Source organism: Theobroma cacao, chromosome 3 (assembly GCF_000208745.1).
Source record: "Theobroma cacao cultivar B97-61/B2 chromosome 3, Criollo_cocoa_genome_V2, whole genome shotgun sequence".
NCBI classification, from domain to species: domain Eukaryota; kingdom Viridiplantae; phylum Streptophyta; class Magnoliopsida; order Malvales; family Malvaceae; genus Theobroma; species Theobroma cacao.
The window spans coordinates 13,142,536-13,214,624 of NC_030852.1; the positions used below are offsets into that span (position 1 = coordinate 13,142,536).

The following is a 72,089-nucleotide window of genomic DNA, read 5'->3' on the forward strand; positions in this document are numbered from 1 at the left end:
TTAGTTGCCATGTATATTACTGAAATACGCATAGTTGAGAATCAAGATTTGTGGTTTAGGAATGGTGATGTAATGAAATGATGAACAAGATTTCATAAAGAGGCTTGCTTGGGCTTAGCGGGCTGTGCCCATTGGCCCATGCGTCGATCATGGCCGAGGTTTTGGGCTATGATACAACCTTTGTAACACCCCGTACCCCCGTATAATAGTTAACCTAACCGTCCCGGTAAGACAAAGGAATAATTGATGCGAGTTTACGTGTTAAAGAGTGATAAAATAGTAAAGGAATGCTCCAAAGTAAAATATTTACACACATGAAAATAATACTAACTTCGTCGAGGATGAATTAACGTGTTAAAAGGTGATTTGGAAGTGAAGCAGGACATAATAATACGTTTCGGGACTAGAGGAGACAAGTAAAAAATTTTGAAATAAAATATTATTTTATTTAATAAAATAATATTAAAATATTATTAATAATAATAACAATAAATGAATAAATAAATAAAATGAAATGAATAATGAAAGGGTAGGACGGGTGGAAAATGAAGCATGGCTTTTTTACTTTACTTTGACCACATGGGAGAAAAAGAAAGGAAAAATAAAGAAAAAAAATGGAAAAAAAGTGGAGTGGGCAGCCGCCCATGTGGCAAATAAATAAGTTAAAAAATATATTTTTAAGTAATGAATTGAGTTAGTAGGGGCCGGCCATTTGAGGAATAATAAAGGAAGAAGAAATGATGGTGGGAGGCCAGCCAAGTAAAAATAAATAAATAAATATAGTTAACAAGTACAAAACGGATAAGGACGGCTGGAAAGAATAACAAGAAAAAGGGAAAAAGGTTGGACTTTGAGGAGACAAAACGGGAAGGAGAGAGAGAGCTGGTGAGAAAAAGAAAAATTTATTTCCTCATGCTGCTGCCGACAGCCACTTATGAAGCAAATAAAATGGAGAAAGGAGCTGATTTTGAGAGAGGAAAAGGGGTTGATTTGCTGCCGATTTAAGGAGGAAAAAAGAGGCTTTGTGCTGCTGATTTTTGAGAGGAAAGAGGGGCTTTGTGCTGTTGGATTTGGAGGAAGAAAAAGAGAGGAAGCTGCGTTTTTTGGGTGCTACCGACGGTGAGAGAGAATGGAGGAAAATGTGGCCGGAGTTGAGAGTGAATGAGGGATGATGGTGGCTGCAAATATAGTAAGAAAGAAGAGGAGCAAAAGAGAGAGAAAGAAACGAGAAAAAAAAAGTAGGCATAGCCCAATAAAGAGAAGTGGAAAGAGCCCATGAGAAAGGCCCAATAGCAACAAGGAAGGATATGTCCAAAAGAGCAAGAAAAATAGAGAAAAACAAGGTAGAAAAGAAAATGCAAAGGTAAAGGAAATGAGCTGTCTGGGAGTACCGAATGAAATAACGAGCTATTGATAAGTAAAAATAGCAACGTAGTATCTCGCTATTTTGAGGTGAGTAGGGGGTGTCAATTTTAAAATTTTCGTAATTATGCCTATATATATATATATATATCTGCACGTGTGATTTATTTTACATGAAAAATTGTGGAAAGCATGAGTTGGTAGATTTCTAGGAAATTTGTGATTGCCATGATTTTCAAACGTGTTTTGAATATATATGTATAAATTATACGTAAAGTGTTTTAAACCGGGAAACAAGCTTTTCAAGACGATTTTTATAAAAAATGTTCCTTATATATTTGTGCAGTGTGCATTCATGATTATAATGCTTATTCACCATGCGAGTTATTGTTTCAAAATTCATGCACCAACTTTATTTTATGAAAATGATAATAAATTTTATCATACCTTGTGTTTAATGCTTTGGAAATAATTTTGAGACGAGCTTTTAAAGACATAACAAAATTTCAAAAAAATGATTTTACAAATCGAGAGATTCGAGAGTAGGTCGGCTGTCACTTCAGTTAAGTGTGACCCTCGTGTACAAGTGAGCTCTAGCTAGAGAACCCTTGGGTCACTGATGAGAGGTTAGGCGTGGCGGGGGCCACGGCCTATGATATGTGTATACGTGGCTAGGCCACCAGATGATTGCGCGGTTGCGACCGCTTGATTCTCCGATGTCGGCCAACATCGTTGAGACTACCATGGCATGTGGGATCCGGTGGAGCGAGGCTCCCGGATGTTATTATGTGGTAGCTCGACCACGGACTTTATTTGATTTCCTACTCGAGACTAAAATCTCTTTGATTTTTCAAACTCGTAATTCTTTGCATGGTGAAAACAGAACTAGACGATTTTTCGCAGCTCCCTTATTTCGTTTGTGAAATGAATTTTAAATCCTCGCATATGAGGTGAGTTATGATTTGTACATAATTTTAACTAATATTTGATTTTGCCAGAACTTGCTCAATTTTATTGATTTGACAGGAATAATATGTGAAATAATTTCGACGGCAGAGATCTTTTACGTACACTAGATTAAAATGATATTTGTAATGATTTGATTTGAAAATGCTTATTAACCTATTTCGATGTTGAAAATTTTACTTACCTTGATTTGATATACATCTTGGCTGATTACAACTTACAAGAAATTCTCGATATTATTTTCTTTATATATATAAGGCACAAATCTCCATTTGAATTAAAATATTTGTATCTACTCTTATAATTTTTAATATTTAAAATCTCTACCTTATTGCTTGTTTCCCATCTATGCCCTACTCACGGAGCCGATGATCACTAAGTCTGTGAGACTCACACCCCTCTTTTTCCTCTTTTACAGACAGGGATCGACATAGTGTGTAATCATCGACGCGTACGGTCCACCATGGATAGGTAAAAGCATCTCATAGCATTTTATCCCAAGTCGCTCCGCTGTTAGAGGTCGAGTTGTAGTACTTTGATATTACTATGTAAATAAATATTAATTTTGATATAAATGAAAATTTGAGATTTTTTTTTTGAACTCAATGTATTTAATCGTGATGTTATGACTTAAAGGTCAAAATTGAATTACTATGCTTATTGTTGAATTCATGTTATAAATATATTGGTTTAAGCATTAATACGGTTTAGTAAAAGTGTACAGTGAGTTATTGAGAAATTTCATTAAGGCTTGTTCGGGACTTAGCGAGATCTCTTGGAGGTCTCGGACGTAAGTAGCGACCGAGGAAGGGTCGTTACAACCTTAACCTTAGCCATACATTACAAGCTAATTAAAGTCCTATTGATCTTTAACAAAATGTTGGGCTACATTAGTGGAGAGAGAGATGAAAATCAAACTTATGGAGTTAATTATTAATTTGAATTTTGCATGAATGTAAACTTATCCGGATTGGACATTATTCTAAGTGAAGAGATTGCACACACACACACACACAGAATTTCACTTAATGATGAGTTTGCATTTGAATTTAGACATGAACTTGAAGGATATTTGTGTGTGCCTAGAGTTATGAGTATGGATTAACTTTTAAGGATATTAAAGGTGATTAATGAAATGGTGCAATTGAATTTTAGTTAAATGTTTTCATGTTTAAGTTATTGCATGTTGTTTTATGTTTTGCTCGAGGACTAGCAAAATCTTAATGTCACGACCTGGTACTCCCCTCGAGCCCGTGACAACCGTCGCGGTATCCCGATCGACACTCATTACCCGAAATGCCAACCAAGATGCCGCAAGGCTTTAATATCAGCTTCTCATTTTCAACTTAAATTAATATTTTTCGAGTCATACGTAAATAATTTTTGTAGTGTAAAAGCTAAATAAATTTATACATACTGTAATACAGTAAGCCAAAATATTTAATTTAATTTACAATAACAAGAAGGCCCCCGAATAAACAAAAGTAAAGAGGACTGTGAACCTACAGTTTGAAAAATGCAAATCCAATAATAGTCCTTGATGAGATCAGCTATCTACAGTCTACTGAACTTGAAATGGATGGAAAGGAGGGTGGTGAGATTATAAAATCCCAGTAAGTAAACAGACATCATCATAAACATCTAGAGTTGAGTACATGGAGACAATAAAGTAAATCATCGTAAATTGGTTCACAGCATTAGAACACATTTCATTTAAAATACGTAAAGAGACTTATGAATCTCATAAAAACTAGGCTTGTGCCATAAATCCATTCTCGGGGACACCTTGGCCGAGGCATCCTACCAAGACCACCAAGGCTATTAAAAATTCACATTTCACATAAATCATGTTTTTGTTTTGAAAACATAGTCGTTCCTTGGCGTTGGTTGAGTTCCCCCTCACGTGGTGGTTTGGCGTGAAGTGAACCCTAAACTTTACCCCAGGAGATACCCTACGCTCCTGTCCATTCGAGGTAAGAATATAATGGGGTTTACCGTGCCCCTCTAAAAGGCTGGTCCACAGAAACCCCCTACTGCAGTGATTAATTAATATATAATCTACCATATAATAAAATTTTGACGGCATGACAGGGCTAATGAAATACTACCCAGCCTGCAAGGGTAAAATAAAACAATTCATACAATTCATAAAACACAGCCCAGCCAGTCATGCCAACACAATAACAATATAACATAAGCCATCAATTTAAACAATCAAATTGCCACAATTAATAGTCTCCGTGTACTCTATTTTTCAAAATCATTATTAATTTCAAAACAATTTATAAATTAATTTCATTGGAACACCTTTATTCATAAAACATGAAAATTTACCTTTTTAAATCCATATTTCCATAGAATTCATGAAATCATCTAAAAACCACCCTAGATAATTAAAATGACAGTAAGTTTACTCACAATGTCTAGAATGTAAACTTTCGAAGTACTCTGTCTACTGGTCCTCGGATGCAATTTTCTTGCCTTTATCGGAGGACTCACCACCTTTGATTGCTTGATTCCTTGAAATCTCACACTTTTACTTTAATTTTCCCACCTAGGTTTCTTGTTTTTCTTTTCCTCTCTTTGTTCTTGCTATGGCCGGCCACATGAAGAGAAAATAAGCTGATTTTTGCTGATTTTAAAGCTAAAAAAATAAATGGATATTAACTTGACATATGTCACCATCCCATTGGTCCATTTTTAATTTCTTAACTATTAAGCTTTCTCTCTCCACCACTTAAATTCCTTCAATTATCCATGATAATATTGATAAAATCCATGTGCTGGACAAGTGTCGAGTGTTTAAAATTACAATTTTGCCCCTAAAGTAGCAAAATTACCATTTTACCCTTATGCTCCAAAAATATCGGGATTACAAATTTTTTTCACTTATCAACCTCAAATTATACTCCAATGAGTCAAATGTGATCAATCTTGATCAAAAACTTCTTCCAATATTTCAATTTTATCCTCAGGTGGTAAAATTACCATTTTACACTAGATAGTGAAAATTTTGATTTGACTCCAAATTAATCCTCAAACTCCGAATCACCATTTTAAGTCATTCATTGACTGTAAAATTTTTAATTTCACCCTAAAATCTCTATTTGATCTAGTTCGAGGCTTAAATCAACTTTGTTGTTCCTCTAGGTACAATACCGACTTTTGTAAATTTTTCGGGACTCTCCTAGCATACAAACATGCTATCCATCACATGTATGTGATGACAAGTATTTTATAAGGTCGGGCTTTATACTTAAATTTGGGGGTGTGATAACTCTATTATATGGAGTTATTTTGACACATTTTGGGGCTTAAGTGATTAGATCTTTGAGGTTTTAGATTCAAATCATAGCATTTTAGATGTTTTTCTAGTTTAAGTTTGATTACATGTTGAGTAATTAATTTAAGTTATTTTAGTTAAATTTTATGTTATTTTGTTTTAAATTACTTTAAGAGTAGTATTGGTAATTTCTCTTATTGCTTTTGTAGAAAATTTGATGAAAATTCGTGCAAGTATGGTGATGGCTTCATTCATATATTTTGTGGTGTTTTGATCATATCTCTCTCTAAAGAACTCCAAATGAGGTGATTCTTAAACCACTAGAATTATAAGAGGAAGGGATACAACTTTTATGTTTACTACTTTACCCAGTTCTGATTGGATCATGGTCAAAATATTTGTCTAAATAGAAGCACTACAGTAATATGAATGGACTGAATATGATGTGGTATTTGGAGCATATCTTTCAATCTAGAAGTCCAATTGATGTGATTCTTAAGCCATTGGAAAGTAAGAGATAGGGCTAAAACTTTCATGTTTATCTCTTTACCCAGTTCAGATCAGATCAGGGTGAAAATCACTTTTGAATTTGATAGACCGTCGCAGCACTGGTGAAAGGAAACACACAACACATTTTTTCGAGAGCTCAGCGCTGCAGCAATGAAGAAGCAGTGCCGCAGCGCTAGACGATTTTTCAAAAATAAAAATTTGATGAGATTTTAGAAATTATGTTACTTGGAGCATATTTAAGAGACCTTTTTCAAAGATTTTAAGGAAAAGGCTGCAAGCAACTATTCTGGAGATTTGGAGTCAAGAACAAAGCAAGAAAACAAGAGAATTTGAAAGAGAATTAAGATTGCAAAGTTTCAATACTTAGTTTCTTTCTCTACTCTTGTGTTTCTTTTATTTTCTTTGATTGGGATTCATGGTTAAATTTCTTTGGATGTTGTTTTTTTTTTTGGTATTATGAGCTAAATTATCTGTCTAGTATTGTGGTGGATATCAACATATAGTTTGAATATTAGTTTCTTTTTTATTTATCATGAATGGGTGTAGTTTTGTTTATTCAAATCTGTTCTTAATGCTTTTGATCGTCTGACCAACAGTTAACTAATTTGTGAATCTAATTGAGATTCGACATAGAGATTTTAGATTGGACTAAGGTTTGAATAATGTATGTTCAAGTCACTTAGATGATTTTAGTCGCGATTCAAGTAGACATACGCCAATTGGCATACATAGCCACATTAGGACACTTACTTAATGAACTTAATTTAATTGATTTCTATAGACATATAGTGAACTAATTAAGTTAGGTATTTGTACAAGTAACTTGACGGAGACTTGTCCATGGCTTTGGATTCTAAGTTAGCAAAACCACTTAGGAAAGATAAATAACAAGAAAAGCTAGTATCAGATGAAATGTGGAATGAACCCATAATCTTAGGTTTTTAATGTACTGCTTTTCTCAACTTATTTAGTTTGTTAGTTTATCTAGTGTTGATTTTTATTTTTTTTCATTAGTTTTTCTTTAATTTGCAGATTACTTAAATAATATTAATTTGTTTTATAAGATTTTAGTACTTGGTAAAAATTTAGGAACAAATCTTCATGGGAACAATACTCTATTTCATCACTATATTACTTGTTCGATACGTATACTTGCGTGTGCAAAATCGACAACAATAATAATGTGATATGTTGAAATATCATAATTGATAATGATATAATATGCTAATGTGACATGAAAATATGATCATGTAGTATTTTAACTAATAATAATTAGTCAATCTTTACTTAAACTTATTTAATTTAACATAAAAATACAAGAATTTAATTAAATATAATAAAAGTATAAATTTATTTAAATTTATATAAATAATTAAAAAAATTTTAAAAAAATGGTGGTTTGGCAAAGGATGTGCGCAGTGAGCAAGTGTAGGCTACTACATCATTAGAAAGAAAGCCGGGCTGGTTCTTGCTGGCATATTATGATTTATATATTGGAATTTTGATCCTTCAACTTCTCAACATTTATTTACATACTTACATGCTCGGTAGCGGCAGAAAGTCAGGGCCTCCATTCTTGGGAAGGCATATAAAATAAGGCTTTCCAAATGTACAGCTGCATCCGCTGGTTTAGAAAACAATCTTTCTTTGCCAAAACTTTGAACGACAAAAAGGTTGAAATTACTTTATTATTTAATCTGGTGCGCTGCTCAAGAATAAAGCTCATGCCCTGCCACGTTCCTTTACGGAAAATGCCCTTGCCAAGTCAAAGTTTAACCTCGAGCACTCAACTCTGTCCCATGCTGACGTCAAAGTCGTGCTGGCAGCCATATTCTATATATATATATATAAATAAATAATTGGAAAGCTGTGCCAACTTTATCTGGCACAGATGTCTTCAACTTGAAGATCACGACGGAACCTTACCTTTAGATATAGGCTTGACCTTAGCCTTCCTATCTATTACTTTGATGAGAATTTGAATTTCAAGTTATTTTCAATTCAAATCATTTTAGGTTCAGATTGTTTAAAGTTGATAATAAAATTATTCGAGTTTAAATTATTTTAAATTTATATCATTTCAGATTCAAGTTAATTATTGATTTTTTAAAAAACAAAATGAACTGAATTTAAATAAATATTTGAAATTCAAGTCATTTTAAGTTAATTTTTTAAGTCACCCATTTCATCCTCGGAGAATCTTGAATTTAAGTCCATTTCAGATTCAAGTTGAGACATGTAATTCCTATTTTAAAAAGACAAATTCGAATTCTTGAATTCAAGTTGAGAAAGGAAGGACAGCTATTGTGTTGTGGTGCAAGAAGATGACGAGACGAATGGTGCATTGCATAACAAGAAAAAGAAAAGATAAAGCCACTCCTTGGGCAAGCAGAGAAGTCGCTGGCAAGCAAAATGTGAAGGGGAAGGGAACAAAAATTCATAAAATGGAAACAAAATGACAATATTTCAATGGAAGAAACGCTGTTTTAGGTTTAAAGTGGTCAATTTCCAATTCCACCTCTAAACGAGCTTTAAACTAGTTTGTTCACAAACTTAAACGAGCCAAGCTCATCAATGTTTATAAGCCAATACAAATTTAGTAACCTCACATATTCAGAATTTAAATAATTAGCATTCAAATATTTTTTGAGGAAAAGGCATGCAATCATATTATAGTGCACAATGAAAATTAAAATATTTTCTTTAAGTAGAATCCTGATTATTTGGCATAAATAAACCATAATTAAAGGATAAAGGTCATTATACCTAATGTCCATGGAGTCAAAATCACAACGATTCAACTCAATTTCAATCCTCTTCACTACTAAGCTTGATAGTGACAAAAATCACAAGTTGTACGAGTGCACAACCTCCAATGGTATCCACTCAAATGGAAATTCTGAATAACTCTTAAGGGAGATGGAGGTTACTCATACTTTTAGAGTCTAGTACTAGTTAGGGAAAAGGCAATCAGGCTTTTCTTTTCTCCAAAAGAAATTGAAACACAACCAAGAATAAAAAGGAATTTCAATCGACAACAAGGAGACAACTTCTTCAGACTAAATGTGATTTGTACGGCTTCCTCATTGCCAAATATCAGTGATTGAAACAACAATTGTAAAAACCTCAATTAGAATAAGGAATAGTAGGGGATGAAACTTAAGGGAGGAAGAAAACACAAGAAAAAATGAAAAAGGGAATGAATCAACGGCTCACAAGGTTAAGAGTACCATAAAATCACAACGGCTCACATTTTATTTATAAAATATAAAGATTTACCATTTAAACTCATTTTTCATAAAATTATAAAATCAGATAAAAATCACTTTAGATAATTAAGACGATAGTAAGGTTACTCACTATTTTGGGAGTCGAATTTCGAGTACTACGATTCTTGATCCTCGGGTAGGGGTGAGCATATTCACACATAACCGAATAACCGAACCGATCCGAAATGAGCTCGATTTTTTCAGTTCGGTTAATTCGGTTGTTCGGTTAATTCGGTTAGAGGAATTCAGTTAGTGTAATTTTTGCGATTCAGTTTCGGTTAAAAAAATTTTGAACCGAACTAACCGAATACAAACAAGGGTATTTTGGAGATTTCCCCTAAAAAATTCCTAAACCTATTCCCAATCTCAAATTCTTAGTTCCCCAGCCCTTTAACCTTTCTGCCTTTTCGCTGTCCCGTGACTCACTGGCTCCCGTCACCATTCTCAGCTTCTCGCCCTTTCTGATTCGGTGATTCCTGCTTCTGCCGACTACCGTCCAGACTCTCCCCTCGTCCCTCAGTCCCCCCTCTTAGCCTTTTCTCTACAACTTCATCAAGAAATTCGATGATTTCGTGAGACCCCAAACGAATCGTCTTCTCGATCTCCTATTCTTTCCGCAAAGATTCATGTTTCGTGATTCCTGCTTCTGCCGACTGCAATCCAGACTCTCCCCGAATCCCCCCTCTTGGCCTCTTCACTGCAACTTCATCAAGAAATTAGATGATTTCGCAAAACCCCGTATGTTGAATTGATTTGTTTTCTTTTCTTTTTTTTTTGTGAAATTGCTCTTTTAGCGTAGTTTTCGGGTTTAAGCACTCACTTCGATCTATTTTTGGTTTCATGCTTTAATATTTTGTTTTGCATCAGGTGCCTTTTAGTGTTATTATTTATGTATATTGAAAATTAAACTCAATTATTTTCGCTTGACTTGCTAAAATAACATGTTAATGTCGTTGGGCTGTTTACTGCTTAGGCTATTGGGGCTTGGAGTTATGCTGTGCTTCAACCCAACTTTATTCTGTTTTGCTTCCTGTGGCTGTGGTGCTCTTCAGGGTTGGGGTCCTTTGGTTTTAGGCGTTACAGCTCTTATTTTGTGCTTAATGCCTTTGGGGTCCTGCTGTAGTTTCATCAACTAGACAGATTCATTGGCATTGACGAGCCAATGTCACGTCAATTTTTCTTGTGATCATGAATTTTTGTGTCTCTATTAAAGTTGACTCTACCTTTGTTTCATATATTTTGTCATACAAGCCCCATTTGGGAGTAAAGAGAAGGTGCCGAAAGAGAGTAAATAACATTATTAGCAATTCTTTTGTTTTGCTTTCTTTTGCAAATGTACAGGTTATTAATGAAAGTAAATAATTTTTATTTTGAAAAAAAAAATTATTAAGTTTGATTTTTGATAACCGAACCGAACTAACCGAGTTAGTTCTGTTTCGGTTGGTTCGGTTACTTTTTTACTTCGGTTCGGTTTCGATTAGTTTAATATAGGAATTCGGTTAGTTCGGTTACTGGATATCCAATAACCGAATTAACCGAACTATCCGTTTGCATAGCCCTATCCTCGGGTACTATCTCTTTACTTTTGCCAGAATGCTCAGCACCTAGACATAATGCACAATAAGCCATTTACTACATTTGTGCTAAATTGTTATAAAACCAATTTAGGCTCTATACTAATGCATGAAATGGGATGTAAATTGTTCGGATTATCGTCTAAACACGGTATTCTATACAAATTCAATTGTGTACCTAAATAAAACGATATTGGCCTAATTTGATCTATCACTCGATTAATTGGCCAATATGTCCAATTTAACTTCATTTAATTCCATTTTTCTTCCAATTCTCCAAACCATCAAACACAAGTTAAATAACTTGAAATATGGCAAAATCATCCTCACATTTTTTCTTGGAAAATTTGGCCATGGTGGGTGCATCAACACTATAAATTTTCAAGCTTGATTCTCACACCAAAAATCACTAATTCCTAACCAAATCACTTAAAATAAGATCAAAATCATCATCAATATTCCACATGGAGAATTCGGCCAATGATGGGTGATGGAAGAACATGAATTTTTCTTGCTTGATTTTCATGCTACACATCACCAATAAACTAAAAACACTAAAATACATTGAAATCTAACCAAATCAAGCATCAAAACCTCTTTTTAAGTGTTCAGCTAGCAAGATACCCATCATGAAATCATGTGATTCAACCATGGAAAATGCAAAAGAATGTATGGGAAAGGTAGATCACAAGCTAGAATTGAAAAATCTTACCTTTGTCACTTGTTTCCTTGAATTTTCACACTTTTCCCTTGAATTTTTCCACCTAGGGTTTTTGTTCTTTTTTTCTTCCTTTGTTCTTCCTTTGTCCGGCCATATGAAGAGAAATGGGCTGATTTTGTGCTAATTTATAAGAAAAATAATAAATAGATGAGAATTTGACACATGTCACCATTCCATTGGTCCTTGTGTCATTCTTACTCATTAAGCAATCTCTCTCCACCATATAAATTTCCTCAATTATCCATGATAATATTGGATAAAATCCATGTGCTGGACAAGTGTTGAGTGGTGTAAAATTACAATTTTACCCCTGGGGTGGTAAAATGACTATTTTACCCCTATACTCGAAAAAATGTCAGAATTAAGATTGTTAAACACATTAAAATGTTCCAACAAACATAAATGAAATGCGCTAAAATATTTCAACTAAGATATGCAAGGAAATATTAAAATTGTTCCCTTTCAATTCTATTAGCTCAAATAAAATGATAATCCAAGAGATGAGGTGAGTTAGATTTTCAAACTTCTTTTTCAAAAAAATTTTTTTCTAGAGAGATATATCAAGAATTAAGTTGATTAACAATTAAATAGATATTTGATTGAAAGTAGATGCAATAAAGACAGAGTGAAATGTTGAGAGAATTGTAAACTTGATTTATACAGGTCTGACCTTCCTCTTGGTGCCTATGTCGCCTTTGTAAGCTTTATAAGGAGTTCAATTCACTATATTGAATTTCAATCAATACAAATACTTTTTGAAGGATTAAATATAACGTGTTTGTCTTTTAAACCATAGATAGAACCTCTAAACAATACCTTTTGAAGGTTAAGATATAAAATCTCCCTATTTTTTAAGATTTAGATAGAACTTCTAAACAATACTTTTTAAAGTTAATGTATAACCTCCCTATCTTGTAAGGTTTGAATATAGAACCTCTAAACAATACCTTTTGAAAGCTAAGGTATAACATCCATGTCTCTCAAAGAATTGAGTTTTTAAGAAAATATATTAGAAAAGAGACCTCTAATAGGTGGATATTGCTTGGTGAATACAAGTTTACAAAGAGACAATATTAAAGATGTTTTATAAAGACTAGGAATGGAAGCTCAAATGAGTTTAAGATCGCTTGAAAGGCTTTGAATTCTTGGAAGAATGAATTAAACACTTGCTCTCAACTTCTTTCTTGTTTCTTGTCTTGTTCTTCTTCGTAAATTAGTTGAAAATGCTATAAATTTCTGTGAGAGGGAGATTGATCCTTCAAAGGATGGGATGGATCTCTATCAAGCAGTTGAGGAACCTTTTTGCTTTTGTCCAAAATGAGTCAATTCTTGTAGCCTTTATATTAAAAATCCTCTTAATTTAAACTTTCTTCAATGAAGAAATATTTTTTCTATTTTAGTATGACCTTAAATACTTGATAAATACATTAATTGAATTTCATCAAGTGTTTGAAGGTTTTGAATATTTCTTAAGCTTAAAAAGAATGATTCAAAATAGAATTTATTAGAGCAATTTTGATCCTTTACTGTTATCATGTCAAAATAAATCAATTTAAAGCTAACAATTTCTTTATTTCGTTCCTTACTTATCAATCTCAAAATTTTCAAAAGAAATAGTACTACTAGTAGTAGATTTTAAAGAAGAGAATAAATATCAATCAACTTATTTGTCAATAACAAAAGAAGAAAAGGAGAAGGTAAAAGAGATACAAAAAGAAACTATTTTGGTGATTTAATTTATCAAAAGTTTCTATATAATCTATATTAAAATTAAAATATAGAATATAAATGATAATAATTGGATTTAAAAATTGATTCATAATTATCATCTAACACTTTGACTACAAGATCGCCTATTATACAAGTATAAATTAATTAAAAAATTCTTTTTTTTAAATTATTACCCATTTGAACTTGTTGTTTAAGATATTAGTATTTGATTTGATATCAAGCTCGATAAAATATTTTAAATTTTCAAATGATTACTTAGTTCTTTACTTAATCCAATTTAAATTTCCTTCAAAGTTTATATTCCTATTAATTTCTTTGCTTTTCTTTTTCTTGTTTTTACTGTAAATTACACCTTTACTAAAGCTATAACTCTTTTATAATTTTTTCAAGAAATTTAAGTATAAAGCACTTATCAAATATTTTAATTACATGATAAACGTTATAGGATTATAGTTACTTGCAGTTAAAGGCTCATTCATTACAGGATATTAAGATTTTGATTAATTAAACATAATAAAAACGTTATTCATTAATTAAAACTTCTACTTCGACGCTTAATTAATTAAAAATGTGAAACTATAGCAATTTAAACAAAACAAGTTGTCTTAACTTAATTGGTAGAGTACTTAGCATTTAATTAACTGGTTTTGGGTTTGGTTCCCATGGACAACACTTTTTTTATTGATTATTTTATAGATTAGTAAATTCTAATTTTAATTGAGAAATATGTATATGATTCTCCTAAATAAATGAGCCTCAACACTAAAGGTCAGCCATTTCTTGAAGAGATTTGGCAGATTCGGTAGGGGAGTAGGAAGTTGAGGATGCGGCATTGAGTTACCATATATTTTAAATGTGTAAATAATTATTTTATTCATGTGATACTTAAATTAATGCCAAAACTTGGGTGACACAAGGTCAACAAAGGTGCGTATTTGGCCACAATCATAACGAAGGTGTTGAGAGTGTATGATCACATGTAGATTGTAGACAAGGTTGTTCATCAAAAACAAACCCATCATATATGGTTGTGAACTCATGAAGTCTCCCTTCCTCAATCTCTTCTCCCACGCAAATGAGAGAAATTTATTCAGATGCGTGGCCATTATTTATGATCACGACCGCGCTGGCTGTTATCTTCCTGCTTGCAAATTTAGTGCTGACTAAGAAGGCAAGAAAAAGGATCTGTAAGTTGCCGCCAGGAAGAAGAGGGTGGCCACTTCTGGGTGATAGCATCAGCTGGTACAATGCCGTCGCAAGTTCTCATCCCCCTCTGTATGTTGAAGAACAAGTCAAAAGGTAGAAATCAATATGTAGATATACAACTGATTGCCTGGAAACAAATTAAGTGCTTTCTTTTCTTTTTTCTTGTTAAATAAATTCCTTTCTTTCTTTCCGAATTTGTCACCTTTTGCAAAGCTTAATTGAGAGATTAACAGGTTTGGGAAGATATTTTCATGTAGCCTATTTGGGAAATGGGCTGTGGTATCTGCGGACCCAAGCTTTAATCGGTTTGTGATGCTGAACGAGGGCAAGCTGTTCCAGTCGAGCTATCCAAAATCGTTCAGAGATTTGGTGGGCAAAAACGGGGTTATCACTGTGCAAGGAGAGCAGCAGAGAAACCTTCATGCGATTGCTTCCAATATGATGCGTTTAGACAAACTCAAGTCCCATTTCTTAGAGGATATTCAAAAGGTTGTTCTTCAGACTCTGAGTCATATCCAAGACAATCGGACCATACTACTTCAGGATGTTTGCAGAAAGGCAAGTAGTTGTAATACCTATTCAATATGTGGAGTACTATCTATGGCATTTAATATTTAGTCTGTTGATAATAATTTCTCCCTTGTGCTCCAGCTGGCTATTAATCTTATGGTCAATCAACTTCTGGGAGTATTGAGCGAAGCGCAAATCAATGAGATGGCTCAACTCTTCTCCGACTTCGTTGATGGTTGCCTGTCTGTTCCGATCAACTGGCCAGGTTTTGCTTATCACACTGCCATGAAGGTAACACAATATATATATATATATATTTTGCAATAGAAGGTAACACACTATTGATAACAAATTAATCCATATGAAGTATGAAGTTCTCTCTTTCCACAGGCGCCTGCCTTTGAGCCTAATTTGAACACTTGCCACGTCATTTCTACTTTATTAAAACTTAAAGCCAAATGATGATTATTATCTTTTAGTATTCTTGGTTCTATAAAAGATCGATCATGGTTTTTAAGTGTGTAAGTTAAATTAACAAAAATCCCAAAAGATTGAATTTCCTCTGAAAATTCTTTTCCACTATCTTTCATTCTGATATGGTGCATATCACACTGCCCACCTTCGTCTAAATCATATGCTGGGTGAAGAGCATGTTCTGGATGCATATGACTTTAGTGGAAGTTTGCACAACAACTGTTTGATGCAGTGCTTATCAGGGGCAACTTCAAGTCTGGAAGGGTTTTTTCGAGAAAATTCAGAGGCTTTGGGTCTGTTTGCAGCCTTGTTCTTGAAGAGAGTTTCCTTTTCTTCTTTTTCAAGATGATGATGGCATTCTCCATTTCTCTCTACCCAGCGTTTCTCCCTCTCTTTTTCCATCTCCTCTGATCGACCGGTCAGAGTCACCGCCTCTGTCATCTCTCTTTACTCCCGGATCCTACTTTCTTTTCTTTTATTGTTCTTTAGATTTCACCGAAACGACGTTGTTTTGGCTGAAGACCAGCCTTTGGACCAAAGGCAAGCAACCCAGTTGGGGGGGTGGCCACATGTCATTCCTCCCAACGCAGTTTTTACTATTTTAATAATTGAAATTAATAATAGATGATAGATGTTAATATCTAGGATCTGATATGAACTTATTATACTCTGAAATGTGGAAAGGCGAGGGAGAAAATCATCAGCGAGATATTCATAACAATAGAAAAGCGCAAGCAAGAGGGAGCATCAGAAGTTGGTAATGGGGTGCTTGGAAGACTATTGATAGAAGAAAACCTAGCTGATGATGCCGTAGCAGACTTCATCATAAATCTCCTCTTTGCTGGAAATGAAACCACTGCTAAAACTATGCTTTTTGCAGTGTATTTCCTCACTCAATGTCCTCGGGCATTGACACAGCTTCGAGTAAGTAACATTAACGACACAAAACTCATCTAAAACCACTATTTCCTTTGTTTTGCACCCTTTTAACACAAAACTCATCTTTAACTAGGATGAGCAAAACAGTGTCAGGCCTAACTCTGGAGAGGAAATGCTAACCTGGCAAGATTACAAAGCTATGTCCTTCACTCAATGCGTGAGTTATTATCTTCTAATTACATTGTTTTTTCCCTTCAACTTCATTCAGGTTTCGAATTATTTTTTGCTTCATTTTTTTCTATATAGGTTATTGATGAAACGCTGCGGTTGGGAGGAATTGCAATTTGGTTAATGAGGGAGGCAAAACAAGATATTACCTATCAAGGTACATTTATATATACTAATATTTATTATTACATATGTTGTACGTGAATATTTATTGCTTATTTTCTTTTTAATGATTTTTATTTACAAATATAAATATTTTTGAAGTATAAAATTTGAAATATAAATAATTCAATTCCTTATAACGTTAATATATGAATTATTTAATACTATTTGAATTAAATAAATACATTTTAGTGAAAGTACTCAATGCAATTAAAATTCTTATTTACAAATTAAATAATTTTTATGAATATTTATAATAAAAAGCATTTAAAATGATAGTTTACATATAAGATTGGATTTTATCCTATTCAGCAATTGTTCTTACCTCTTAATTTCGAATTCGGTCTAATACAATTATGTGTAATTATAAATATTATTTGTATAATACTTAAAAATTTATTAATATTGACAAATAAAAATTTTAGAAATATAATAAATAAAATTATCTGTTTTTGTACGTGTGTGTGTGTGCGCGCGTGCCCAAAATAAGCAATGACGAATTTAGAATTTTGAGGGGTGGCGGGTGCCACCACCTGCCATCCCCTTGGCTCCCTTAGTGAATAAAGTAAATTTGTAATTAAATGTCTTTCAATAATATGACTAATGAAAACTTTTAAAAAAACATATATATTGGTTGATATTACAGCAAGAAAAATGAAGTGTTTGGTGACTTAATTTGCAGATTTTGTCATTCCCAAAGGATGCTTTGTTGTTCCATTTCTCTCAGCTGTTCACTTGGATGAAAATTTGTACAAGGGAGCTTTATCTTTCGATCCCTGGAGATGGATGGATCCTAAAAATGAGGTTCGTCCATTTAGCAATAAAATCGTATTTAAAACTTGTTTCCGGGACTTGTATTAATTAATAACAAACTTACTTTGTGATGAAGGAAAAGAGGAATTGGAGAAGCAGCCCCTTTTATTCGCCCTTCGGGGGAGGTGCTCGGTTTTGTCCTGGAGCAGAGTTGGCTCGTCTTCAAATTGCTCTCTTTCTACACCATTTTGTTAATTCATATAGGCATGTCCTTCATCTTAAACATTTCAGATAAGGGCATTCAGCTCAAAATGACTTGCTAATTGAATATATACGTACTGATTATTAATTTGTATTGCATGACCAGGTGGATTCAACTCAAGCAAGATCGAATGTCTTTCTTTCCCTCAGCTCGGTTAGTGAATGGCTTCCAAATTCGTCCCATCAAACGTCATAAATCAAAGCAGAAAGAGAAAGGGTAGCTATTATGTTAGTTAGTATTTCATTTTATATACTTGCTTCGCAGTTGTTTCATGCAATGATATTTTTAAATGATGTGCAAATTTAATTCCCTTTCAATTATAAGGTATATTTGTGTAACATATATTGCATGATATTGGAGATTCTTTAGGATATTTGATATGTAATGAGATGTATACTTCCAATATTATAAATTAACAACTATGTACAAATGTCTAACGGCTATATTTTGAGTAATACAATCATCTGTGTAGAAAATTTAGCCTTCGCAAGAACTTGTTGGAGAGGAGGCAAAATTTTAGTAAAAGTAAGCTACCTTGAATATTAGTGCACATAATAGACGAATAATTCAGCATGGGAGTTGAGTTGGATTGTCTAGGAGTTTTAAGATAAATAATGGAAAGAGGAAATTTTTTTTTGGCCCTTGAAAACAAAGTGTTTTTGAAAATAACATTCCAGATAAATTTAACTATTTTTAGCCACTAAAAGAGATTTTGAGATAAAAATGCCCTTAATGAGACATCTTCGGTGACGCACACTCTTAAACAAGTAAAAAGCTAGAAAATAAATATGCGAAGAATTTCTGAACATCTATTTTTGTACAAAACATCCAATTTTGCCCCAGAAGCTTGTGCAAAACAAAATAATGGTTTTTTAGATATTTCAGACATGGCATTTAGATAATATGAAGGGTGATATTAAATCGAATGAGGAACCGGTCGTGATGAATCGAAAACTTGGAGAATGATGTGAAATCAGAAATCCCTAATACGGTGGTGAATCAAAAGGAGAAAGATGTGAATTTGAAGCAAGAAATGGTCGTGCTATAGTAGGCCATATGGTTTGTGTGACGGCAGGGTTTAGAGTTTGTGAAACGGAATGGTGGGAATGTGTGACAAGTCATGGTGAGAATATGTGAGACGGGTGTGACACTGTAGGGTATAGAGTTTGTGACACCGCATGGTGGCAATGTGTGACACGTCATGTCAAGCCCGACTTTATAAAATATTAGCCATGTCATTCATGTGATTGACAGAATGCTTGCATACTTGGAAAGCCTAAAAAAAAATCGTCAAAAGTCTGTAGTGAATTTAGTAGTGCAATTAAGTTGAATTAAGCCTTGAATTAGTCCAAATAGAGATTTTAAGATGAAATTGAGAATTTTAAAACTTCAGAATGACTTAAAATGGTGATTCAGAGTTCGAGGACCTATTTGGAGTCAAATTAGAATTTTCATGACCTAGGGGCAAAATGATCATTTTGCCACCCGAGGTTAAGATGTGAGTGTTGGATAAAATTTTTGACTAAGATTGACTATTTAGAACATAATTTGAGTTTGAGAAGTGAAAAATTTTAATTCTGACATTTTTTCGAGCATAGGGGTAAAATAGTCATTTTACCACCCTAAGCGCAAAATTGTAATTTTACATCACCCAATACTTGTCCAACACATGGATTTTATCCAATATTATCATGGATAATTGAGAAAATTTATATGGTGAAGAGAGATTGCTTAATGAGTAAGAATGACACATGGACTAATGGAATGGCGACATGTGTTAAATTCTCATCCATTTAATATTTTTCTTATAAATTAGCATAAAATCAGCCTATTTCTCTTCATATGGCCGGCCAAAACAAGAACAAAGGAAGAAAAGAAGAACAAAAACCCTAGGTGAAAAAATTCAAGGAAAAAGTGTGAAAATTCAAGGAAACAAGTGACAAAAGGTAAGATTTATCAATTCTAGCTTGTGATCTACCTTTCCTATGTATTTTTTTTCATTTTCCATGGTTTAGAATCAAGTTTGCATGAGGATACCCTTGCTGGCCGAACATGGGGGGAGGAGTTTTGATGCTTGATTTGGTTAGATTTTAAGATATTTTAGTGTTTTTAGTTAGTTAGTGATGTGTAGCATGAAAATCAAGTAAGAAAAATTCATTTTCTCCCATTACCCATTATTGGCCGAATTTACCATGTAGAGTGTGGATGGTGGATTTGATTTTAATTCAAGTGAATTGGTTAGGAAATGATGAATTATGGTGAGAAAATCAAGTAGGAAAAATCATAGTGTTGATGCACCCACCATGGCCGAAATTCCCAAGAGAAAATGTGAAGATAATTTTGTTAAATTTTATGCTATTTGACTTGTGTTTGATGGTTTGGAGAATTGGAAGAAAAATGGAATTAATTGGAGTTAAATTGGACATATTGGCCAATTAATCGAGTGATAGTTCAAATTAGACCGATAACGTTTTATTTAGGTACACAATTGAATTTGTGTAGAACACCGTGTTTAGACAATAATTCGAACAATTTGCATTCCATTCAATGCATCCATATAGTTTTATAACGGTTTAGCATTAATGTGGTAAATTGCTTGATTATGAATTATGTCTAGGTGGTGAATCCTTCGATAAAGGCAAAGAAATTGTACCCGAGGATCGATAGTCGGAGTACTAAAAAAATTCGACTCTCAAAATAGTGAGTAACCGTATCATCATTTTAATTATCTAAAGTGGTTTTTTTATTCGATTTTGTGAATTTTATGGAGAATGAGTTAAATGGTAAATCTTTGTGTTTTGTAGCTAAAATGTGATTTAATGAAATGATATTATAACATCGTCTTGAAATTGAATGGTGGTTTGAAAATAGAGTATTTGGAGACTATTTTCATGTGTTGTAAATTCATGGTTCTAATTGATTGGCTTATGGTAATATTGGCATGAATGGCTGAATTGGTATTTGTGTTGAAAATGTATAAACTGCTGTTTGCCTTGATAGGCTGGATAATGATAAAATTGCCATGTCATGCTGTTGAATTTTTATTGCATGGTGGGTTTAGCTTGCTACAATGGGAGGGTTCTATGGATCAGCCTATTAGAGGGGCACAAAATCCAGTTATTTATGTACCTCAGTCGAAGAGGAGCGTAGGGTATCTCTTGAGGTATGGTTAAAGTTCACGTCACGCCGAACCACCTCGTGATGATGAACTCCGCTAACGCCAAGGAACGGCTATGTTTTTAAAATAAAAACATGATTTATGCGTACATAACTTTTTAACAGCCTTGGCGAACTCGGTTAAATGCCTCGATCAAGGTATTCCCGAGAATGATTTTGACAGGAGCCAAGCTTTTAAGATACTCATAGGCCATGCTGATTATTTAAATGAAATGAATATTTATGTTATGAATTACATATTGAGATGGAATATTTTAATCGTCTCCATTTACTCGACTTTAGAGATTTTGGATGGTGTTTGTTTACCCACTGGGATTATATAATCTCACCACCCTTATTTTCACCCATTTTAGGCTCAAAAAAGGCTGTAGATAGCTGATTTCAACGAGGCTACCATTAGATTTGCATCCTCCAAACTGTAGGTTCATAGTCTTTCTTACTTTTGATTATTCGTGGGCCCACTAGTTATTGTAAATTAAGTTAAATACTCTGGCTTACTATATTATAGTATGTATGAATTTATTTTGCTTTTACGCTACAAAAATTATTTACCGGTAACTCTAAAAATATTGTTTTATAAGAAAACATAATATTTTATTGAATATTTCTTTTATTTTTTATTATTATATCTAAATAATCATAATTTCATTTTAAATGAAGGTTTTAGACGTTTAAACTTAGTTTTGATTATGAATTATGTATTTTATACTCGCATATTACATTCTTAGTTGGTTTTGAAATTTTTAAGAAAAAATGACCAAAATGCCCTTGTGAGACAGAAATTATTTTTTTTATTGTTTTAAGTTGGAATTAGTTTAAAATATATTAGAACATAATATTTGGCAACAGTTACTCACAGGGGAAATGAGAAACTGATATTAAAGCCTTGCGGGGTTTCGGTTGGCATTCTAGGTAATGAGTGTCCATCGGGACACCGCGACGGTTGTCACGGGCTCGAAGGGAGTACCGGATCGTGACACGTCATGGTGAGAATATGTGAGACAGGTGTGACACAGCAGGGTATAGAGTTTGTGACATGGCATGGTGGCAATGTGTGACACGTCATGGTGAGAATATGTGACACGATAGGGTTTAGAGTGTGTGACAAGTTAGGGTGATAATGTGTGAGACGACACGGTGAGAATATGACAGGGGTGTAACATGACAAGGTTTAGAGTGTGTGACACACCATGGTCAAACGTGTGACACGACATGGTTATAATGAGTGAAGCGACGTAATGATAATGTGTGACACGGGTGTGACATGACAGGGTTTAGAGTGTGTGACACACCATGGAGGGAATCTGTGACACGGTAAGGTGATAATGTGTGAGACGGCACGGTGAGAATATGTGACGTGGGTGTGACACGACAGCGTTTAGAGTGTGTGACACGCCATGGTCAGAACATGTGACACAGTAGGGTCATAATGTGTGAAACGACACAGTGATAATGTGTGACACGGGTGTGGCACGACAGGGTTTAGAGTGTGTGATACGCCATGGAGGGAATTTGTGACACGGCAGGGTGATAATGTGTGAGACGGCACGGTGAGAATATGTGACACGGGGTGTGACATGGCAGTGTTTAGAGTGTGTGACACGCCATGGTCAGAACGTGTGACACGGCAGGGTCATAATGTGTGAAACGTGTCACGACCCGAAACTCCCCATCTAGCCCGTGCCAATCACCGCGAAGCCTCGACAGACATTCTTCACCTCGAATGCCGATCGAAACCTCGCAAGGCTCTCGTATCAGCTTTCGCACTTCCCCGGTGAGCAATAGTTATCAAATATCGTAATTCAAAGGGTTACGAGTCATTTCCAAATAAGAACATAACATATTTTTTCTGGCTCACAAGGGCATTTTCGTCATTTTTTGTCGAAAATCTCAAAACTTGCTAAAAATGTAGTAAGTAAGGAGAAAATATATATTTAGTGATTTAAAAACAAATTAAGTATCTAAAACGTTCATTTGAAGTGAAAATTTGACCATTTGAATATAATAAAATATTCAATAAAATAAACTATTTTCTTGTAAAATAATTTTTATAAAGCTATCGGTAAATAATTCTTATAGCGTAAAAGTTAATTATATTCATATATACTATAAAGCAAATAACCAAAGTATAAAATTACTTTTATAGTGACATGTGGGCTCACATCTAACCAAAATGCATCGGAAGCTGAAAACCTACAGCTTTTGCCGATTCAAGTTCAAATGAAGGTCCTTGTCAAAGTTAGCTAACTATGAAATTCCCCGAGCTTGAAATGTGAGGAAATAAGGGTGGTGAGATTATAAAATCCAAGTGAGTAAACAGACACCATATAAACTATCTAAAGGCGAGTAAATGAAGACGAATTAAAATATTCTTTTCCAATATATGTTTTATAACATAAATATTCAGTTTACTCAATTAATCAACTTGGCTTATATATCTCACAAAACTTGGCTCCTGCTAAAATCATTCCCGGGGATGCCTTGGCCTAGGCATCTGACCATGACCACCAAGGCTGTTAAATGTCTTTACATCCGAAATTCTAGCCATGCCTTGGTGTTGGCTGAGTCTCACTCTCACGCGGTGGTCCACGTGAAGTGCACTCAAATCTTTACCTCCAGAGACACCCTCCACACGGCTCTTCGATAGAGGTAAGGTATACCTGATTATGTGCCCCCTCTTTTAGGCTGGTCCACATAACCTCCACTGCAGGGATTATGGATTATTTTATCTACCACCTGATTTATAGAATCTTTATCTGCATGACATGGCAATTTATCGCAACCTAGCCTCTCAAGGCTGAATACATAGTACAAATAATTTTAACGCCAAAAATCAGTTTAGCCATTCATGCTCATATATTGTCATAAGCTATTCAATTTAAAACCATAAATTTACAACACATCAAGTGGTCTCTAATTACTCTATTTTCAAAACTATAATTCAATTTCAAGACAGTGTGATAAAATCATTTCATTATATCACATTTTGCTTATAAAACACAAGATTTACCATTTAAACTCATTTTCCATAAAATCACAAAATCGGAGAAAAACCACTTTAGATAATTAAGATGATAGTAAGGTTACTCACAGTTCTAGGAGTCGATATACTCCTAATCCCAGTCTTCAAGTACAATCTCTGTACTTTTACCAGTGTAATTTGCTCACTACCTATCCACAATGTACAATACATAATTCACCACATTAATGCTTGACCATTATAAAATCAATTTAGGCTCGATGTATATGCATGATATGATATGCAACTTATCCGACTACCGCTTAAACGCAGTGTTGACCCAATTCGGCCTATTACCCGATTAAATGACATTTGTATCCGATTTAATCCCAAATTACTCCATTTCATTTCTAATATTTCAATTCACTAAATATAATTCCAATAATCTAAAATTCAGCCTAACAACCCTCACAATTCTTCTTGAAAATTTCGGCCATTGTGGTGCATTATCACTAAAAATTTTCCCATTCCAGTTTCTCACCATAAATCATCATTTCATCAATTTTTCAACCAATTCACTTGATCACAAAATCAATTCATTACTTCTACACTTCACATAGGGTTCGGCCATTGAAGGTTCATGGGAAAAATGGATTCTTTTCTTGTTGTTTTGTTTCTAAACATGCTTAACTAAATCTAAACACCAACATAACTCAAAATCAAACAATTCCAACATCATTTCTCTCACCAAACCCATTCGGCCAGCCATGATTTTCCCATGAAAACATACAATCCAACCATGGAAATTAAGGAGAAATGCATGGGTAAGGTAAATCACTAGCAAAATAAAAAAAAATTTACCTTTGCCTGATCAAATCATTGAATTCTAACACTTTCTCTTTGATTTTCCCCACCTAGGGTTTGTTCTTCCTTGATTTCTCTTCTCTTCTGGTTTGACCGACCCCTATGGGAGAAATGGGCTGATTTTTAGGCCATTTTATAAAGAAACAATAAAATAATAAAAGCATGACACATGACATTTCCTTATTGGTTCAAATTTTAAATATTTAACTTTTAATTCTTTAATTCTCCACCACACATTTATCATGTTTATCCATTTCCATGATGAATAAAATCACTTGGCCTTGACAAGTGTCAGGGGTGAAAATTTACTGATTTGCCCCCGGGGCGGTACAATTACCGTTTTACCCTTATACTCCAAAAATATCGAAATTACAACTTTTTCACTTATCAACTTCAAATTATACTCCAATGAGTTAAATGTGATCAATCTTGATCAAAAACTTCTTCCAATATTCCAATTTTATCCTCAAGTGGCAAAATTACCATTTTACCCCTAGATAGTGAAAATTTTGATTTGACTCTAAATTAATCCTCGAACTTCGAATCACCATTTTCAGTCATTCCTTGATTGTAAAATTTTGAATTTCACCTTAAAATCCCTATTTGACCTAGCTCGAGGTTTATATCAACTTTATTGTAGCTTTAGGTACAATATCGACTTTTGTCGATTTTTCGAGGCTCTTTTAGTATGTAAACATGCTATCCATCACATGTATGTCTTGACAAGTATTTTACAAGGTCGGGCTTTACAAAACGGCAAAGTGATAATGTGAGACACGGGTGTGACACGACAGGGTTTAGAGTGTGTGACACGCCATGGAGGGAATTTGTGACATGGCAGGGTGAAAATGTGTGAGATGACACGGTGAGAATATGTGACACAAGTGTGACACGACAACGTTTAGAGTGTGTGACATGTCATGGTTAGAACGTGTGACACGACAAGGTCATAATGTGTGAAACGACACAGTGATAATGTGTGACACGGGTGTGATACGACAAGATTTAGAGTGTGTGACACGCCATTGAGGGAATTTGTGACACTCCAGGGTGATAATGCGTGAGACGACGCGGTGAGAATATGTAAGATGGGTGTGACACGACAGCGTTTAGAGTGTGGGACATGCCATGGTCAGACGTGTGACATGGCATGGCTTGAACGTGTGACACGCCATGGGTTGAATATGTGACACACCATGGTGTGAAAGAAGGTGGGCAAATGACAAGGAAGGCGTTTGGACTTCCACTGAATGAATGAAATTAATATAAAAGGCCATTTCATTTTAATTAAATATTTTTCTGAAATCGTAAACGTTTGTGTGAAGGAAGTAAGAGAGTTTTATTCATTCTTCATTCCAAAAGGTAGCAAAGAGTTCGACTTCGTTCTTTGTAAGCTTAACTACATCACAGCAACAATGTCGGCTATCAGTGAAGAGGTCAGTTAGTCTAAAATTAATCTTTCTTCTGTTCGTTGATTTTTTGCTAGGTTGGTTTGATATGTTGGTGTTTTTTGCAATTGTTATGCTTTGTTTAAGCTGTTTTCTTTCTGTTTTTTCTTTTGTTATTTCTTTGCTTAAATTGTTATGCTTTGCAATTGATATGTTGCTTAAACTGTTTTCTTCCAAAGTGTTGAAGGGGGTCCGTGTCTACAAATGGCGTGTTGTGGGTTAACTGGTTTTTTGGGTTTTTAGCGTGTCACGACTGTTCCTAGCGTGTTGTGGCTTAACTGGTTTTTTGGGTTTTTAGAGTGTCACGGTTGTTCCTGGCGTGTTGTGGGTTAACTGGATTTTTGGGTTTTTGGCGTGTCACGGTTGTTCCTGACGTGTTGTGGGTTAACTGGTTTTTTGGGTTTTTAGCGTGTCATGTCTATTCCTAGCGTGTAGTGGGTTAACTGATTTTTTTGGTTTTTGGAGTGTCACGGTTGTTCCTGGCGTGTTGTGGGTTAACTTGATTTTTGGGTTTTTGGCGTGTCACAGCTGTGCCTGGCGTGTTGTGGGTTAACTGGTTTTTTGGGTTTTTAGTGTGTCATGGTTGTTCCTGGCATGTTGTGGGGTAAATAGATTTTTAGGTTTTTGGCGTGTCATGGCTATTCCTGGCATGTTGTGGGTTAACTGATTTTTTGTGTTTTTAGCGTGTCACGGCTATTGGTGTAACGAGTCAGTAATTACAGTGACTGGCGTGTCACGACACGGATATGCATGGCGTGTCACGACACGGATATGAATGGCATGTCACGACATTTGACTTGATATGTATGGCGTGTTACAACATTTATTTTTTTCTTCAGTATACCTTGTTTCCACATTATGGGTTAACTCACTCATGCACGTGTGCCATGTTTTGCAAGTGCAGTCCAGTCAATATGAGGATCTTGATAGTTTGCTTCTTGTGCCGAGGGAGAAGTGGGTGTTCAATGTCGCTATCAACACCCACTGTAAGTGGTCGCAACTGCATTACATCAACAATACTCTCCAAGAGAAAGGGGAGTACGATGTAGTGAAGCGTACATGTTTCGGAATGCTGCTGGACGTATATCCATAAGGCTACTTCAACGCTGGTCTCCTGCATAACATCATGATTCATCGAATCAATGAGACAGAGGCAACGGAGCACGAGCTATGGTTTGCCATTGGCAAGAGCAAGGGGTGGATATCAAAGCAGGAGTTCCGCCTTATCATCGGACTGAAGTTTGGTCCAATGCCCGATGTGTTCAGATGACCATACGAGGTTGTTGCGGACGGAAGTCATGCCAGATATTGAAACGGGCAGCAGAGCATTAAGCTGTAGGAGTTGCTTGATACTTTTCGCGGAGGTAACTGTCATAGCCCAATTTTTGGGCCATGACCGGCATAAGGGCCCAATGGGCTCAGCCCACTAAGCCTAAGCAAGCCTATTTACATAATCTTATACATTAATCCACGTTTCTTTAAAATTCAAAATTCGTAGTGTTCAAGTATAGTTCTTTTGAAAACAATTCATAAAACCCAATCATGCATTCATAATGGCATCATCAACCACTATATACATATATAGATTAACAAATGAATCTTAATATTCCACATCAAGTATTCATATACACATAATTAGACCTTGACCGTCAGTGGAGTGACTTCGAGCACGGTTGCTAATATTTAATGTCATGGTAAACCTACCGAGCAATGGATAGGGAGGAGCACCTCGTCCTAGGACCCGGTCACCTTTAACTCAAATAACCTAAAACATGAAGTTTAAAAATGTGAGTATAAACCCAGTGAGTGAACATAGGAAGGGAACAAGCAACGTTAAGGAAAGTTTAGAAATCATGATGCACTTAAGTTCAAAAAGAATGCAATTTAGTTTAACTCTTATTAAAACCCCTCATTTCAAACTTGATTAAATATATTCCTTAATGTTGAGAGTCCATGATCAACTATGGTGCTAAAAAAATGGAAAATGGGGCAGCAACCAAATAAGGTAGCAAGCAAAATAGAATGTTTCTCGCTGCAATGACAAAATCAACTTGAAAATACTTAACAATTTTCAAGATTCAACATGCAAGATTTCACATATATTACAACCATATACCATATTCATGAACTGCCTATTACATATATATATATATATATATATATATATATATACATAACCACCAATACCACCACCACCTCACCCAACTCATGTGTAACCCCCACATCGCACACATAGTTGGAGTTATCGTGTGCATCCCCCATATCGTGCACAACTAATACCACCATGTGCCTCCCCCACATCGCGCACAGGTAATATCATCATCCACACTCCCCCAACTGTCATCACCGGCATGTGCTCCCCCACATCGCGCACATGCTCAGTTATAATTACAACAATATTACTATCAATACATATCATATAAATTTAGATATATATATCAACATAATACAGGGCACATGGATTCATCATAGTCGCATTCCACAACGCAAAACGTTCCATTCAAAAGCTTGTTCCCATGCATATTTTAGAGAAAATAGATGAAATATTTCAATGGATTTAATCAAACACATATACCCTAATCCCAAAACATTTTAATGTAAGTTCACTCACCTTACGATAGCGGGATATTACATCGCTATTTGTTCGGAGGCGTATCTAGCTATTCCTACTTGCAGGTCGCTTGTTATTTCCTCCGGCACGCCACCACAGTACTCTAACTTTACCTTTGTATTTCCTAGCAACAATTCAAATACAATTACCTTTAGTGTACATCATTCCTACTTCTCTTTTTCCTTCAATCACGAATCCTTGTTCAACTAACTTATATCTTGATACATTTTTACCAAAGTTGCCTTTATCCTTTACTTGTGTAATTATTTAGATTATAGATACCGACAACTTATTTATAACTCTAACACATATATTAATCTTGTCTAAGGATATTTATCAAGTTTAACCATCATTTCCACAACAATTACCTAACATATGGCAGCAACTACAAATTTACTTCCATCAAACACTTTCTAAGTTTACATGTAACACTATTCTCATTTACATGTTGCCACCAAGCATAACATCAATATCCATTCCTACGCACCAACATCCATAACCTTTTAAGCTTTTCCTAACAACATATATATCCACACAATTCATTTCTTTTCCAAACTTCTAATTAATATAATTTCCTTCCAACCATACCCATGACACCACAATAATACTACATATTGTACGCAATCATTCCCACCATAGTAAATCAATCGTAGGCTTCAAATTATAGTATGAAGCTTACCACTTGGTTTTAGCTTGGATTTCACCCAACAAAATTCATAATTCCCTCACACCCATGGCCACCATAGCTGCCACAAATTGATTCACTCATTATTTTTCCAAGGATTTAACCAACCATGAGCTTAAAAACACAAAATCCTTACCTTATGTTTCTTGAACTACAAAACTAAGCTTTTTCTTCCTTCCTCTCTTTTTCTTTCTTCTTCTCCTAGGGTTTAGATGTGCTGAAAATTGGGGTTAGAAGCTGCAGGTTTAGTGCCCAAGAAGTTTGGAGAAGAAAGACGTAACAAAAGAAAGGAAATGAAAAGAAAACAACGAAAAGAATTTGAAAAAAACTCCATTTTCATGGTGGTGAATGAGAAGATGGCGTTGGAAGCTTCAAGAATGAAGAAGAAAATATCTTGTTGGGAGGATAAGGACGGTTATGGCTGACAAGGATGAGAGTCAAAGCTTCCTTTGGAAGCTTTGACCAAACTTTATGCAAAATTACCGTTTTGCCCTCTAAGTTTCTTCCCTTTTTAATTTAGTCCTCCCAACACTCATTTAACTCCAATTTTCTTCTATTATCTTCTTCTACACATGTACAAACAATGTGTAAAGTTTGTACCCCAATGCGGTGTCCCCATAATATTTAAAATATTTATTTACTCGCGCTATTTTTATTTAATAAAGACACGCGGGCCCCATTAACGTCATTTTTCTTTGAAATTTTCTCGTTCTTCTTCTCCCCCACTTAGATTGACCATATACTCCTCCTTCATGGAAAATTTTGACACTGAATAAAATATTAATATTTTAATAATATTTTATTAATAAAATATTATTTTATTTCAAAAATTTCCTCATCTCCTTGTTACCCAAAATACCTTATTATGCCTCAATTCACTTTCGAATAACTTTTTATCTCACAAACTTTCCTGATAAAAATATTATTATTTTTTCGCGTGTGGAATATTTTATCCCAAACTATTCCTTTCATCTTTCATCATTTTTAAACATTATAATTAACCTTAATTGGCATCCGATAAGCTTTATTAGTCACCATATCAAAATACGGGGTATGACAGTAACTTTCAGCGATCAGGCGACTCGACCAAGATGGAACTTGTCTTGATCGCGAATAACATTTTATTTGGTCAAGACTACCTTAGACGCGTGACACCTTGGCTATTGTCATTGGTGGAGGACATCGATACGTAGAATGTCTTCCCATGGGGTCACTATGTTTGGAGGCTGACTGAGGACTACCTTTTGAAGGGGTTCGAAGTGCCTACCTCAAACTCGCAGAAGGCTACTCGTTTACGGTACAACATTTATGGATTCGCATGGGTGATACAAGTACTATCACTAAACATTTATCCATTTCGTTTTGACATAAAAATTTATGGTGGCACTCGTTTATCATTTACGGTATGATAATGTTACATTTGACTTGCAGTTCTGGGAAATGGAGGCAATTTCGACCTTCCAAAAAACAGTTGCCCCCTCTGCTCTGAAGGACGTCTACCCACGTATATGCAAATGGTAATGTAATAAGAAGTCGAAAGACTTCTACAAAATAGTTGAGAAGTTGGAGTCATCTGAGCAGGTGAGTGAACAACTACTAATTTCTGCTGTGCATTTGTAGAATAATTTTGCCTAAAATTTAATCACAATCCCTATTTTACAGTTGTGGGTAGTCGAGACCTTAGAGCCCACCCCGAATGAGACTAGCCGGGAGTATTTTGTGGACATTGATGTCCTATTATCTAAGGGCCACCAGCACGTGCCAATAGGGCACTTGGAGGATCGGCCAGACTGGGGCTTAGGTGCTCTAGAAAAGAGGAGAATTAAAAGAGAATAGAGCCATTGGTGACATGAAGCGGAGGCGCACTGCCGCGGCTTTAGTGGATGAGCTGTCAAGCCCTGAGTTGATGGAGGAAGGGGACAACCATGGCCATGGAGTGAACAGTCGGTAAGGAAGATTTTAACGATTTGTGTTCAACAATTCCATATGTGATTATCGAATAACATATCTGTGTTTGCAGTTGGACCAAGCAACAACAGCTCCTCAACCACCGACAGGTCCTTCTCAGACGCACACTGTTAATGAGCTGTCGGTAAGATCGGTTGTAACAATTTGTGTTCAACATTTCTGCATATATTTATCGAGTAACATAGTAATTTTTATCATTGTAGTTGAGGGAGGCGACGATAGCTCCTCAACCACTGATTGGTCCTGCTCAACCGCACAGTGGTAACGAGCCGTCGGTATGGATTTTAATGTTCTAACGATTAATGTTCAACAATCCCTTATATGATTATTGAATAACACAGTAATATATGTTATTGCAGTTGACCCATTCGACAAAAGCCAATGATGGAGTAGTCACGAAGCTTCAGCTGCGACGGATCATGCACCGGCATAAAAAAGACATGTCGGAGTGAAGGCTTAGATTCAGTCATTGACTCTGGCCATGCAGACGTTTGAGGACCGTGTCGTTGCTCCTATTCTAGAGGGCTTGAAATCATAAGTACAATATTCTATCTTTGCTCATATATTGGTCATTTATGTTTAGTAGGTGTAGTTCTATTTTTTGTTCTCGATTTATGGTTTATGGTATTTTATGAGCTAACGGATTTTCCCATTTGTCTCGTTCTGTAGGGTGGTCCTTCATCTCACAATGCTGGTGAGGACGACGATGATGTTGATGATGGGCAGCATGATGAAGCTGCTGTTCATATTCACGATGATGTTGTTGGCCGTGACGGAGATGATGCTGTGGTAGGGGATGTGACCCTTCAATCAGATGATGCTGAAGGAGTCCATGTTCCTCAAGTTGATTCGGTTATTGATGCATCTGCTGGAGGGAAGGGGGACCTTCACTCACTCGTGGCTGAAGGAGTCCATGTTCTTGAGGCTGATTCGGTTATCGATGCATTTTCGAGAAGGGAGGGGGACCTTCACTCACTTGTGGCTGAAGAAGTCCATGTTCCTGAGGCTTATTCGGTTATCAATGCATCTGCGGGAGGGGAGGGGGACCTTCAGTCGCTTGTGGTTGAAGGAGAACATCTTTTTGAGGCCTATGCAGTAATTGAGGTAGCAGCAAGAGGGGATGGGAACCTTTCATCTCTTCAGGCTGAAGGGGACCATCTTCCTCAGAGCACTCTTAAAACCAGCGGGACATGGTTGTTGTTAGTACAGTCTGATGTCCATCATTGTGCAGCATAAATTTCAGACCCAACTGAGCTGGCACGAGTCAAACTGGCAAGCAAATACATGTCAAGCCCATATATCAACCCCTCAGTGAGTCGTTGGGATATGAAGGACGCAATGGTGGAAGCATACGAAGCTTTCAAGAAAGACGAGTGTGTGAGGTAAGCTCATAAATAACATTGCAAATATTGTTTTTTAATGAAACATTAATCTACAAGGCTTTTGAAATTCATTTTGTTACATATGCAGGCTTGACGTTGGGATCTTAGGGGATCAAGGTGCTGAAATTTTCACAACATTAGAGGATCCCAAAGAAGAAATGAGTAGTGAACATATAAACGCATGCCTCAGCGTACTCTGTAAGCGAATGATAGGGCCGAAGTTGAAGCTGTACACTACCCGTGCATGTGTGGTTGACACGATATTCTTCGTAAGTTTATTTGAAAATTTTTTAATTCTGAAAATACTAAGTTTTTTATTGCATTAAGTGTAAGCTAATGTATACATGCTTCACAGGACACCATCCATCTGCTACACACCGCATTTCCAATTGAAGATGCCCGATCCACGATAGAAATTTTGTATGAGTTGTGGGGGTACATGGAGGGTGAGAGGCCGACATATGACAAAAAATGGGAAGATGTCGATTTCATCCTCGCACCTTGCAATGTGAGCGGGCATTGGGTGGTAGCAAAGATCGACTTGGTGAGGTGGACGATAAAGGTGGTGGACTCCCCAAGAACTTCGGATGCTAAGGATAACGGAGTGCGTGCGGCTCAGATGACACCCCTTACGACTATTATGCCAATCATCTGCCACTAAGTCGGTTATTTCAACAAAACGCACCGAAAGACACGGGATTTGACGTCGATGCCATTGGAAATCCATTTGCCAAAAGCTAAAGTGCATCGGCAGAATGATAGTGTCAGCTAGGTATGTTCATGATAAGGTACATTGACGATATTTTGCAATTGAAAAATATCAGAGTTAAGTAGAATATGATTGTAAATATGCGTCACGAATATGCTCTAGAAGTTTTTTCCAACAGTTGTGAGAGCGAACCTTGAACATATTGGCCCTTGTATGTACATCATTTTTTTTTGTATATACAATTAATTTTATTAATTTTAATATTCGTACATTTTACACATTACTTTCCCATTACTTCTTCTTTATCAATTCAAACACAGTGCCTATCAATATTAGAAGCTGATGTAAATTTTAAATTACTACTGCAACCACGTGGCGTGTCACCCTAGTGGGGCATGGCGTGTCACCCCACAAGACTACAACAAGTTAGCATGTCACGCCAGAAGTTTGCATGCACTCAGCGTGTCAGCATAATTGGCCCGTGCCGTGTCACCCCACAAGATTGCAACAAGTCAGCGTGTCACGTCAGAAGTCTGCATGCACTCAGCGTGTTACCACAATTGGCCCCTGTCGTGTCACCCCACAAGACTGCAACAAGTTAGCGTATCACGCCAGAAGTATGCATGCAAGCACTCAGCGTGTCACCATAATTGGCCCGTGCTGTGTCACCCCACAAGACTGCAACAAGTCAGCGTGTCATGCCAGATGTTTGCATGCACTCAGCGTGTCACCACAATTGGCCTCTGTCGTGTCACCCCACAAGACTGCAACAAGTCAGAATGTCACGTCAAAAGTCTGCATGCACTCAACGTGTCACCACAATTGGCCCCTGCCGTGTCACCCCATAAGACTGCAACAAGTCAGCGTGTCACGCCAGAAGTCTGCATGCAAGCACTTAGCGTGTCACCATAATTGGCCCGTGCTGTGTCACCCCACAAGACTGCAACAAGTCAACGTGTCACGCCAGAAGTCTGCATGCGCTCAACGTGTCACCACAATTGGCCAGTGCTGTGTCACCCCACAAGACTACAACAAGTCAGCATGTCATGCCAGAAGTCTGCATGCACTCAGCGTGTCACCACAAGCATTTGTTCCCACTCAGTGTGTCACCACAAGATGCCATTCACATCTACCAATTACAACCTAATCTCAACCCCCACACCAGATGATCAAAACTGCCACGTGGTGTTTCTTTTATTAGCTTAGGATAATTTAGATGAATTAATTTAATTTTATATCTCTTAGGAGATTTGATTGTAAGAACATAAAAGGTTAAATCAAATGAAATAGAAAGGAATTAAATCAAATCATTAATTGTTTAATACAAGTGGTAATAAAATATGAGAAATGGGGTAACAAAATAGGGACTTCGCAAGTCTATTTAGTGCTCAAAACTACGAACAAAATGACATGAATACTTAAATAATATATCTACAAAATTAATAAAAGAAATAAAGACTCATCTACAAGAGGAAACTAAGAAACACTAAAAAATATGAATGAATGTAAGATACTGCAAGAGGAAATTGTGAGAAAGGTATTGCACATGGGTTACACATTTAGTTAGGCGAACAAGCTGTCTTCATCCACAACACACCCTACATTTTCAGACATTGTCCTTCGTATTGGACAGTTGTTGCGTGTGTGACCGGTTTGTCTGCAACTTGAACATGTTTTAGGTCGACGCACTTGTGGAGGAACCAATTGACTTGAAGATTGTGCCGGATTTGTGGATGGAATTGAAAATGAGGATGGGCAATTCTGTCTGTTATGCCCGTACCTCTTGCATTGCGAACATCTCCGTGCTCGATTGCCTTCACCAGCCGATGGAATCCTTCTCTTCCTAGGTCTTCGTGCTTGGCCTCGCCAAGGTGGTGGCAAGACGACAATTTGTTTCACATGAGGGGGGATGTCCCACTCACTAGGATGCCCTACCGAGCGAATGGATCCAGAATAACCCTCCACTAAAACGGTTGTCTTGTAGTAGTCAGCACAGAATTCAATGGCTTTATGTTTGCATTTACTGAAAGATACAACAAACTCAATCTTCAAGCACAATGTAAATGCTATGTCAATTAGGCTTCAAATAAGAAATAAAGATATTCTGACCTTATTACTACAATGGCATGGCTACATGGTAGTAAATCTGTTTGGAACTCACAACATGAACACGTCTTCCTAGATAGGTTTACAAGTTCATCTATCTTCCCATCTTTAACTTCGAACTCCACTCGATTGATAGGCTTAACTACAAAGCGATGTGCATCATTGAACCGTTTGCTCAACTGCCTGGCAACCCAAGGGCTGAGGGGCATGGTTACCTTGACGGCCTCCTCGTACCGATCATGGAGCCAACGCTGGAACATGTCTCTGATGAACTCGATCAAAACAGTGATTGGTATTTGTCTTGCATGCTTCAAGCATGAGTTAACACATTCCACAATGTTGGATGTCATCATTTGGTATCGCCTTGCAAGTGAACATGCACGTGCCCATCTCTCAGGCCCTATTCTCATAAGGTCAGCATGGGCTCCCGTGTAAATCTGCTTGAGCTGGTTCATATGTTTGTTGAAATTGAAAAGCTTATAGCAATCTCGAGTAAGGGTGAAAATAATAGAAACGTCGTCGTGCTTGAACTTGTTTTTAATGTTTTTTTTCAAGTGGTAACCGCATAAACCGTGGTGCGCTTCTGGGTATGCATTTTGGATTGCTTTCTTAATGCCGAGATGCTGATCAGAAATGAACATAGTGTTTTCAGGACAACCAATCACATCATGCAGCTTGCTAAGAAATCACGTCCACGAGTCTTCGTCCTCAACATGGCTGATGCCAAACGCAATTGGATATACACACTCGTTCTCATCTTTGCATACAACGACAAACAGAACACCCTTAAACCTGCCTTTCAGATGTGTCGCATCAATTGCAACTGTAGGACGCATTACATCCCAAAAAAATATTTGAATCTTTTTGCCTTATCAGTAGCCACTCCAATCACTGTGCTAGGATTTTCTTGTTCCAACATATAAAAATATGAGGGTAGTAGTTGAATTGACTCCTCAGGGGGACCACAAACAAGCCTCTCTGCATACTCCTTCGCTTGCCAAGCCTTACCATACAAGCATTCCAATCCCCACTAAACCCTCATCTCACAAATTATGTTCTTAGGTCTCAATGCTACTCCATTAGCTCGAAGCTTGTGTGACATAAGTTCACGAATTATCTTCGCACTCGTAGTTGGAAATTACCCTTTCAAACCATCAACAGTACAGGTGTGTACTTTATGGAACGTCCGAACTTGCCAATATTCTCCTCTATCAGGTAACTTTGTTGCACGCACACTGAACTTGCATGCCTTGTCCTTGCAACCAACCTCATAACGACCTTTACATGACCTTTTTACTCTTATCTTAAACTTTTCTTTTAGAACCAACATGTTCAAAGCACGTTTCAACTCGGCCTTCGACGAAAACATTTTTCCTTTGTATAAGCGATCATTGGCACATGTCAACTCCTTAGTGGTAATTGTTTGGAAGGAGAACCTTTCTGCACCTGCAATTAGACACGTATAAGATATCCCTGCATTTCCCCTTTCTTGATAACTGTCATTGAGCAATGTATCAAGGGAACGAATCCTGTTCTCACCAGCGATGGGGTTATTGTATATGGGGTCATCACACTGAACATCTCCTACATCAACACCTCCAACAGGTTCCGTTTCGCCTTCAACATTATTGCAAATTGGAATGTCACTATCATAAAGCCAGTCATCATCTGAACTGTCATCATGCCATTATTCAAGCTCATCATCTGAATTGTCATCAAATCTATCTTCACCGGCAGCGAACAAATCCTCATTTCCCTAATCAAATGCAGTATTACCCTCCAGCATCATAGTGTCACCCTCCAACCTCATAGTGTTGTCCTCAAGTGTCGTATTGTCATTTGAAAATGGCATTACACATTTTACAGTTTCACCCGATCGTTGCATTTGTTGGACAGAAGCAAGTAATTGGTTTGATGCACATCCTGATCGAAATTGTGCAGCCAACTGTTATGTGAATGTCGTCTATCTATCGGGCTGCATAAACTCTTGTTTATACCTCAATTGCCATTGTTGTGGGTTACGGACCGAATGCTGTGTTATATGTGAAGCATTGTAAATCTCATTTTGATTGAGTTGATTACCATGTTGTTCAACTTCTTCATGTGACATAACATTTGTTTGGCGTCCCTTAATGCTGACATACATAGCCGGAACATTCCTCTATTCTAGCAGAATTAATGCAACATCCTCATCGTCCTTGATAATTGGCCATGATAGCTCTCCGGGTGTACTGATCAATGCGTGTAACTCAATCTCGTCAATTTCTGAGTTTACCCCAACAACATCTTCAATCAGCTTCATGAAGCCCGCAAACGACAAATCACTCCTAACCCTCCGCATTCGTGACTCACCACCCTTGTAAATGCCATCCACCCATTGACCACCGTGTCTTATCACAAGTCGCACAATTGGAACCCCATTGAAATTAAAAAAAAAAATTTGCCAATCATTTTACACAATACATGCCATGTTCAAAAATTTGTTAGTCATATTGTTACACGCCATGCATATAACGTAAAATGTTGTAACACGCTATGCATATAACGTAAAATGTAGTAACATGGCATGCATATAACTTAAAATGTTGTAACACACCATGCATATAATGTAAAATGTGGTAACACGCCATGCATATAACTTAAAATGTGGTAACACGCCATGCATATAACGTAAAATGTTGTAACACACCATGCATATGACGTAAAATGTTGTAACACGCCATGCATATGATGTAAAATGTGGTAACACGTCATGCATATAACGTAAAATGTTGTAACATGCCATGCATATAACATAAAATATTGTAACACACCAACGTTGACACGCTTAAAATAACCAATGTCATGACACGTTAAAATAACGCTAACACATGTTATAGATGCATGGCGTGTAACAATTCTGGGCAATGTTTCTAATCCATGTTCTAATTTACACCAAATGTTTCAGAAATTTAAGTGTGTTGCAGCAATAAACCCAATAACAGGTACCTTGATGTCATCTCTACTATAGTGTCTATTAATCTACGACAATATGGCCAGATGTCGAGAGATAGATCACAGCCCGATGACGATGGTGCTCAACAAAAGTTGACAGAGTTCATACAGTTCAGAGATCTGAGAGAGATGACGACGATGGTACTCAACAGAGAGTTGGTAGAGTTGAGACAGTTCAGAGAGTTGAGAGAGAAAGATGGCCGAGCTTAAACAGTTGAGCATTTATTTATTTCTATTTTCTCTCTAGTGGGAGGGAGATATCAGGACCCTAATTTGAAACGATGTTTTGAAAGGCATTTTGGTCTACTCATGCTTCTTTTTGGCTAGAAACAGATAACTTTATATGAATGGTTATTTATTAAATCATCTCATCACGAGGTCCTTTTCTCACAATTTCCTCTAATGGGAAATGTAAAGGACTTAAGCACGAAGGTTGTCTATGTAAGAAAAACGTACCGATTAAAACATTATTGTGGAATAATTTACTCTAATTAAGCCTGTAGTAGTCTTGTATCTTTTGAAAACTAATGCAAAATGACTCCAAAATCTTAATTTTTGAATGTCTTACGAGCCTATCATTTTACAAAGACCCAGGGTAAGAAATTGCTACAAAATTCAGTAATAATCACACGTTTGATAGTACAAGAATCCTAGCCTAATGATGGAGGGAAAGTGGTTTCTCTTTAATGTGTAGAAAGTTTCCTACTCTTGTAATTTTGAGAGCACTCTTAGTGAATTGTTGTGTACCGTTAGGCGAAATATCCAAACCTATTTATAATCCTTTGAAGATCAACTAATAACTTTCATCATGATAATCTTAATAATATTTTATTAGATGATGTTAATATCTAGCAATCTTGATAATTAATTTTATCAAGAAAAAAGGATAAAATGTTTTCTTAGATAATCTAATCGAAATAAGATGATCATCATGGGTGTTAATCTTAAAATCAAACTGTTCCATTTAAATGTGGTGCATCCACATAGCATGCAACTTTATTAATTATTTGTGGATAATTAACTAATATTCAATTAATTAATATTGAATATTATTCTGATATTCATTAATTGAATAATTAAAAATAAATGTTTGAGATAGGATATAAATTTAAATTTAATTTGTTTAAATTTAAATTATCTATCCATTATGTTTAAATTTAATTTGTTTAAATTTAAATATAATATCCCATCTCTATATCCCTAATACGTCTATAAATAGTGAACAGATGTACTAGTTTCAATACACAGCCAAAGAGTGAATGTGAGTTCTTCTGTAAGTCAAAAAAACCAAAAACTATTTTCTCTTCATTCTTGTGGTACCATCAAAGGCCAAGGGGTTTTGAAATGTGTAATTTCTTGTAAAGGACTCTAGTAGCCACTCCATAACAACGAGAGTGAAGAAATTATTGTGTGCACGAAGGAGGATTTGTAAGTAAAGCTTCTTCGATCAGAAAGGGAGTGGAATATTTATCTGAAAAGGGATACACACCTCCCAAAAGTGGTATTAGAGCAGGTTTTGGCTTACTTTCATCCTTTTAACTTGTATATATTTTGAAAGAGTGTTTTGACTATGATTTTATTTAATTTAAATTACCGGTACTAATTTATTATGTATAATCTATAAAAGTTGTTAAGATTGATATAGGGAAGGAGTAAGCTTTAATCCAGTGTAAATAGGTGCATTGGTGTAAGGCCACGTGGCATCTTATGGATGGCAGCAAAACCAAAAAAGAGTGAGAAAAGAAAATACAACTAGCAGTATTCGAACCTCTTGTTAAGAAAGTCATTCAGACTTTGAAAATATCTTTTAACCACTACACCAAGGAAGCATCCTTGAGATGAGAGTACGACAAATAATAAAGACCAAAAGGGTCCGAACACTGCCACAAAGGGCTTGATGTGGCAGCCACATCAAGCCAAATGATATATTTTTCTTAATTGCATTTTTGCCTCACAAGTGTCTGTTTTTACAGAATGACTCCAAAGTTTTGTTTGGTACTTAAAATTTCACAAAAAAAAATTCAGAATATTATTTATGCTTTTGGCATGTTACAATTTTATTAAATTCACATGCATTATAAATATGGTTAATTAATCAGTTAATTAACCACTTTTTTTTTTCTTATATGTTGTATATTAGAAATTATTTTCTTTTAAAACATATATATCAATTTAGCAAATGTTTGTTAATTCAATTATTTTACATATGTTGTAAAATGCTATGTACCATATAAGTATATTTTATAATTATTTTACTTATTTGTTAGGTAAAATTTATAAAAATGCATGATGTAATTATTTTACTTATTTGTTAGGTAAAATTTATAAAATGCATGATGTAATTATTTTACTTAATTGTTAAGTAAAATTGTATGCAAAAAGATAGTACGGTGATTATATGTCTCAGTAGCTTTGTCAAAGGAGACTAAGTTTTAAAAGAGACCGTTTGTGACTCCTCCAATCTTGGAAATTATTACAAAAGTAGGGTTCTTTGTTGAGGAGACTATTATAGTCTTTCTTGGAAGCATTTGAAAATATGATCTACTTAGTGCTATTTTTGTGCGCATAATTTTTATATGGAAGTTTTTGATCATCCAAAATAATAAATATGTACTTTATGCATAATATTATTTTGGATATGGGCACCTATGAATATCAATAGGTTTTTTTAATAGAACTCATTATATTATGTGGTAAGTGGGAGTTGTTCCCATGCTTAAAGATAGTGGGAGTTGTTCCTATAATCCAAAGTTAAATTAAATTAGACATTTTAATTGATACTTATACTATTGGTGATGATTACTAGCATGCATGGAAAATTTTTGAACTAGTAATATAGGTAAAAAAAATTAAATATGTCTAATCTTAATTAATTAAAAAAATTAGATATGTGCCTAATTAAATCTTATGCAATGCTGTAGTGATATGGCTTCAAAACAAATTATTGTTGATTTGACCAAAGTTGCCAAACTTGATGGCAAAAACTATGATATCTAGCATAAGAAGGTTCAGTATCTTCTCAATGAGCAAGAGTTGCTCAATCATCTGACTAAAGAGATGAACCCACATGAAGCTAGAAACACAACCCAGCATCGCCGTGACCAAGAGGCCTATGACACTTGGTATAAGAGAGAGTGTGAGAACTTTACCATGTTAAGCTGTATGCATGATGATCTCATTGGGGAGTTTGATAACTTCCCAATCGCCAAACAGTTGTGGTAACAACTGAAATTCAAGTATGGTGGAACCACAGTTACGAGGCTTCGTGCCTTGGCACTTAGGTTCACTCAATATGGGATAAACTCCAAGCATACTATGGCTGAACACTTAAAGGCTATGTCAGCCATGATAAGAGAGATGAAAACAGCTGGTTATGATCTCACAGATGAGCAGTAGGTCTTAGCTGTCATCAAGTCACTCCCTGAGTCCTCATAGGGACATGTTAAACATGTATTAACACATAATGAAAGGATAAAGATTTTTGATGATATTTCCCACCATTTAGAGCTTGAGGTAGAGCATAGAGAAGTTATCCGCAGCACTGCCCTGATAGCTCAAGCTGGAAATCGTAAAGGGTATGTTCCCCAGCAAAAGAGACAACAAAAGAAGGGAATGACTGAAAATCTAAGGCCCAAAAATGATGGAGTCACCAAATTCCAAAGAGGCAAGCATGGTGGGAAGAAGGATAATTCCAAGTTGAAATGCTTTAACTGTGGTAAGAAGGGACATTTTGCTCAAGAATGCACTGAGCCTAAAAAGGTTCGTCCTCTAAATCGCTTTAAAACTTATGTATGTTCTCATGTGTTTATAGCTCATTCTCTCCTTGGTTGGATTGTAGATACAGAAGCAACCAAGCACATAACCTGCAATCGTGCAGGATATGTAGAGTACCATCGTTTACTAATGGGTAGACATTTTGTCATGATGGGGAACGGAGAACAGGAAGAGGTCCTAGGAGTAGGAACTTACCAACTCACAATGCACAATGAGCGAAAATGGCTTCTACATGATGTGCTTCATACTCCGTTCGTATGATGTAATCTATTTTTAGTTTTAGGATTGATGGGTTTAGGATTTAATTTTACCTTTAAGAATTATAGTTTGTCTATTTTTCTTGTAAACACGTTTTTTGGTCATGGTTATTTTAAAGATGGTTTGATTATGTTAGATTTGGACTCTAATAATGATGTTTCTCTTGTTTCAAATTCTTCTTCTAATGTTATAAATGATTATATGAAATGGCATGCTAGATTAAGATATATTGGGCAAAATAGAATGTCCAGATTGGCTAGAGAAAGGCTATTAGGCTCAATCACCAAAGTTAAACTTTCTACATGTGAGACATGTCTTGCTGGTAAGTTCAACAAAAAGCCTTTTGGGAAGGCTAAAAGGGCCACCAATCTTTTAGAACTTGTCCATTCAGACATTTGTGGGCCTATGAATGTAAAAGGCATGCAATGACGCATCCTATTTCATTACATTCATAGATGATTACTCACGATATGGATCCATATTTCTGTTGTCTCACCATTTTAAAGCTTTGAATTGTTTCAAATGCTTTATGGCAGAGGTTGAGAATTAGAAAGAAAGGAAACTTAAGGATTTTCACACTAGTAGAGGTCGTGAATACCTATCTAATTAGTTCAAAGAATTATGTGAGGAAAAGAGAATATGTCGACAATTAACGATACTTAGAACTCCACAACAAAACAGTGTTGCAAAGAGAAGGAATCGTACCTTATTAGAAATGGTTAGGTCAATGATGGCACAAGTCAACCTTCCAATAAGTTTTTAAAGGGATGCCCTTTTGACCGCAGCATACATCCTCAATCGCCTACCCTCAAAAATTTTTCCCACAACTCCATATGAGTTATGGAATGCAAGTAACCCCAATTTGGAAGGCTTATGTCCTTGGGGATCAACAGGGTACGTACATCACTCATCTCATAAGTATGGGAAACTTGGTCCTAAAGCTTATAAGTGTGTATTTATTAGATATTCAAAACATTCTAAGGGTTACGTGATGTATAGGGAACACCCTAATGGAGGGCCAATTGAGATGAATCTCGTGATGTTGATTTTCTAGAAGATGACTTCCCAACCATAGGTGAGGTTAAAGAAAGCCTTGAGTACACCGTTTGAGCTCCACCAAGATTCATAGTTGCGAAAAAGTGAATGTTGGCAAATACCTCGTAAACGATTCGAGATAGAAGGTCAATCTTTTTGAGGTATTCCTGTGGATGTTGATGAACCATCTTCCTATGAGGAAGCTTTAAACTCACCATCATCATATAAGTGGCTTATTGCTATGGAAGATGAAATGAAATCCATGACTGAAAACTAAGTATGGGAGTTAGTTGACATTCCACCTAGACACAAAGCAATCGAAAACAAATAGGTTCTGAAGGTAAAGCGCAAAGTGGATGGATCAATTGAAAAATATAAGGCTCGTTTAGTGGCAAAAGGCTATACTCAAAAAGAGGGTGTGGATTATGAATAGACGTTTTCTCTTGTGGTGAGATTTGTGTCAATTCGGCTTATCCTGGCTACAGTGGCACATTTAGATTTGGAATTGTTCCAAATGGATGTGAAACTGTATTTCTGAATGGAAAAATCAATGAGGAGATTTACATGAACCAACCAATTGGTTTTCAAGCCAAAAGAATGTTAGCTTCAAAATTATTATAGTTTTGATTATGACAAAATGATTAAATTTGCTTGAACATTATTTGAATAGTCCTTGACAATTTCTTGAAATGATTTAACTCCCATACATTTGTTCTTGCATAGACACAAGCTTGACTCTTAAAGTTATTGAACTATGTTTATAAGCTTGTATGACTTAGGTGTATGAGTGCTTATGATTCTCATTCATTAAAGGTTGATTTAAAGATTAAAGGAAAATCTTGATGCACTCATTAAGGGGGAGTTTTGAATATCTTGTTTAATGATAAAAAAGAAAAATGAGAGAAGGAAGACTAAGTTAAATAGAGTTTAATGGACTTCATGTTTAATTTATATGTGTGATGCTTAGTTTTGGTTTTGTTCAAAATTATGTAAAGAAAACTAGATGCATTGACTAAAGGGGGAGCAACTCCTAACGCATAAAGATTTGAAGCATTTATATTGAACATAGACATTGCATTCTTAACCCAAGGGTGTTTTGTGATCATCAAAAATAAGAGATAGAGAATGTTGACTCTATATGTTTTTTTATGATAGCAAAATATTCCCATTTATTAATGTCTAATTATATTGTTTAAGTGTGCAGGAGAAAGCTTAAAGTCACTAATATATTTGGTATTTAAAAGCAAATCAAGATGCTTGTTTAGTTGCAAGATGGGTTAATTGGTTAAACAAGCAAAAAATAAGGAGCCACACTTGATCAACCGAACAGAAGACCCTTAGTCGAATAATGAAGGGTTAATCAGCTAAAAATTTAAATCAGATGTTGGCAGGCTCAAGAGCATTGAGAGACAGAACCAACTTAGTTGACCAAGAAGTGAGTTAGTCGATTAAGTAGCTACTGCAAAAAATTTGAACTTCAAGACAAAACCAACTTAGTCGACCAAGAAGTAAGTTAGTCAACTAAGTGCTTACTGCCAGAAATTGGAAGTAGAAAATAGAGACGACTTAGTCAACTAAGACGTAAGTTAGTCGACTAAGAGCATTTTGTCTGAAAATTTGAATTGAGCAGAAAAGGACAAAATAACGACCAGAAATGGCTAGTTTTTGTCTCTAATGGCCAGAATTGATTTTGCAAGTATTTAAAGCCTCCGTAACAGTCAAAAAGAAGTGAGAGAAGCCATCCATAGTGATTTTGAGCTTATAAGACCAAAAAACTTCTCTTTACACTTGTATTTCACTCTCATCCTTTGAAAAAGTTTTTAAGCTTAACCTTGTACATCTTAGATCAGCTAGGTGATCAATTGTACTTCATCTTTTCTCTATTTTCTGTTTACTTAGAGTGTGAGAGACACTCTAAGGGGTTGATCAAGCTTGGGTTAGCTTGATTGAGTGTATAAGTTCTAACTTAACCTTGAAAAGTTAGTTGTTGGGTTTTGGTTGATCCCGTGAAAAACCATTATTGTAGGTTGTGGTTGAGCCTTTGAAAAACCACTTTGGGTTTTGGTTGAGCCCATGAAAAACCATTGTTGAAGGTTGTGGTTGAGCCTTTGAAAAATCACTTTGGGTTTTAGTTGATCTCGATAAAAACTATTGTGAAAGGTTTTGGCTAAGCCTAGTAAAAGCCATTGTAAAGCTTGGTGAAAGCTTGTGAATTTCACCGATTCATAGTGGATTGATTTGGAAAATCCTTGGTTGAACAATCAAGGTAGTGGATGTAGGTTTTGGACTGAACCACTATAAATTGCTGTGCATTGTCTACTCTATTTTTATTTTCATTGCTTTTTAAATTAGTTCATCATCTTACAAGAGCCAAAAAGTGCTATTCACCCCCCCTCTAGCACATTTATTTGGGACCAACAAGGAACAGAACACAAGCTGTGTCACTTGAAACGTTCTATCTATGGCTTGAAACAATCATCCCGACAATGGTATCTTCGTTTTCATCAAGCCATCATTTCCATAGGGTTTGTAATGATTGAAGAGGACCATTATGTATATGTAAAGAGATTAGGGAATAAGTTCCTTATTCTTTCATTATATGTGGATGATATCCTATTAGTCAAGAATTGTAACACCCCGTACCCTAGTATAGAAGCCAATACAACCTTATCGACAAGACGAAGGGTCAATTGACATAAATTTAAGTGCCAAAGAACGGAGATGGGTGGAAAAGAATATTTTAAAATAAAATATTCCATATACAAGAAAATAATAATAAAACAATAATATTTTGTCGAGGATGAATTAGCAAGTTAAAAGGTGATTTGGAAGTGAACTGGGGCAAAGTGAGACATTTTGGGACCCGAGGAGACAATTGGAGAATTTCAAAATAAAATAATATTTTATTAATAAAATAATATTAAAATATTAATATTTTATTTATTGTTGAAATTAGTCATGAAGGAAGACTATATGACTAATCTAAGTGGGAGAGAAGAAGTAAGAAAGAATTTTGAAGAAAAACGATATAAGTGGAGCTCGCGTGCCTTTATTAAATAAAGTAAGAGAGGGTAAGTATATATTTAAATATTATGGTGACACCTTGGTGAAGTGTCAATTTGATATTTTATTTTTACAAGTGTAATGGAAGAAAAATAGAAGAAAATTGGAATTAAAGAGATGTTTGAAGGATCAAATTGTAAAAGATGAAAAGTTTAGCGGGTCAAATGGTATATAAGGAAAAGTTTGAGGACTCATGTTCAATTTCAAAATTTGAAGTTAAATGGAAAGTAACTAACCAAGGAAAATTCGAGTATGTGGGAGGATGGAATATGCATGTAAGGATGTACTTGTAGTGGGGAACATGTGGGACCCCCACCATGTGACAAAGAAAAAGGCATGAGACAAATGAATAAGATAACACATGCATGTGGATTTTTAAAGATTAAAAGAATGTATGAAAAATTTATGCATGATGGACACTTGGTGACAATTAGACTAAAAGAAGAGAAAATATAGTTGCATGTAATGTCATCGGCTAAGGAGGAGGCCAAATGGAAATTAAGGTGGGAAAGTTGCATGAAAGACCATTGGACACAAATAAGGTGGGAATTAAATAGAAATGAAATAAAGAATCAAAGGATAATGAATGGTGGATATTTAACCAATAAAATGTAGAGAATATTGGTGCATGAAGAACCATTGGGTGGCAAGGTGGTCTAATAAGAAACTAAAGAAACAAACTAAGGAAATCTTCATGGTTTTGTGTCCATCATGCATAAATTTTGGAACTTGGGCAAATCGTGCCTTTGAGAGAAAAAGAAAGGAAAGAAATGGCCTTGTACGTTCCACCCACATGGTAGAGAGAAAAGAGAAGAAAGGAAAGAGTTAAGGGAAGGCTCGGTTTTGAAGAAAACCTAAGGCAACCATGAAGATTTCCTTCCCTTTACCTTGTTGCGATTTGATATTTCACCATCCAAAAAGAGATTTGAAACTTGGAAGAGAATGTGTGGCTCGGTTTTGTGATTCAAGCAAGGAAAAGGTAAGAGAATGGCTTTAGTTTGAATGAATCCTTGGAAATTCAGATTGGTAATGTTGGGTTATGTTTGTGGTAGCAAAGAAAAGCTTAATTGGAGAGGATTTAGTAACATGCAAGCCATCAAACTCTTTGATGCATGATGGATTCAAAGTGAAAGAGAAAAGGTAAGCATGGTATTGTGTTTTGAGGCCTATGGTTGGTAAAATTACTAAGAAAATAATTTGTGAATAATGTTGGTAGTTTGATGATTAAAGCTTTGGAAGGATATTGAAGTTGCATGCAAGATCCAAGCCATCACAAAGGTAAGGCATGCAATGTGATATGATTGTGTGATGCCTTAAGTACGGTTAGGAAACAATTGTGCTAGTTGAAAGCTTGAAAAAGAACTCGTGGACATATGTTGTTTTGAAAGATTTAAAAAAAAAGATTAAGGATGCTGGTGCAGCATGAATGGAAAACTTGATATTGCGCTTAGTGGCAGCATGTTAAATGTTAACAATGGTGCATATAAGCTTAGAAATTACTTGGTGAAATTGGATTTATAGTTGCTGCCATATATGTGATTAATACTATGAAAATAATAGTTTGAACATGATAAATGTCATTAGAAAGATTGATATGGGCATTTGAAGTCATAAACAAGATGCCGGGTTTATGTAATTCAAAGTTCACACTAAGGATTTAGTGTAAACGGTTATCTCTTAAGAATAAGATATGAAAGTATAGAATTAAATACGAACAACAAGTGTAGAATATAATGGCAGCAAAGCCCAATAAATGCATTAGATTGAAATGATGTTAGGAAGTTGACAAAGCAAGGATTATTGTTGCAAGCATAGAGTAAGCATTTGAGGAAATATTAGTGGCGAAGTAATATCCCGCCATTGTAAGGTGAGTAGGGAGTGTCTATTTCCAAAGTTCCATAAACTATCTATTGATGTACGTTTAATAGACGTTGCCGATTTTCTTTAAAAGCAATTGTGGATAGCATGAGTTGCTAGCCTTGGTAGGTGATTTTTAAATAGATTTGTAATCAATTATACTATTTTTGTGGAAAGCATGAGTTGCTAGAAAATCATAAGTGATTTGAATACATAGTTTGCAATGATTTATACACTGCTATTGTAGAAAGCATGAACTGGTAGAAATGATAGGCAATTGTGGATGCAAATTAATTTGGAAGTTGTTCGTGTATACTATATATATATATATATATATATATATATATACATATATGTAAAGTGTTTTAGAAATCGGGAAACAAGCCCTTTTGCAATGTTTTGCATCAAATCTATGCCTTGTATCTTTGTGTGACGTGCATAGTTAAATGTACTTGTTAAATGGTTTAAATGCAAATTTTTGATAGCTGGTTTTAGTCCGATCTTTATACAAATGTTTACACCATGCATTTTAATGTGAAAAGCAATTTGAAAGGTTATCGAACCTTGTTTTCAAATGATTTAAAGCAAAAGTCTCAAAAACTTTGATTTGGTTTTGAAAACGGTTTTGACAAATCGAGAGCATCGAAAGTAGGTCGAATGTCACATCGAGATAGTGTGACCCTTGTGCACAAGTGAGCTCTAGCTAGAGAACCTTTGGGTCACCGACGGGCTGTTAGACGTGGCTAGGCCACGGTCTGTGATTATACGTGGCAAGGCCATGGGTTGTTATACGTGGCAAGGCCATGGGTTGATATACGTGGTTGTGAAAACGTTATTTTTTTGATGTAGGCCAACATCGTCGAGACTGCCATGGCTGTGGGAATCTGGTGGAGGGGGGCCTCCCGGATTGTTATTACGTGGAAGAGGGTCCACGGATTGATTATCTATGATTACCTACTCGAGAGCCTTGAGAGTTTTTAGACTCGTTCTCTTTTGCATGGTGGAGAGTTAATGTTTTTCTGCAGGTCCCCTATTTGATTGAAAGCTTTCAGTGCTTTACAAGTTGATTATGAGTTGATATACATGGATGTACATGATTATTTTTACATGCCACAAATTTTTGGAGCGTGTGTGATTTTATACAACTATCGTGTTTTTAAAGGAAATAAATGATTTCGAGGCTTGAAATTTATTTTACTACACTTTGTTTTCTGCATTGTTTATCAAGGAAAGTATTGCACTACGATTTTACGACATTATTTTTTAAAGCACAAATACCTTACTTGTTTTTGGTTTTATAAGGTTATCATTTTATAGTCTGGTTTTATTACTCAAATGATCTACTCTAAGCTTGTTTTCCATCTACGCCCTGCTCATAGAGCTGATGATCATTGAGTCTATGAGACTCACCCCCCCTCATCTCCCTTTTGCAGATAGTGATTGCCCTAGCGTGCGTTCATCGACCCATATTGTCTACTGCGGATAGGTAAAGGCATCTCATAGCACTTCATTCCGAGTCACTCCGCTACTAAAGGTCGAGTCATCATAGTGTATTTTGTTATCAAAATAGACATTAGTGTTACTACAAATGTACATTTGGAGATTATAAACTTTGATGTATTTTGTTACAATTATGTGGAATAAAGGTTAAGTCGACTTATATGACTTTTTGTTCAAATCATATTACAAAGAGTTACACAGTTCGAAGCGACTGTGTAAGCAAGTGGAATGAATGTAATGTATTAACAAGAGATCTAACAAGGTTGGTTCGAGACTTGACGGTTTCTCCCACAAGACTCAAACGTTGGTAACGACCGAGGAACGAGTCATTACAGGAATGACATGAAGTTACTCAGAAGTGGTTGTCCTCCACTTTCGAGATGAAGGACATGGGACAAGTTGAATACATCCTCGGCTCGAGAAATCGTTCTAAGGAGTTCTTGAGTTTGTCTCGAGAAAATTACATTCAAAAGATTTTAGAACCATTCCGCATGCAAAACCCCAAGCCCATAGACACTCCAATGGAGAAAGGCTTATATCTTAGCATTAAACAATGTCTTAAAACTAAAAAAGAAAATAAACAAATGGCAAACGTGCCATATGCAAGTGTTGTTGGAAGTCTGATGTATGCTATGATGTGTACTTGACTAAACATATGCTTTGCGGTTGGTATGGTCAGTAGATATCAAAGTAATCCTGGGACTGCTCATTGGGCTTCAATCAAAAGGATTCTACAGTATCTAAGAGGAACCACTAATGTCACGACCCGATACTTTCCTCGAGCCCGTGACAACCGCTGCGATGTCCTAATAGACATTCATTGCTCGAAATACCGATCGAAACCTCGTAAGGCTTTAATATCCGTTTTCTCACCTCCCCTGTGATCAACAGTTGTAAAATAACATGATTTGAGAGGTTATAAACTATTTCCAAATCAAAACAATAGAAAAATAATTTTTTTGTCTCATAGGGGCATTTTGGTCATTTTTTCTCACAAATCTCGAAACTAATTAAAATGTAGTATATGAGTGGGAAACACATATTTCATAATGAAAAATGAATTTAGATGTCCAAAACATTCATTTATAGTGAAACTATATCTATTTGAACATAACAAAAATATTCAATAAAATATTCTATTTTCTGATAAAACAATATTTATAGATTTACCGGTAAATAATTTTTTTGTAGCGTAAAAGCTAACTAAATTCATACATACTGTAATATAGATAACCAAAGTATAAAATTTAATTTACAGTGATACCTGGGCCCACGAATGACTAAAAGTATCAAAAGAAATGAACCTACAGTTTTTGGATGATGCAAGTCCAACTATAGTCCTCGATGATACTATCTACAGTCTATTCTGAGCCTGAAATGGGTGGAAAGGAGGGTGGTGAGATTATAAAATCCCAGTGAGTAAACAAACATCATTTAAATTAGCTAAAGTCGAGTAAAAGGAGACAATCAAAATATCCCATCACATTACGTATTTCACAACTTGAAAATTCATCCCAACCCATGCAAACGGTTGTATTTCATTTAATTTCACATTAAGGCTTATGACTTTCATAAACATTTGGCTCATGCCATCAAATAGTACTTGATGACACCTTCATCAGAGGCGTACACTCGAGTCTGCCAAGGCTGTTAAAAATTTCGTATACACGTAAAACATATTTTTATTTCGTTTTGAAAACACAGTTATTCCTTGGCGTTAGCGGAGTTCATTATCACGAGGTGGTTCGGTGTGACGTGAACTCTAACCATACCTCAGGAGATACCCTACACGCCTCTTCGATCGAGGTACATATATAACTAGATTTTGTGCCCCTCTAATAGGCTGGTCCACGAACCCGCCCACTGTAGCAAGCTAAACCCACCTTACAATAAAATTTGCAATAGCATGACATGACAATTATTTTATTTTACAGCCTCTCAAGGCAAATCAATAATTCATGCATTTTCAGCACATTTAGCAATTCAACCATTCATGCCAATATTGCCATAAGCCAATCAATTAAAACCATAAATTTACAACATATCAAGTGGTCTCCAATTACTCTATTTTTAAAGCCATCATTCAATTTCAAGACAATTTATAAAATCATTTCGTTTAAATACATTTTGTTTATAAAACCTAAAAATTAACCATTAAACTCATTTTCTATAGAATTCACAAAATCGAATAAAAAGATCACTTTAGATAATTAAAATGATGATAAGGTTACTCACTTCACAATAGCGAGATATCTACATCGCTATTGATTCGTACACGTATAATTATTCCTATTTGCCAGTCACATTCTTCGTTCGGCATGCTTCCACAATAAACTTTCCTAGCAACAATTTAAACCCAATATACTTAGTGCATCAATTCCACTTCTCTTTCTCATTCTATCATAATCCATTCACCTAATTCACATCTTAATACATTTTTATTAAAATTAATTGCATCCTTCGCTCACGTAATTCTTTAGATTATTAACACCGATAACTTATTTATGGTATTAAGTGCCTATTTCAACCTTCTAAGCAACTTAAATTTACTTCATACCACCAAATAGCCAATGTATAATTAAATAAAATGAGCTAGCCTCTAAACAGTCCAATTTCACAATAAGCCATGGAGAAGAGTAAAGCAATTTTACCAAATTAGGGTAGGTTGGCTCAAGTCTCCACCTTCCTTTTCTTTTGGACCTTTCTTCCTTTGTTGTTTTTGGGTCCTTTTTCATGGACTCTTCCCATCTCTTTCTAATTGGGCCATGCCCATTCTTTCCTTATTAGGTCATGTCGATTTATATGCATATATGTAGATATATATATATATATATATTTTTTTTTTCTTTTCTTTTTTTTTCTTTCTCTTTTTCTCTTCCTCCTCTCTCTAGCCGACCAACAGCTTCTTGCTTGTCTTTCTTTTTCCTTTCTCATGTACAAGAGTTGTCCATAATTTCCTCCTATCTCTCCCTCTCATCGTCGGCCACAACTTTTTGTGTTTCAACCAAGAAATTTTCAGCAGCTGGAGTTGCTCATATACACATCAAAATCAGTAGTTAAGCTGCTCTATTTCTCCTCAAAATCAGTAGCTAAGCTGTTCTATTTTCCCTTCAAAATCCAGTAGCCAAAGCTACAAAAATTAGCAACCAAAATGGCACCTTTCAGCCTTCAAAATCAGTAACCAAAACTGCACCTTTCAGCCCTCAAAATCAGCAATTAAAGCCTAAAAAATCAGCAGTCAAAGCTGCTCATTCTTTCCTCAAAATCAGTTTTTTCCTCCTCCAAAATTTACAGCAAAACTGCCCCCCTCAACTTAGCTTTTTCAGCCTTCCTTTTCTTTCTTTCTTCTCCCTCACCGTGCGACCTTTCTCTCCATTCTTTTTTTTTCCTCTTTCTCGACTGCTTCTGTAAAGCCCGACCTTATAAAATACTTGTCATGACATACCTATGATGGATAACATGTTTACATACTATGAGAGCCCCGAAAAATAGACAAAAGTTGGTATTGTACCTAGAGGTACAATAAAGTTGATCTAAGCCTCGAACTAGGTCAAATAGGGATTTTAAGGTGAAATTCAAAATTTAATAGTTCAGGAATGACTTAAAATGGTGATTCAGAGTTCGAGGATCAATTCGAAGCCAAACTAGAATTTTCACTATCTAGGGGTAAAATGGTAACTTTGTCACCTCGGGGGCAAATCGATAAATTTTCACCCCCGACACTTGTCAAGACTAAGAAATTTTATTCATCACAGAAATGGATAAATATGAGAAAATGTGTGGTGGAGAATTAAAGAATTAAAAGATAAATATTTAAGGTGTGGACCAATCACAAAGTGCCACGTGTCAAGCTTTATTATCTTATTATTAAGCTATAAAAATCAGCATAGAATCAGCCCATTCTCACCACAAGGGTCAGCCAAGCAAGAAAACAAGAGAGGAAAGAAAGAAAATAAGGAAAACAAACCCTAGCCAAGGAAAATTCAAGAGAAAGTGTGAAAATCCAAGGAATAAACAAGGTAAAGTGAAAATTCTTTATTTTTACTTGAGATTTACAATACCCATGCTTTATTTTCTTATTTCTATGGTTGAGAAGTATGATTTCATAGTGAATAAGTCGTAGGCCGAATGGGTATGGTGAGAGAAATGATATTGGAATTGTTTTATTTTAAGTTATGTTAGTGATTAAGGTTAGTTTAGCATATTTAGAAGCAAAACAACAAGAAAAGAATCCATTTTCCCCATGAATCTTCATTGGCCGAATCTTCCTTGATGTGTGTGGGTGATGGATTGTTATTATTTCAAGAGAAATGGCTTAGAAAATGATGAATAATGGTGAGAAAATTAAGTACGAAAAATCACAGTGTTAGTGCACTGTAATGGCCGAATTTTTCCATGAAGAAATGGGAGGGTTTTGATACTGAAATTGGTGTTATTTGAGTAATGTTTGGTGAATTGAGGTATTAGAAAAGAAATGGAGTAATTTGGGATTAAATTGGATGTGTTAGTAATTTAATCGGGTGATAGGCCGAATTAGGTCAACATCGTGTTTAAGCGGTTGACCGAGCATTCCATGCAATCATTTAGATTTAGAGGGCCTGAAATAGTTTATGACAAATTGACACAAATTATTGAATTTTGTGTCATGTGTGATGTATAGGTGGTGAGCTATTTGATAAGGATAAAGAGATTACACTAAAGACCAGGACTAGGAGTATTTCTACTCCTGATACTATGAATAACCTTACTATCGTCTTAATTATCTAAAGTGGTTTTTATCCGATTTTACGATTTTATGGAAAATGAGTTTAAGGGGTAAATCTTTATGTTTTATAAATAAAATGTGATTAAATGAAAATGATATTATAAAATTGTCTTGAAATTGAATGATGGTTTTTAAAATAGAGTAATTGGAGACCACTTGATGTGTTGTAAATTTATGGTTTTAAATTGAATGGCTTATGACAATAAATGAGCATGAATGGCTAAACTGATTTTTAGTGTTAGAATTATTTATATTGTGTATTCAGCCTTAAGAGGCTAGGTTGCGATAAATTGCCATGTCATGCAGATAAAGATTTTATAAATCAGATGGTAGATAAAATAATCCATAATTCCTTCAGTGGAGGTTCTGTGGACCAGCCTAAGAGAGGGGGCACAGAATCAGATATACCTTACCTCGATCGGAGAGTCGTGTGGAGGGTGTCTCTAAAGGTAAAGATTTGAGTGCACTTCACGTGGATCACCGTGTGAGAGTGAGACTCAGCCAACGCCAAGGCATGGCTATATTTTCAAATGTAAAAATATGTTAATGTGTGTACTACACTGAACAGCCTTGGTGGTCTCGATTAGATGCTTAGGCCAAGGCATCCTCGAGAATGATTTTTGCAGGAGCCAAGTTTTGTGAAATACATAAGCCAAGTTGATTATTTGAGTAAATTGATTATTGATGTTATGAAAAACATACTGGAATGGAATATCTTGTCTCCATTTACTCGACTTTAGATGGTTTAGATGGTATCTGTTTACTCACTGGGATTTTATAATCTCACCACCCTCAATTCTCCACATTTCAAGCTCGGGATAGCCGGTAGATAGCCGATTGCATCAGGGACTTCAGTTAGCCTTGCATCGACAAAATTGTAGGTTCATAGACTCGCACCTTATTGGTTAGTTGGGGGCCCACGTGTCACTATAAAAGTAATTTTATACTTCAGTTATCTGCTTTAAAATACGTATGAATATATTTAGCTTTTACTCTATAGAAATTAATTACGAATTTCTTTGTAAATATTATTTTTTTAGAAAATAAAATATTTTATTGAATATTTTTATTTTATTCAAACAATTATAATTTCATTTCAAATAATTATTTTAGACATCTAAATTTACTTTTAATTATGAAACATGTGTTTTTCACCCACACACCATGTTTTTGGAAGGTTTCAGTATTTTCAAAGAAAAATGACGAAAATGCCCCTGTGAGCCAAAATATAATATTATATTGTTTTGATTTGGAAACGACTTATGATTTCTTGAAATGAGAGATTTAATAACTATTGCTCATCGGGGAGATGCGGAAGCTGATGCTAAGCCTTACGGGGTTCCGATCGGCATTCCAGGTAATAAGTGCCTATCGAGACGTCGCATCGGTTGTCATGGGCCCGATGGGAGTTTCGGGTCGTGACAGCTTCTTTCTTCTTTCTTTCCTTTGTTCTTTTGTTTCTCTTTTATTCTCCCTCACAACCGACTACTCTCCCTTCTTCTTTACTTTGTTATTTACTTAATTTATTTTTTTGTTTCATGAATCTTCCAATTTGTTTTCTTCCAATTTGGCCGCCCCCCCCAGCTTTCTTTCCTTCTTCATTTTATTCCACATGGTCGGCCCCTTTCCATCAAATAAATTAAAGAGTTTTTTGACTTTTTTTATTGACCACATGGGCAGCTGCCCATGTTGGTATTCTCTTTTTTTTTTAAATTTTATATATATATATACTTATACTATTATTTCACTATTTGTTTATTTTATTTCTTCCATTAATTTCACTACATAATCCTTCAATCTTTATATTTTAAATTCGATCCTTTTAATACGTCTAAAAATTTTAATTTTCATCTATCTTCCTTTCTTTGTACGTGTACTACCAAATTATCAAAATTACACTTCAACGCGGTATTACCATAATATTTAAATATCCACTTATCCACGTTGGCTCGACTTAGCAAAACACACGTACTTCACTTTCGTCGCTCATTTCCAACAATTTATTTGTATTTCTTCTCCCCCACTTGGATCAACCATTTGATCATTCTTCATGATTGATTTTGATTTCGACATCTGGTTAAATATTAATATTTTTAATATTATTTTATTCTAAAAATTTCCTCTTGTCTCCTTGGTACCTAAAATACCTTGTTATGCCTCAATTGACTTCCGAATCACCTTTATCTCACAAATTCTCTTTCGATAAAAATATTATTATTTTATTATTCTTTCCTCGCGTGCGAAATATTTTATCCTAAACTATTCATGTCATCTTTCATCACTTTTAAACATAATAATTGACCTCAATTTCCATCCGATCAACTTTATTAATCATTGTTTCAAAATATGGGGTATCACAATCTCCCCCACTTAAATAAAATTCGTCCTCGAATTCATGTTGATGTTGCGTTATCAATCTCCTTCTACGATCCTATTTCTTTTCTCCTTCTATAGGGACATTCAATTTATTCACCTCGTTTACCTTCAGTTCAATTTAAATACTTCATTTATGTCAATTATCATCCTTTGGAGCCAGATCAACAGTACCTTTCACAATCATGATCTCTTATATCGAGTCACTAAGCATGCCTTTATCACCCTTATTAAATTTGAGCCATAACTTCATCACAATTATACCGATTTTGATCACATATTATACTTATGTATACCTAATCATCATTTTATTAATTTGCTCCTTGCCAAATTTCTCAACCTTGATTCATTCATCTTATGCTTTTTCAAAGTCACTCATAACTTTAATCGTTCATTGCATGCCCGATAACACTTTAGCTCACTGACCCCACTAGACATTATTTCAAAGTCTCTCAATTATTGAGAACAATTCTTCACCTTAGTTAGTCAAGTCATCAATTTCATATATACATATGTACATGCATTTTCAAATGTCAACATCTCTTGTTATGTATAGGGATCCATGTTGTCACGACCCGGAACTCCCATCGGGCCCATGACAACCGCCGTGACGTCCCGATAGGCACTCATTACCCAGAATGCCGATTGGAACCCCGCAATACTTAGCATCAGCTTCCGCATCTCCCCGGTGAGCGACAATTATTAAATCTCACATTTCAAGAAATCATAAGTCATTTCCAACTCAAAATAATAAAATATTATTTTCTAGCTCACAGGGGCATTTTCGTCATTTTTCTTTGAAAATACCAAAACCCGCCAAAAACATGGTGTAAAAGCTAAATATGTTCATACATACTTTAAATCAAATAACTACAGTATAAAATTACTTTTACAATAACACGTGAGCCCCCAACTGACAAAAAAGGTGTAGGGCTACGAACCCTTACCTTCTAGGATGCACTCCGAGATTAATTCCCATTTTAATCAACTATCAACAAACTGTCCTGAGCTTGAAAAATGGATAGGGAGAGGGGTGAGATAAAATAATCCCAGTGAGTAAATAATTACCATCAAAAGCATCTAAAGCCGAGTAGATGGAGACAATATAAAAACGTTATATCTCAATAATGTTCATAACATAAAATTCGTTTCAATCTATACCAAACAATTTCTTTTCATCAAAATTTTTCGGCTTATGAATTTCTTAAACTTGGCCCCTGCCAGAATCATTCTCGCGGGTACCTTCGTCAAGGTATCCCACTGAGACCGCCAAGGCTGTTCAATGACCCATACCCATAAACATGTTTTCACATCTGACACACAGCCGTTCCTTGGCGTTGGCTGAGTCTCACTCTCACGTGGTGGCCCGAACGTGAGGTGCACTCAAATCATACCTCAGGAGATACTTCACCCAACATCTCCCCCCGGAGGTAAGTATATAATTGAGTTACCGTGCCCCTCTCATAGGCAGTCCACGGAAACCCCCACCACTGCAGTGACCGTTTAATATACCACCAGACCCATAAAATTTTCAGTAGCATAATATGGCGAATAAAATTTAATCTAGTCTACCGAGACCAATCCAAAACTGTTCATATATTTCATGCCAACCCCAAAAATTTAGCCATCATGCTACCATAGTGTCATAAGCCACAATTTCAATAACATATAAAATCATAAATTTCAACACAGTCTCCATATACTCAATTTTCCCAAAATAATATTTGATTTCAAAATCAGTATAAATCTCATTTTTATTAAAAAAAACATTTTAATTGGAAAACATAATATTTTATAATTTAAACTCACCATTCAATAAAAGCATCAAACAAGTATAATTACTCTAGATATTTAAGACGATAAATTGTCCACTCACAATTCTACGAGTCGATATACTCCTAACCCCAGTCTTCAAGCATAATCTCTGTACTTTTACCAGTGTAATTTGCTCACCACCTATCCACAATGTACAATACATAATTCACCACATTAATGCTTGACCATTATAAAATCAATTCAGGCTCGGTGTATATGCATGATATGACATGCAACTTATCCGACTACCGCTTAAATGCGGTGCTGACCTAATTCGGCCTATTACTCGATTAAATTACTAACGCGTCCAATTTAATCCCAAATTAATTTTTTTCAGTTTCTATACCTCAGTTGCACCCAAATTGACTTAATGTTCCTCAGTGTGGTGCAAAATTATCAGTCTCGGTAGCAAATTACGAAAATACCCCTAGTGGGTAAAAATTCATATTTTTGCTCCGAAAATTTCCATTATTTTTCTAGGCTCATAATTCATCATTATTCATCATAATTCCTCAAATAAACATCAAGATTAGTAGCCAATATTCCCCTAAAAAATTCAGCCAATAATGGCAATGGAGGAAAATGAATTCTTTTCTTATTGTTTTGTTTCTAAATATGCTAAACTAACTTAAAACACTAACATAACTTAAAATCAAATTAATCTAACTTCATTCTCTCTCCATATGTCATGACCCGGAACTCCCATCGAGCCCGTGACAATCGCCGCGACGTCTCGATCGACATTCATTACTCGGAATGTCAACCGAAACCCCGCAAGGCTTTAATATCAGCTTCTCATGTTTCCTGTGGGTAACTGTTTCCAAATACCACATTCTAAAAGATTTTAAACTGTTTCCAACTTAAACAAATAAAATAATAATTTTTGTCTCACAGGGGTATTTTGGTCATTTATCCCAAAAATCTCAAATTCATCTAAAAATATAGTATGTAAGTGGAAAACACATATTTCATAATTAAAAATAATTTTGGATGTCTAAAACATTCGTTTAAAATGGAATTATGACTGTTATAATAAAATAAAAATATTAAATAAAATATTCAATTTTCACATAAAACGATATTTTAAGAACACTGCATAAATAATTTTTATAGCGTAAAAGCAAAATAAATTCTTACATACCGTAATACAGATAACCAAAGTATAGAATTTAATTTACAGTGACACGTGGGCCCACGAATGACCAAAAGTATCAAAAGAAATGAACCTACAGTCTTTGGATGTGGCAAGTTCAACTGTAATCCTTGCCGATATCAGTTATCTACAATCTATTCTGAGCCTGAAATGGGTGGAAATGAGGGTGGTGAGATTATAAAATCCCAGTGAGTAAACAAATATCACTCAAAATATCTAAAGTCGAGTAAAAGGAGACTATTAAAACATTTCATCAAACTGTAATTTATCATCTTTCAACTTATTTCAACCAAATGAAATCAATTTATTTAAAGCAAGTAATCAGTATGGCTTATGAATTTCTTAAAAAGCTTGGCTCATGCCAAAAATTATTATCATACTCAGTTATCTGGGATACCTTGGCCGAGGGCTATCCCAACTGAGTCCGCCAAGGCTATTAGAAAGTCATGTTTTTATTTTGAAAACATAGCCATTCCTTGGCGTTGGCCGAGTTCCCCTTCACGTGGTGGTTTGGCGTGAAGTGAACTCTAAAAGTTATACCTCGGGAGTTACCCTACTCGCCTCTCCAACCGAGGTAAAAATATAACAGGATTCCGTGCCCCTCTAATAGGCTAGTCCACAGAATCCAGCCCACTGCAGCAGGTCAAACCCACCATACAATAAAATTTTGACAGCATGACAGGGCTAATATATTACTACCCAGCCTGCAAGGGTAAAATAAAGCAATTCATACAATTCATAAAAAACACAGCCCAGCCAGTCATGCCAATACAATAACATAAGCCATTAATTCAATTTTAAATTTACAACATATCAGTGGTCTCCAATTACTCTATTTTCAAAATCGTTATTTCGTTTCAAGACAATTTATAAAATATTTTCATTTAAACTCATTTTGTTTACAAAACATAAAAATTTACCATTTGAACTCATTTTCATAAAATTCACCAAAACCGAATAAAAACATACTTTAGATAATTAAAATGATGGTAAGGTTACTCACCGTGTCTAGAGTGGGGATTTTCGAAATACTCAGACTATTGGTCCTCGGGTGCAATTCCCTTGCCTTTATCGGAGGACTCACCACCTTGACACAGTACAAAATCGAGAAATTCACCACATTGGTACTAAATTGAAATTAAACTAATTTAGACTACTAATGCTTGATATGGAATGCAAAAATGTCTAAATTTTTGCCTAAATGCGGTGTTAGCCTATTTCGGTCTTTTACCCGATAAATCGATATACGCGTCCGTTTAAACTCCAAATTAATTTTTTTCAGTTTCTATACCTCAATTGCACCCAAATTGACTTAATGTCCCTCAGTGTGGTGCAAATTATCAGTCCCGATAGCAAATTACGAAAATACCCCTAGTGGGTAAAAATTTGTATTTTTGCTCCGAAAATTCCCATTATTTTTCTAGGCTCATAATTCATCATTATTCATCATAATTCCTCAAATAAACATCAAGATCAGCAGCCAATATTCCCCTAGAAAATTCGGCATAATGGGTTTCAATGGGAGAAAATTATATCTCTAGCTTATTTTTGCTATATTTCAATATAACTTAACTAAAATCACTTAATTCAATTAAAATCAACCAAAAATCAAGCTCAAAACTCATCCATGGAGGTTTGGCCAGCATGGGTGTCCATACCCACTTTCTAATTTTGCATGGAAATGAGAAAAAAATGCATGGGTAGTGAAAATCACAAGGAAAATCAATGAAATTTACCTTTTTAATGCTTGATTTCTTGATTTCTCTTGATTTTCCCCAAATTTTTCAGGTAGGATTCTTGTTTTTTTTTTTCCCCTTTTCTCCCCTGGTTTGGACAGCTGAAGAAGATGAGAATTCCGGAATTTTTACCTTTTTAAAGGCTAAAATAATATAATATTATTTTATTCATTTTTTTAATGTTTTATTAATTCCTTAAATTCTAGCCATCCATTTGTTTCCAAATTTTCACCATACACTTGTCCCACATATCCATAGCTTAGGTAAAATTCTCAGACTTATCCAAAGTCTTGGTGGAGTAATTTTTGAAATTTACACTTTTACCCCCGTAAAAGTCAAAAATTACATTTTTGCCCCAAAAATTGAAAAATTGCCCATAGACATATTTTTCATCCCTTATACTCATACCATTCTCCAATTTTTCAAATGTGATCTAAATTCTCTCAAAATCTCAAATTTTGTCCACTGTTGTAAAAATTACGATTTTGCCCCTACACTCCAAAAATCACCGGAATTAAACTTTTTCACTTCTAAACCTCAAATCATACTCCAATAAGTCAAATGGACCAAAAAAATCTTTTTTAAAAATTCCCATTTTATCCCCAAGAGGCAAATGATCATTTTGCCCCTAGATAGTGAAAATTTCGGTTTAACTCCGAATTACCATTTTGAGTCATCCCTGAACTGTGAAACTCTTAATTTCACCTTAAAATTTCAATTTGAACTGGTTCGAGGCTTAATCGACTTAATGATACCATTAGGGGCAATATCGTCTTTTAACGATTTTCTCAAACTTCCTAAATATGTAACCATTCTATTGAGCATGTAAATGACGTCGTAATTATTTTATAGAACAAGGTTTGACACATGTGTTCACATGCCTTGGACTACATTCCCCTTTATTCATCCGCATGCCAATCCTAGATTCAATATAATAATCTTTATAGTGCATATCAACCTTCTTATTATGCTTGCATATAACTTCATATCATTTGTATCCTTTCCAATCATATGCTTGAGTTTCATCATGCTATATCCTCACATCACAATGTCATTAATCACATCTCACTTACTAAATGTCACTTAAAAACTTAGACTGATTCGAATCATGCATGCCTTAAGCATTTTCAAATTCCAATTTTCATTCTACCTTAAGAAGTTTTCATTATTGGCTTCATTATCCAAATTATCTTCAATCATCCTTTGCTCTATTATTCTATACTAATGTGACATCATTCTCCTTGGACCAATCTGTAATTTGTACTTGGAACTGCAAGGCTTGAAACATAGTTCTTCTTAAGTACTTTTTAACGTCAACACAAATTTCACTTCCAGCTTATGGCTTCCTCTTTATAGCCACATAACTTAATGCTAACATTCAGAAAATCCATAGCAAAACTCCTCTTGAGCATCTCCTTGGGAATATCTATCTTAGACTTATGTCTCACAGCATATGATTACTTAGCTTGTGACTTAGCAGTTAGGCTCCTCAGCAAGTTTTAATAATCTCACATTTTATACTTGCCGTGTATGATTAGAAATTTCTTCTCAAGGATGTTTATGCATTCCTAAAACACTTAATCTTAAAGGTATATAAATACAACTCATCCATTCAATCCCCAACTCATCTTCATAGGTTTCTAGGGTGCTACACAATTGGCCTCATGTTGTTACTAACCCTTGTCGTTTAACTGAGTCATGACAATAATTGTAAATTCTCATAATGATATTCTATATAAACTTGTTTTCTATACCACCCTTATAATCCTTCATTCACACTTTCATCACATTCATAGAATCCTACCTCAAAACATCCTTTTCATACGGTATAATAAATTCATAACACATATACCACCTCACACATAAGTTGCTTACTGTCTACAACTTTCCTCAAATTTATTGTCATCCCTATCTAATTATCTTCCTTGTCTTGTACTCTAATAATTTTATTGACTATCGGAATAATTAACTACGAAAATAGCCAAGCTTCCTTCTCACTTTATTCTCGCATTCCTTACTAAATCAAAATTTCATATTCCCCATATTCCATAATTTAACTTCATTGGGCTATATTTGTGCCCAATTATTGCCTCATAGTGTCATGGCATCACTAGTAATCCCCTTCATGCTTAAATTACAATCATCAACTTAATCACGTTATCATTTCGAATGTTATTTATAACCTTATTGCTTCCTCCTATAACCTTTCTCAATAATTATATTACCAATTTATCTCTGTCATACAAAAAAATTTCCACACACATCCAGTCATTTAAACAGCTACTTTATAATCCATTATAGTCATACACTTTAAACGTCAAACTATTAACTTCTTTGTACAGATAACTATTATTTCCTTTACATTACATCTACCTAGAGTTAAAGTAGTACAAAATGTAAAGCCCGACCTTATAAAATATAGTCATGACATACATGTGATGATAGCATGATTGCATGCTAGGAGAGTCCCGAAAAATTTACAAAAGTCGGTATTATACCTAGAGGTACAATAAAGTTGATTTAATCCTCGAACTAGATCAAATAGGAATTTTAAGGTGAGATTAAGATCGTCACAGTCCAAGGATGACTCGAAATGGTAATTCGGAGTTTGAGGATCAATTTGGAGTCAAATCGAAATTTTCACTATCTAGGGGCAAAATGGTCATTTACTACTTGGGGGCAAAATGGTAATTTTTAGAAAAGATTTATTTGGCCCCATTTGACTTATTGGAGTATGATTTTAGGTTTAGAAGTGAAAAATTTTAATTTCGGTATAATTTGGAGTATAGGGGTAAAATAGTAATTTTGCCACCCCAAGGGTAAAATTGTAATTTTTCACCACCAGGACAATTTTCTAGCACATGGTCTTTCTTTATCCTCATTTTTTACCTTTGACTAATCATGTGGTGGAGATAAAATGTTTAAATTTTTAAAATTTTAAAAATGGACCAATAAGAAAATGCCATGTGTCAAGCTTAGGATAATTTATTATTTAACTTAAAAATCAGCATAAATCAGCCCATTACTCTCCAAATATTCGGCCAAGCAAGGAAGAGAGGGAAAGAAAGGAAGAACAAACCCTAGGTGAGGAATTTCAAGAGAAAAAGTGTGGAAAATCAAGGAAAACAAGTGAAAAAGGTAGGATTTTTCAACTTAAGCTTGAAATCTATTTTCCTTAAGCATTTCTCCTTATTTTCCATGCTTAAATTACATGTTTTCATGATGAATTGTTGGCTGATCAAAATGGGTATGGAGAGAGAAAGTTGTTGGATTGATTTGATTTTAAGTTATGTTAGTGTTTTTAGTTAGTTTAGCATATTTAGAAACAAAACAACAAGAAAAGAATTTATTTTCTCCCACAACCATTAATGGCTGAATTTACCATGTAGTGAGTGAGGATGAGTTTGATTTTATTCTAGGAGAATTGGTTAAGGAATAATGAATTATGAGCCTAGAAAAATAATGGGAATTTTCGGAGCAAAAATACGAATTTTTACCCACTAGGGGTATTTTCGTAATTTGCTGTTGGGACTGATAATTTGCACCACACTGAGGGACATTAAGTTAATTTGGGTGCAATTGAGGTATAGAAACTGAAAAGAATTAAATTGGAGTTTAAACGGACCCGTTAGGAATTTAATCGGGTGATAAGACGAATTAGGCCAATACCGGGTTTAGATAGTTACCAGTGCATTTTTGCATTCCATATCATGCATTGGTAGTCTAAATTAGTTTAATTTTGATTTAGTACCAACTTGGTGAAACTCTCGATTTTGTACTGTGTCAAGGTGGTGAGTCCTCCGATAAAGGCAAGGAAATTGCATCCGAGGACCAGTAGACAGAGTGCTTCGAAAGTCTGCATTCTAGACATTGTGAGTAAACTTACTGTCATTTTAATTATCTAGGGTGGTTTTTAGATGCTTTCATGAATTCTATGGAAAAAGGAATTTAAAAAGATAAATTTTCATGTTTTATGAATAAATGAGTTTCAATGAAATTAAATTATAAATTGTTTTGAAATTAATAGTGATTTTGAAAAATAGAGTACACGGAGACTGTTAATTGTGGCAATTTGATTGTTTAAATTAACTGGCTTATGATAAATCGAGCATGATTGGCTAGTTGGCAATTGTATTGAAATGCGAATTGTTTGGTTACCTTGAAAAACTACGAATTACAAAATTGCCATATCATGTTATTGAGTTTTATTATATGGTGGATTATATATTAATTAATCACTGCAGTAGGGGGTTTCTGTGGACCAGCCTTTTAGAGGGGCACGGTAAACCCCATTATATTCTTACCTCGAACGGAGAGGCGCGTAGGGTATCTCCTGGGGTAAAGTTTAGGGTTCACTTCACGCTAAACCACCACGTGAGGGGGAACTCAGCCAACGCCAAGGAACGGCTATGTTTTCAAAACAAAAACATGATTTATGTGAAATGTGAATTTTAATAGCCTTGGCGGTCTCGGTAGGATGCCTCGGCCAAGGTGTCCCCGAGAATGGATTTATGGCACAAGCCTAGATTTTTATGAGATTCATAAGCCTCTTTACGTGTTTTGAACAAAATGTGTTCTAATGCTATAACCCAGTTTATGATGATTTACTTTATTGTCTCCATGTACTCAACTCTAGATGTTTATGATGATGTTTGTTTACTCATTGGGATTTTATAATCTCACCACCCTCCTTTCCACCCATTTCAGGTTCAGTATAGACTGTAGATAGCTGATCTCATCGAGGACTACAGTGGGATCTGCATTTTCCAAACCGTAGGTTCACAGTCCTCTTTACTTTTGTTTATTCGGGGGCACTCTTGTTATTGTAAATTAAATTAAATATTTTGGCTTACTGTATTTAAGTATGTATAAATTTATTTAGCTTTTACGTTATAAAAATTATTCACGTATAACTCTATAAATATTGTTTTATAAGAAAATAGAATATTTTACTTAATATTTCTTTTATTTTCTTATTATATTCAAATAACCATAATTTCGTTTTAAATGAAAATTTTAGACTTTTAAACTCATTTTGAATATGAATTATGTGTTTTGTACTTGTATATTACATTTTAGCCAGTTTCGAAATTTTTGAGAAAAATGATAAAAATACCCCTGTGAAACAAAAATTAATATTTTATTTGTTTTAAGTTGGAAACAATTTAAAATCTTTTACAACACGATATTTGACAATGGTTGCTCACAAAGGAAATAAGAAACTGATAGTAAAGTCTTGCGAGGTTTCGGATTGACATTCCGGGCAATGAGTGTCTATCGAAACACCGCGACGGTTGTCACAGGCTCGAGGGGAATACCGGGTCATGACACAAAATCCTACGAAAATATTACATGTCATTAGGATCATCATCTTAATCTGATCTTATCGAAAGATTCTACTCCAATTCCTTCTTAAGATCCTCTTCTAGGTTCTTTTCCTCTTGAGATTTTCTCCTTTGTTCCTCAATCCAGGCTTGTTGTATTCTCCTACATTCCTCATAACTCATCGGTGCAGCATTTCTTTCACAACCCAGAGGAAAATGTCGTACAATTGACACGCTTTTCCTAGAACAAAAATATCCCCTTGCAATTTCCTCCCTCGTCCATTCTCTATGGTACTCTTCAGATTGTTTCAAAAGGAAATCTTTTTCAGTTTTTGGAGTATCAGAGCTATTCTCAATTTCAAGACTCTCGCTACTTTCAAAGATTTCCTTATTACGAAACCATTCTGCTAAGTTCGGAGGAATTCTATTAATAGGAATTCAAGATGGACCACTTTTCGAATTACCGAGATCAGGGCGCCATTGGCTTCTAGCAGTGGAATCTAATGATCCCTCACTAGCACTATGAGGGGTATCGGGACTATCGCCTCTTCTAGACATGGTGTGTATGTCACTAGTGCACCTCAAAACCTATTCGCAACCAAGTAGTAATTACTTAATCATTCATGCATCACAAGAGTAGGTAGGTTTCTATATGTAGATGCATGCGTTCGACTCAACCTAACCTAACTTAACTTGGGGCCACACTGACACTGTAAATTTTTAAAACAACTTTAAACCCAAAAGCTCCTATCTTTAAAACTTGGCTCTGATACCACTTGAATTGTCACGACCCGGTACTCTCCTCGAGCCCGTGACAACCGTCACGATGTCCCGATAGACATTCATCGCCCGGAATACCAATCGAAACCTCGTAAGGCTTTAATATCAGTTTTCTCACCTCCCTTGTGATAAACAGTTGTAAAATAACATATTTTGAGAGGTTATAAACTATTTCCAAATCAAAACAATAGAAAAATAAATTTTTTGTCTCACAGGGGCATTTTGGTCATTTTTCCTCACAAATCTCTAAACCAATTAAAATGTAGTATACGAATGGGAAACACATATTTCATAATCAAATATGAATTTAGATATCCAAAACATTCATTTATAGCAAAACTATATCTATTTGAATATAACAAAAATATTCAATAAAATATTCTATTTTATGATAAAACAATATTTATAGATTTACCAGTAAATAATTTTTTTGTAGCGTAAAAGCTAACTAAATTCATACATACTGTAATACAGATAACCAAAGTATAAAATTTAATTTACAGTGATACGTGGGCCCACAAATGACTAAAAGTTTCAAAAGAAATGAACCTACAGTTTTTGGATGATGCAAGTCCAACTGTAGTCCTCGACGATATCAACTATCTACAATCTATTCTAAGCCTGAAATGGGTGGAAAGGAGGGTGGTGAGATTATAAAATCCCAGTGAGTAAACAAACATCATTTAAATCAGCTAAAACCGAGTAAAAGGAGACAATCAAAATATCCCATCACATTACGTATTTCACAACTTGAAAATTCATCCCAACCCATGCAAACGGTTGTATTTCATTTAATTTCTCATTAAGGCTTATGACTTTCATAAACATTTAGCTCATGCCATCAAATAGTACTCGACGACACCTTGATCAGAGGCGTACATTCGAGTCCACCAAGGCTGTTAAAAATTTCATATACACGTAAAGCATATTTTTATTTCGTTTTGAAAACACAACCGTTCTTTGGCGTTAGCAGAGTTCATCATCACGAGGTGGTTCAGTGTGATGTGAACTCTAACCATACCTCAGAAGATACCCTACGCGCCTCTTCGATCGAGGTACATATATAACCAAATTCCGTGCTCCTCTAATAGGTTGGTCGACAAAACCAGCCCACTGCAGCAAGCTAAACCACCATACAATAAAATTTGCAATAGCATGACATGGTAATTATTTTATTTTACAGCCTCGTAAGGCAAATCAATAATTCATGCATTTTCAGCACATTTAGCAATTCAACCATTCATGCCAATATTGCCAAAAGCCAATTAATTAAAACCATAAATTTACAACATATCAAGTGGTCTCCAATTACTCTATTTTCAGAGTCATCATTCAATTTTAAGACAATTTATAAAATCATTTCGTTTAAATACATTTTGTTTATAAAACCTAAAAATTAACCATTAAACTCATTTTCTATAGAATTCACAAAATTGAATAAAAAGACCACTTTAGATAATTAAAATGATGATAAGGTTACTCACTTCACAATAGCGGGATTTCTACGTCGCTATTGATTCGTACACGTATAATTATTCCTATTTGCCAATCACATACTTCGTTCGGCACGCTTCCATAACAAACTTTCCTAGCAACAATTAAACCCAATATACTTAGTGCATCAATTCCACTTCTCTTTCTCAGTCTATCATAATCCATTCACCTAATTCACATCTTAATACATTTTTATTAAAATTATTTGCATCCTTCGGTCCTGTAATTCTTTAGATTATTAACACCGGTAACTTATTTATGGTATTAAGTGCCTATTTCAACCTTCTAAGCAACTTAAATTTACTTCATATCACCAAATAACCAATGTATAATTAAATAAAATTAGCTAGCCTCTAAACAGTCCAATTTCACAATAAGCCATGGAAAAGAGTAAAGCAATTTTACCAAATTAGGCTAGGTTGGCTCAAGTCTCCACCTTCCTTTTCTTTTGGACTTTTCTTCCCTTGTTGTTTTTGGGTCCTTTTTCATGGATTCTACCCATCTCTTTCTAATTGGGCCATCCCCATTCTTTCCTTATTAGGTCATGTCTATTTATATGCATATATGTAGATATATATATATATATATATCTTTTCTTTTCTCTTCTTTTCTTTTCTTTTCTTTCTCTTTTTCTCTTCCTCCTCTCTCTAACCGACCAACAGCTTCTTGCTTGTCTTTCTTTTTCCTTTCTCACGTACAAGAGCTGTCCATAATTTCCTCCTCTCTCTCCCTCTCATCGCCGGCCACAACTTCTTGTGTTTCAACCAAGAAATTTTCAGTAGTTGGAGTTGCTCATATACACATCAAAATCAGCAATTAAGCTGCTCTATTTCTCCTTAAAATTAGCAGCTAAGCTGCTCTATTTTCCCTTCAAAAATCAACAGCCAAAGCTACAAAAATTAGCAACCAAAATCGCACCTTTCAGCCTTCAAAATCAACAACCAAAACTTCACTTTTCAGCCTTCAAAATCAGCAGTTAAAGCCTCAAAAATCAGCAGCCAAAGTTGTTCTTTCTTTCCTCCTCCAAAATTTGCAGCAAAACCGCCCCCCTCAACTTAGCTTTTTCAGCCTTCATTTTCTTCATTTCTTCTCCCTCATCGTGCGACCTTTCTCTCTTTTCTTTTTTTTTCCTCTCTCTCAGCTACTTCTTTCTTCTTTTTTTCCTTTGTTCTTGTGTTTCTCTTTTATTCTCCCTCACAACCGACTTCTCTCCCTTCTTCTTTACTTTGTTATTTACTTTTTTTTTTATTTCATGAATCTTTCAATTTGGCCAGCCCCCCCATCTTTCTTTCCTTCTTCATTTTATTCCACATGGCCGGCCCCCTTCCATCAAATAAATTAAAGAGTCTTTTAACTCTTTTTATTGACCACATGGACGGCTGCCCATGTTGGTCTTCTCTCTCTTTTTATATATATATATATATATATACTTATACTATTATTTCACTATTTGTTTATTTTATTTCTTCCATTAATTCCACTACATAATCCTTCAATCTTTATATTTTAAATTCGATCCTTTTAATATGTCTAAAAATTTCAATTTTCATATATCTTCCTTTCTCTGTACGTGTACTACCAAATTATCAAAATTGCACTTCAATTCGGTATTACCATAATATTTAAATATCCACTTATCCGCGTTGGCTGGACTTAGCAAAACACGCGTACTTCACTTTCGTCGCTCATTTCCAAAAATTTATTTGTATTTCTTCTCCCCCACTTGGATCAACCATATGATCCTTCTTCATGACTGATTTTGATTTCAACATCTGGTTAAATATTAATATTTTAATATTATTTTATTCTAAAAATTTCCTCTTGTCTCCTTGGTACCTAAAATACCTTATTATGCCTCAATTGACTTCCGAATCATGTTTTATCTCTCAAATTCTCTTTCGATAAAAATATTATTATTTTATTATTATTTCCTTGCGTGCGAAATATTTTATCCTAAACTATTCCTTTCATCTTTCATCTTTCATCACTTTTAAACATTATAATTGACCTCAATTTGCATCCGATCAACTTTATTAATCACTGTTTCAAAATATGGGGTATCACAACTAATTTGGCATTGTGCTATCAAGGTGGAAATCTAAAATTAGTAGGATATAATGATGTTGATCACGCTGGTGATAAAGATGATCGAAAGTTTACTTCAGGATCTACTTTTATACTTGGAGGCGGAGCTATCTCTTGGAGAAGCAAGAAGCAGCTTTATACTACTCTATATGCTATGGAAGCAGAGTATGTACCATGCTGTGCTGTAGTACAAGAGGTGGTTTGGTTAAGGAGATTCTTGCAAAGCTTGAACATTACTAGGCATTTTAGTGAAGCGTTGTACTTTATTGTGACAACACAATTGC

General features: G+C 35.2%; 2 protein-coding genes and 1 long non-coding RNA gene across 4 annotated transcripts; 2 read left to right on the plus strand and 1 right to left on the minus strand.

Moving 5' to 3' along the window:
- Positions 14,323 to 18,228, plus strand: LOC18604544 (abietadienol/abietadienal oxidase). Of its 2 annotated transcripts, none has more exons than XM_018116907.1 (9): positions 14,323 to 14,715; positions 14,880 to 15,180; positions 15,274 to 15,423; positions 16,291 to 16,530; positions 16,619 to 16,702; positions 16,792 to 16,870; positions 17,558 to 17,679; positions 17,765 to 17,892; positions 17,996 to 18,223. In XM_018116907.1, exons 1-9 carry the CDS (start codon positions 14,492 to 14,494, stop codon positions 18,108 to 18,110), a joined length of 1,443 nt encoding a protein of 480 aa, XP_017972396.1. In that variant the 5' UTR covers positions 14,323 to 14,491; the 3' UTR covers positions 18,111 to 18,223. The 2 variants fall into 2 exon arrangements, with proteins under 2 accessions (XP_017972396.1, XP_017972395.1); XM_018116906.1 differs by having other exon boundaries at positions 14,325 to 14,715; positions 14,856 to 15,180; positions 17,996 to 18,228.
- On the minus strand, positions 27,956 to 29,857 carry LOC108661319. Its single transcript, XR_001927077.1, has 4 exons — positions 29,771 to 29,857; positions 29,629 to 29,695; positions 28,950 to 29,073; positions 27,956 to 28,103 (listed from the first exon to the last, which is right to left on the minus strand). It is a non-coding gene; the product is annotated as an uncharacterized LOC108661319 (long non-coding RNA).
- Positions 41,851 to 42,828, plus strand: LOC108661144. Its single transcript, XM_018117033.1, has 3 exons — positions 41,851 to 41,953; positions 42,047 to 42,185; positions 42,264 to 42,828. The coding sequence occupies exons 1-3, from the start codon at positions 41,851 to 41,853 to the stop codon at positions 42,826 to 42,828; spliced, it is 807 nt and encodes a 268-aa protein (XP_017972522.1).

Excerpts from the sequence above, each read along its gene's own strand:
- LOC18604544 (XM_018116906.1), top strand. The coding sequence starts at position 14,492 with ATGAGAGAAATTTATTCAGATGCGTGGCCATTATTTATGATCACGACC. Across the intron at positions 14,716-14,855 it reads GTTGAAGAACAAGTCAAAAG|GTTTGGGAAGATATTTTCAT; the intron begins GTAGAAATCAAT and ends AGAGATTAACAG. Across the intron at positions 15,181-15,273 it reads TTCAGGATGTTTGCAGAAAG|CTGGCTATTAATCTTATGGT; the intron begins GCAAGTAGTTGT and ends CTTGTGCTCCAG.
- LOC108661144 (XM_018117033.1), top strand. The coding sequence starts at position 41,851 with ATGAACCCACATGAAGCTAGAAACACAACCCAGCATCGCCGTGACCAA. Across the intron at positions 41,954-42,046 it reads GAACTTTACCATGTTAAGCT|TTACGAGGCTTCGTGCCTTG; the intron begins GTATGCATGATG and ends GTGGAACCACAG. Across the intron at positions 42,186-42,263 it reads TATGATCTCACAGATGAGCA|GATAAAGATTTTTGATGATA; the intron begins GTAGGTCTTAGC and ends ACATAATGAAAG.